At 43.7% G+C, this 72089-nt stretch overlaps 1 protein-coding gene across 2 annotated transcripts; it reads left to right on the plus strand.

Annotated features, from left to right (window-relative positions):
* The first annotated feature begins 31833 nt into the window (after window positions 1-31833).
* kpna6 (karyopherin alpha 6 (importin alpha 7)) lies at window positions 31834-52780 on the plus strand. Of its 2 annotated transcripts, none has more exons than XM_083787836.1 (14): window positions 31834-31956; window positions 34088-34221; window positions 34777-34869; window positions 36653-36752; window positions 36872-36966; window positions 37059-37190; window positions 37894-37982; window positions 38339-38438; window positions 38878-39041; window positions 39575-39653; window positions 42506-42631; window positions 44804-44988; window positions 46589-46773; window positions 48887-52780. In XM_083787836.1, exons 1-14 carry the CDS (start codon window positions 31953-31955, stop codon window positions 49072-49074), a joined length of 1674 nt encoding a protein of 557 aa, XP_083643962.1. In that variant the 5' UTR covers window positions 31834-31952; the 3' UTR covers window positions 49075-52780. The 2 variants fall into 2 exon arrangements, with proteins under 2 accessions (XP_083643962.1, XP_083643963.1); XM_083787837.1 differs by having other exon boundaries at window positions 44804-44931.
* Window positions 52781-72089: the final 19309 nt, after the last annotated feature.

Genomic DNA, 72089 nt, shown 5'->3' on the forward strand with positions numbered 1-72089 from the left:
CGGGCACACGGTCACACATGCGTGTGTGCTGTGAAACACCAATCGTCACGCGCCACGTGTGGCGCGTGACGCTACACATACTAAGCACTGCAGCTCTGCACACCCATGACCGCATCGCATGACGCATGACAAAAAAAACAAACACCAATCGTCACGCGCCACGCGTGCACGCATACTAAGCACTGCAGCTCTGCACACCCATGGCCGCATCGCGTGCGACTGACTGAAAAAATATTGACGCGATATTTGAGAAAAACGCATACACGCGTAAAGGCACGCGTTGCTTGATGCGTGCGTTGATTGATGCGTTACGCATGCCCGCGTTGCGCGTTGCGCGTTGCGCGTTGCGCGTTCCCATTGAAAATGAATGGGGAGATAATTAACACGTTCACACGGAGCAGTGCAGCGCAGCGCAAATCTAACGCGGTCAAGCGACGCGTCTTGTGTTAAGCCTGGCACTAACGGAGCGCCATACACACACACACACACACACACGAGCTGCGTTCGCTTCCCGCGTTTGCGCGTCTTACTTGTAAAGAAGAGATTGCTAAGGAGTCCTCAGTGTTCCAACATGCAAAAATGCTGTTTGTGGATCATCAGTTTATCTGTCCGCTTTATACCGCTGCACCTTGTCAGTGCAGAGAGCGCTCTCCGTGGTGCTGAAACCTTTTTTCCTGTTTCCACTATTCCAGGAATTTCCAGAATTGTAACGTGTGAGAGATGGGATCTGTCACGGGGCAGCCCCTGCCCCTAGACAATATCAAGGACCTTGCAAATAGACCACACAGTTAAGTCAACTTGATCAATTGACAAACAGCTGGACTGGAAGTTGTGTTAGTAATTAACACAATGGTTGAAAGAGTTTTAAATGTTCATTTGTATTTATTGACACTGAAGTTGCATTGGTATGTCTGTCACCTGTCTCCCCTCTGCATTGCTGGCACTCCTCTTTAGATTGGAGGGTGCCAAGTATTGTAGAGGAGGAGGGGTGTTTGTTCCTGTCTGTATTATGTTTGGTCTTGTTTAGGTTAGGTTCTCTAAATGAATTGGACCTGTGAAATAGTTGAGTGTTTGTATATCTTGTATTCCTTTAATGTATATAGTTAGCCGTGTGGCGAGTTAACTAATGACCACTTACTTAATTAGAGGATGGTTTGCCCTACCTTTAAGAGCAGGATTGCTGCAGGTGGAGGCAGTTCAGTCTCACTTGAGGCTAGGTTAGAGACAACAGGGGAGAACTGCCAGCCAGGGAAAAGCCTGTACCAGTTCCTGCTTGTCTCTTGATTGTAGATAGTTTTTCACGTGTTTGTTTTGTTTTATTGGAATGTTGTTTTGGCCAGTATTTTTTTTTTTTTGTACTTTGTCGCTGACTCGCACTGCACTTTCAAGGTAAATAAAAAGCCTTGCCAAGCCGTGTATAACCACGGACATCCCAAGCCGTGTATATCCACGGCTTCCGTGACAATTACCTAAACATGAGAGAGATGTGCCATATATGCGCACGCACGATGATTCCATTCACCTCTCTCTCTCTCTCTCTCCTCACATGACCATGAAATGGAAAGCAAAATACAGCACGATATAGTTTCACATGCGGCTATGCACACACCACGCATAGACTTGTTGGTGTAGGCTACTACGCAATGGCATTTGGCCTGGGTCCTTATTGGTAGGTTAATATCCACAGTTTCTCTGTAGCATCCACAATTAACCTATTGTTCAAGCTTCACACTCCAATACAAATTAAACTATTGGAATAAAGGTTGTAGGCTACACATCAGTGAAATGAACCTCTGGGAAAATCCCTAACTGAGAGTGTAGGGCTGTAGGCCTATAGCAAGCGCACCACAGATCATATAGGCTGCATGGCTAACAGGGCTTGGGCACCCTACCATCTCTCTATATCATTTGATCAAGGCATATTAAAAACATGACTTGTACACCCAATGAAAATATAAACTTCACGGAATATATACCACTTCGAATTATAACAATCGGTTGAAGATTATCTGAATATCGCACAAGTAAAATATCAACTTCTTTGCAACGCCATTGCTGAGCACTGGCAGTGTTTACCTATACTTGTGAGGACCTCTGCTTTTCATGGTGAGTGGGGCACCGACGATCTGCAAGCTCACAACGCACTGCATGTGGACGCGTCACGCAACACTTGGAGCTTGTATATCCACGGCTTGGTGTATATCCACGGATATCCCAAGCCGTGTATATCCACGGATATCCCAAGCCAGAGAGAGGGGGGGGGGGGGGGGGGGGGGGTAAAGTGTCTAGTTATAGTGAGAGTTGAGGGGGCCCAAGGGGGGTCATCAGCCTCTTTTATTTGAGTGTGCTGGGTCGTTTACTACAACAAGAACCACAACAACAGATCCACCTGTTGGTGGCGCTGTAACTGGCCAATGTGAAAAGGGTAGGATATATTCCTCAGCCTAGTATTAAAGTCTGTGAAAGATTCCACGTAAATTGCACACTGCCTTCATGATTTGAGTCATTTTCAAAAATCCACCTGTTGGTGGCGCTCCTGTTCTCCTGTTGAAGTAGACCTATGAAATAATGCAGCACCAATGTGAACTTCCTTTTGTTTTGTTTATTTAAAAAAAACATGTAAAAAAGGCAATTTAAATAAATGTAAGTCACTTTAGCATATGTAATATAACAGAAATGAAATTAATATACGTGTAAATGGCTCAATTGAATAACAACATTGCTGTAATTTGCATCAGTTGAGTCCCAGTTTCAATGTATTGATTTATAAACAGTATGCAGAAGGAGTACATTTAATTCAAACAAAAGTACAACTCAATACAAAAACTGTGGACACTATGATGAAGCATTACACTTGTTTACAATAAGGCCCACCATTTTCAATTCATAAGAACATTTAGAGACTTACAAGTATACACTTCTATATAAAAATCAGGAATGATTGAATGTAATATGTCAGGTATATCAAGTTAGTTTCAGCCTTCTAGTGGAATCTGATATTTCCTCTTGTACTGTGTCTTATGGGTTAAGAATTGCAATTGCACCCGGGAGCAGTATGGGTTAGCGCCCCAGCCTGTGTCTTCCGTGAGGAAGAAGCCCAACAAACCCACGGTGAGGCCTTTAGGAGGGCCATGCAAGCCTCAAGCGGAGTCCCCAAGGGCAAGGTGGAGCCTGCGGAACCGTTGCGGCTTGAGAATCCACCATTCCTGAATAAAGTGCCTGGTGCTGGGAGTCTGGTGCAACGCACAGGTCCTGACCTGGTGAGAGCAGGAGTGGACCTGGTGAGACGTAGGAGGGGCCCGGACAGGTGTCGACCCACAGAGCCTAGTCCTTCCATGTGCCAGAATGGTACCTCCCAGTCCCGGCAGAGTAGTTCAGGAGGAACGGATTGTGTGGCCCTGGTTTTTCCCTAATGGGACTTATCGAGGGTAGCTACTGGGACGTAAGTCGGGACTTGATCACTCCCGGCTGGGTCACCTGAGTGAGGGGTATGATGTTGCGAGACCCGAAACCCGATGACCTTGGGATACATCACTGAGGATATGTCCCAGGTGCATCCATTTATGTGTGTATTTTGTTATATGACATAAGATTCAGGAATACCCCAAAGATGTATAAGTTTGTAGTATAAGGATCCATAATGTAACCTTAACCGATAAACGTAATTCCATTAAACCCGTATCAGTCTTAATCGGCCATGTACAGTAAGTCAGTTTCACGATTTTGCCTACTCGCAGTAGGCAGTATGTGTAAATGTCTTGATTAGAACATACTGGTGATTATCGGTTGATAACATTCAAAGCAGTAAAACTGCAAAAGTACTTACAGTGCAAAAGTAAAAGTACTAAATGCTTTCAAAATGTGTCAAACCTTTACAAATATTTCAGACCTACAGTACTGTACAAGCTCCCATGCGAGCGTGTTGAGCTTGTATTTGCTTAAAGGCTATAAAATATGGTAAGTAACTGGAAACGTAAGTGTTCAAATGAATGCAGTGGAGTAAAACACTATTATATTGGCCTCTGAGATATAGTGGAAAAAAGTATTGAAAATTTCTACTGTACTCAAGTACAGTAAAAGTACTTAAGTACATAGTACTTGTTCCCGGCGGGGACAGTGAGCTCTCCATAACCTCCTGCATGGTCGCTCCCCTGCAGACATTTTCCGTCTCCATCCATGAGCAGAGTGGGATAATAGCAGTGGTGGTGCAGCGGGGAAATGGCTTGGGGTCATGTTCACCGTTGTCTCAGTGGTTTCTGACAGGCAGGGTTTTCTCCCAGCGGTCTGCTTTTGCCCCGCGGTTCAGACAGAGGCTTTGTCATTATGTGAGCGTGTGTGCATGTGTAGTCGTATACACATGTGCATGTGCTGTGTGATGTGTGTGTCTCTCACGTTTTGTTTTGTCTCAGGGCGGTTGAACGTGTACTATTTTCCATATCTGCCTGTGCCTGAATATATCCACTGAAGTGTAAAACAACCGGAGAAGTGTAAAGCTCTGAAACTCTATTATACTTACGATCTACAAGCTTATAGTGTGTGGCATTGCAAGCTTAAAGGTAGTGTATAAGTGATATTGATTTATTTAAAACAAAAAGGTTTTCAGTTAAAAGATTAAAGCTCTACATGATATAGTGTTTGTTCAGTAACAAGGGTTTCTCCAGCTCTTTAATAAACATGAAATACATTTTCAGCTGGGCTGCCAAATTAATCCAATCAGGACAGGAGTACCCATTAACCAGTTTAAAATGTATAGTGTTCCTGTTCCAATAATAATACTATTTATTATTATTATTTATATGTTTTGTATAAAGTGTCTAAATGTTATAATATTGTTACATCATAACAAAGTAGAGGTCTTCACGGACCCACATTAAAAACACATTTCTGTTACTGAACAAATACTACTATAGCAATCTCTCTAGGTCGTCCTCAGACGAGGAATCGTCGCTTCCAGGCATCCCGGTTCTCCATACATCTGGCCAGTTTGTTGGTGCTTTGCACTCCTTTCTTGAGTATACATCCACGTATGTTAATGTGGGACGTCCTCTTGATCGATGCCCATGTGTTGGTTCCCACAGCACCAATTTGCTGGCTGGCAGTTCCTGCATGTCTTTGGCAGTGTCCTGCTACAGCCTCATTCTCCTGGCTGCTATTTTCTGGCTCACCCTTGGAATTCCCTCATACAGGATCTTGTTGGTAAGTATGTGTGCACTCTCTGGGTCGGCTTCAGGGTCCAGCATTCTCTGCCATATAGAAGAACAGACTCTGAGTTTGATTTCATGGGGGGAGGTTGGAGTTCCATACACTGTTCATGCCTTTCAGGGCCCTCAATAAAGTGCCTTCCTCACTTTCAGATCTTGATCTTGGTGGAGTTGACTCATGAGCCCAGATACTTGAAGTCCATGACTTCCTTCAGAGCAGTGCCTTCTGTTGTTGTCAGCGATGTTCCGGTAAGATATTATAGGTGACAACTTCAGTTTTCTTGGCATTCAAGCCGGATTTATTGCTATATTTAAAAACGTTGCATTATAATGAAATGCCCCCAAAATAGGGACACCAGGTTGAAAGTGGCTAAAAATAAGTGTGTTCATGTGTCAGGGCGTGTGTTGGAAAGCTGCTCTGTGCCTGCGTGTGTGTACAGTACGCCGTAGGCGTGCATCTTTGGGAACAGCAGAGGAAAGGATTCAGAATTGTCCTCTGTCAACTAGCAGCTTTAGACTCAATCCTGCTGAGACCATGATGCAGAGGTGTAGTCTCTTTCCAGGCTGTTTTCTTATCCTGCATGGCGACTGCCACGCAGTCTAGCTGTGGTGTTCGCTGTTGGCGTTAGAACTTTTATAGATGAGAAGGAGGAAAGCATATACACTTGATTTAAATGCTTGCCCACTTAAGCCTTAGGCCTACAGTATATACTTCGTTGGACGGTGAAAGGCAACAAAGTATCAGAGCTGTTATTATTGTCTCCACCAGGCTGAAGGCATGGGGAGAGAGTATGTTTTGCACTTCGTCCGTGTGTGTGTGTGTGTCCGTCCGTCCGTCTGTTACAAGCTAATCTCCGGCACCGTTGGCCCAATCCATACAAAACTTTGCACACACACACTCCCTAGATGCTAACGATGAACCTCTGCCCCAAATGTTCCTGAACGGCCTGTTATAGCGCCACCAGGAGGCCGACTTTTGTAAAACACATTTGTTGCTATTATTCCTCCAGATTTTGTATCTCTATAGTCATGTGCTCAAGACAGATCTGTCCGATATTTCATATTCCATCCTAATTGGCTAACATTGGCTTTCAAAATTTGCAGGACTGGCCCGTTTTGAACAAAAAGCCTCAAATCATGAACACAGCGTGCAATTTAAGCAAAATCTTTCACGCACTTTCCTACTAGGCTGAGGAATATATCCCACCCTTTTCACATTGACCTGTTATAGCGCCACCAACAGGTGGATTTTTGCAAATCACGTTTTTGGAAAGAAATCCTCAAATCATCCAATTGCCATGAGAACAAATGGCACCCTTTTCACATTGTCCTATTATAGCGCCACCAGGAGGCCACAACCTGACCTGCCCTGGTGGAGACCTGTGCCCCGAGGGGCACTTTTTCTAGTTGTCACTGTTTTTTTTTAAATGCTACAAAAAGAAAAACAATTCCACATGGATCGAGGCATCCATATGAATGATGTGGCTCCGACGTGGACCTCGATCAATGACATATACTGTATGTGATGCGTGACTTCAATTCAAACATAAATCATAACTAGAACTGCACTCTGTCGAGTGCATACTTGCTTGTTGCACACTAGTAGGCCATAAATGGCCAACTAGTGCGCAAGCAGAGCGCGCAAGTACTTTCGACCAACAGGCAGAGAAACAAGAGTAGCAAATACAACTATTTACATGATGTCTTACGTTGCCATGTAGTGCCCTAAACAAACAATAAAGTCCATGGACTAGAAAGAAAGAAAGAAAGAAAGAAAGAACCTACATAGGGACATTCTTTGCCACCATGCCAATACAGCCACCCTGTCACAACGACTCACAACAAACCTCAGCTACCACGAAACAACGTACATAAACTACTGTCAATCAGTCTTCTATTGAAAATGAACCATTGGAATTGATGACTGTTATGTCAAAGCCCAAAAGCTCTATCTCCAACCAAATGGAAATAGCAAATTCACTCATGGGATTATTGAAGTGATCAAGAGCTACATACACATTTATACTGTAGCCCTGTTACAACAACTGAACTCACATACGGCAGATACAACACAACAGACACACTCTAGATTCACGTGATGACTAGCATTCAACTCCAGAGCCAGAAACAGTGTGATTGCCACCCGGTCAACGGGTCCCAAAATGACAGCAATAGTACTACACCACCCGGTCAACGGGTCCCACAATGACAGCACTAGCACACCAGCTTGAATCACACGCGCATTAAAAACACAAGCAGCAGCCAAGAAGCAAAAAACTAAGTTCATACCTGGAGCCGTCGACTCTTCCACTTGACTTCATAAGTTAGTTGTAGTGATGCCAGGGGAAAACTGTGGCTCTCTCTCCAGTTCATGATGAGACCTCCAGCAGCTTCTCCAGACTCCAGTCATCTCCATCCTCCATACATCTGGCTGGCTAGCTGGCCATGCAGTACTCTCCTCCCAGTATCAATGGCCCCCAACCAGCCTCATTATCCTGGCTGCCTGATCTTCTCACTCAGCCTTGGTCTGGATGTTTCGTACTGTACAAGCATTCTGCTGTAGTGTCGTGGTCAGGGATTTAGAGCATAGGCTCTAGTCTATAGGGTCCAGCATTCAGGGGTTTAGGGCATAGGCTCCATAGGGGCCAGCATTCACAGTATGTCTTGGTCAGGGATTTAGGGCATAGGCTCTATAGGGTCCAGCATTCACAGCATGTCGTGGTCAGGGGTTTAGGGCATAGGCTATAGGTCCAGCATTCACAGCATTTCAGGGCTCTATAGGGTCCAGCATTAACAGCATGTCAGGGCTGAGAAGAAGCTGATCTCGGGGATCTGGGGTCGTCACCCTGGCCCGTGTACCTGTGTCGCAGGTTGAGAGAGAGACCATATAAGCTTTGAGTATAAGTATTGGCTATTTCCCCATATATAAGCCCACAATGGGGGTTGGATTTTTGTGCTAATTCGCATATTTCCATCGATATAAGTAGTAAAGTGTGCCGCTTGGGATACTATTTACATTATGATTTTTTTTGAGCAATGGAAATAAGCAAATTAGCACAACACCCCAATTCCCTATTCAATTCAATTCATTGGGGGTTTATGGTAGGGGAAATAGCCAATAATGCGCTTTTGCAGAAAATAACACCTGGACCTCTTTGGTGGGGACGTAACAACTACAAAGAAAAGTAAGAAAGCCTTCTAGCATGGAATTCTCCTTTAAACCTAGCCGCAATTTGCAACTCTAGATTTTTTTACAATGGGTTGAATCTAGAGTTGCAACAAGCTCCATCCACTTCCTATTCATCATTTCTGGTTTGTGATCTGCTTGTCTTAAACGACATTAAACTCACCAACATTGCAGCTGTAGTCCAAGCTTGAATTATCCTCTTTCAATCTGCCGAGCTTGTTTTTCATAAAAATCCACCGTAGAGATGTTATGAGATACTTTCTGTCAAGACATCCTCTGCAAGTGATTATTTTTCTAAGTGCTGGAGTTTGGAAGCACTCGTCGTACGTCACTGAACGGCCCTGCATTCCACCTGTTTCGAAATTGCACATAATGCAGGAGGCAGCAGCGCGACCCGTTAACAAAAACGAGTGCTTCCAAACTGCAACACTTAGAAAAAGAATCACTTGCAGAGGATGTCTTGACAGAAAGTATCTCATAATATCTATACGGTGGATTTTTATGAAAAACAAGCTCGGCAGATTGAAAGAGGATAATTCAAGCTTGGACTACAGCTGCAATGTTGGTGAGTTTAACGTCGTTTAAGACAAGCAGATCACAAACCAAAAATGATGAATAGGAAGTGGATGGAGCTTGTTGCAACTCTAGATTCATCCTAGCCCTCCAAGCAGAACCCAATGGTACTGAAGTTTCTGACTTTTTGACGACACAGACCATTGGGTCCTGTTCCAGCAGTATCCTGCCACCTGGTACGCGGACATACATAAAACATAAACAACGTGGATAACGCCTGTCTGCGCTCTTTGACGACATTTTCTCGTGTGAGGGCTTCTGAATATGTGAAGTATAAGTACCCATACATGCCGCTGCGAATATATCCTGTGGCGCGGAAGCCGTTAAGTATTTTTAATCTTTGTTTAACCGATTTGGTCGCTTTGATTCTTCTCTTCCTTCCTTGTTTATTGACACCTCATTGTACCGCCTATCTGGCTAGCTAGTGGCGCTATAGCTATGACAGAGCAGATCAGAGGCAGGGAAGTAGCCGCACAAGCCAACCGCACACCGGGAGGCGGTACAATAAACGGTAAACAAACAAGAAGAAATAAAGCGACCAAATCGGTCAAACAAAGATTAAAAATACTTAACGGCTTCCGCGCCACAGGAGATATTCGCAGCGGTTTGTATAGGTACTTATAGTTCACGAATTCAGAATAACTTAAACTAAAAAAGGCCGTCAAACGCCGCAGATACGATCTTAGAGAGAATATTTATGTCCGCGTTCCAGAATTCCCATACGAAAATATAGTTATGAGCAGGGACCCTACATAAAACTCATCCAAATTTCAGAAAAGCTTTATGGAGGGTCCCGAAAGGGGCTAGATTCATCCCATTATAAAAAAAACTAGAGTTGCAAATTGCGGCTACTTTAAACCATCATTGGTAAACAGTTAAGAAGAATGATTTGGTGCTGTGACACCCCAAACAAAACATTGTGTCTGTATATATTTATTCTATTTATGTATATGCACACATACAGCACTTAATGCACCCGTTTTGTTTTGTTTTCTTCATTTCAACCTCCAGTCCCCCTCTCTCGCACAGCGCACACACACACTTAATGCTTAGCATAGGTAGCTAACTCAGGTTTGTGTGCAATTCAGGTAACACTTTGTGCACACATCACTTCAAGCACCTTTGTTTGTTTATTTCACCCCCCCCCCCCCTTATCTATCTATCTCTCTCTTTCTCTTTCTCTTTCTCTTTCTCTTTCTCTTTCTCTCACACACACACACACACACACACACACACACACACACACACACACACACGAACGCACGCATCCATGCACGTTAATGCTCACTTAGCATAGGTAGCTAACTCACCTGCAGAATGAAAACAAATCCACCAGTTTGTTGTTATGAAGGAAGACAACTTCTCTTTCAAGCTGTCACACACTTGTGACTGAGCAGTTTTCACTTCCTAACACGCCAGACTACTCCACTTCATGGAGTGCAAAGTTACATTATAAGTTGTTTATATTTTTCACTCTGTTTACTATAATAACAAACATAAGTTTGCAGCCCGTGTGTGTGTGAAGTTCAGCCATGTCAAACATACGGCCCGCAAGATGATTTAATCCGGCCCCCCACTTGTAGAGCATCAATGTACGAGTCTGTCCAAAAAAAAGTTATTCTCCAGCACATTCCTGTCTAAAGTTATGATTATTTTTAAAGAAATATAAACCAAATGCTCAATCCCAGTTATGAGCTTCCCTCCCTAACTAATCTGATTGCTGTCAGCTGTGCTCCTCTCTCTGCTGCTGCGCGTCGAAGAGTAGCCTGCTATACTTTTCCAGTACAAGGGTCTATAACCGAGGGACCATTCAGATAACAGAGCTCTGACAAAGAAATGATAAAATAATAATAATAATAATAATAATAATAATAATAATAAACTTTATTTGTATAGCACCTTTCATACATAAATGCAGCTCAAAGTGCTTCACAGGGCAGGACACAAAAATAAAATACAATAAAACACAAGTAGTTAAAATGATAGAACAATGGCAGAGAACAAAATTGAATATAAGAACATAAAAGAAACTAGAACTGCACTCTGTCGAGTGCATACTTGCTTGTTGCACACTAGTAGGCTATAAATGGCCAACTAGTGCGCAAGCAGAGCGAGCAAGTCCTTTCGACCGCTGTAAACTGTCAAATCTCAGTATCTCTGTGAAGGAACGTTTGAAATTATTAATGTTTAGATGTAACTATTTGCTACCTACTTTATACATATAAACATCTAGTATTATTAAGTATTGATTCAAGTTTCTATCTATATAAGAAATACTGTTTTATCGTTGTAGATATATTCTGGATCCCTTTTTAGTTTTTCAGAGACAAATAAATCATTTATATGTGTTGAAAATAAAAGGTATATAAACTGAATTAAAATATGTTATAGGCTACAGTATAATGTTTCTGTAAACGGTGGAATCTCAATATCTCTGTGAAGGAACATTTGAAATGTCTAATTATTAGGTGTAACTATTTACTACCTATCTACTTTATGCATGTAAACACCTAGAGAAAAAAAGTATATACTGAATTAAAATATATTATACAGTATAATTATTGTATTAACAAAGTAGTATTTATTGTAAATTGTCAATTATTTTAAATCTATTTCATGTTAGACTATAGTGATATTAATACTAAATCATGATCAGAGTAATATGTGTCTCTAACTTCAATTTCTTTAATAATACTTTCACATTTGTTAAAATATACATGATCTAAAATACTTCCGTAATCTGTAGTTGGATTTGTATTTAATTGTTTAAAGCCTAATTTTGACATGTAGGTCTTTATACTTCTGCCATTTGATGTTTATGCAAGAAAACAGCAAATCTGTGCCTGGTTTGCTGGGACCAAATGACCACAAATGACCATATTTCTTACGTCATACGCAATGTTCCCTCTAAAAATTTTTCGGTCTGAGCAAACACTCAAACCTCCTGAGCAGACATCAGCAACTACTGAGCAAACATACGTCACCTTGACACCAACTATCCAAACGTTAGATAATGCGAAGTGAGCGCCCCTCACTTCACACAGGTGTGATTTTTTTTCTTTTTTCAAAATGGATTTTGGTATACGAGTGAATCAATTAATAGTTACATAAGGTTGCGCAAGTTACAACATTTTTATTTTATATCAAGGTGGTATGCTAGCAATTTTATAAATATTCAGTTATCAGTGGTTCTCAACCTTTTCAGGCTGTGACCCCCCCAAAGTAATCATATTTGAACTGGGGATCCCCCACCCAGACAAGCAACAGAATGGTTCCACAGATAAATATTGTAAAAATAGCCAATCTACAAGCTCGTTGTGAACTTGTAGATCGGCTATTTTCACCAGTTTGACCAGTTTTTATAGCATGCATGGTTTGCTGATTACTTTTGATGCAGTAATGGTATTTCTTCTTTTAGAGCCTTTGAGGCATTATAAAAGTCTTAAAAGTCCTTAAATTGTCACTTCACTGTCATCTGGGGTCCCACAGGTTGAGAACGATTACATGGGGGGCATGAGAAACCGTAAAAACTTTATTGGGACACACACACACACACACACACACACACACACACACACACACACACACTAAGACCGAGTTTGTTGGTGTCAACTCCTATAGTTTCTCAGATTGTCGAACGTCAGCAGCCCCTACTACGCCAGATAATATATTATTATATGTAGCTCTACATAGCAGAAGGATTGATTGATTGATTGAAGAAAGCTGTATTAACAGATTGGATAATTACAGAGAGAGGTTCCATATGGGACTAGACCGCTAGAGAGATTAATGTTAACTTCCACATGTTGTTTCATTCACAAGTACACTGGACTGGAGGCTTGTTGTGCTGTAGGGATAACAACGTTAGCTAACCAGCTAATGCGAAGCTAACGTTATTCCCCCTCTCCTTGTTGCGCACAGCCGCACTTCCATCCGTTCGCCTTTTAAATCTGAATGTCCCATCAACGCACGGGTCCAAGGCGCAACGCGATCTTATCTGGTTCTTGGGGTTTCACACACTGACTGACTGCACTGCAGTGCTGCCTGCTCCTTACGTCTCCACCTAAGGTCTTCACTCGCCGCTCAGACGGCGCACTGGGCGCAGTATACACAGGAGGAGAGGAGAGGAGAGCAAAGAGTCAAAAAAGGAGGGGAGGAGACCTGTCTGTCGCCTCGCCTGTGTGTGTGTGTGTGTGTGTGTGTAATCTAAATAAACTGTGAAGTAAATAGAAATGAAGTGTGGGCAAATGTCGACTCGGGATAGGTATTATTACTGTAATGTAGATGATACTCGGGGGGAACACCTTTTTCTTTTAAAGAAAACTTTTTTTTACACCAGCGTCGGTGTCTGTGCGCGACAGATTTCAGTTGTGCGCGAGAGCATTTGGCCATGTGCGCGCGCGCGCACGGGCGCACGTTAGGGGGAACATTGGTCATACGTATACTATATACATAATCAGTAAAAATAAAATAGCAAATTGTGCCTGATCTGCTGGGACCAGAGTACGTGGTGTGTATATGTATGACTAGCTCTAAATGATGACGTAAGTAATATATATAGTATATATAGTATATAGGCATATACATAGGAGGCCTTAAGTATGTTTCACCAGTTTCAATTGAAACGGGCCTCCACCCTCAGGGGGGCCTCAACAAAATACGGTTAAGGATGTACCTGTGATGCCATGACATACTTTTTATTTGTGTTTTTTTCTTTTCTATTCACTTAGTCACTAAGGTCCACAGAATGAGAGGTCTGCTCTGGTCATTAAGGTCCACAGAATGAGAGGTCTGCTCTGGTCATTAAGGTCCACAGAATGAGAGGTCTGCTCTGGTCATTAAGGTCCACAGAATGAGAGGTCTGCTCTGGTCATTAAGGTCCACAGATTGAGAGGTCTGCTCTGGTCATTAAGGTCCACAGAATGAGAGGTCTGCTCTGGTCATTAAGGCCCACAGAATGAGAGGCCTGCTCTGGTCATTAAGGTCCACAGAATGAGAGGCCTGCTCTAGTCATTAAGGTCCACAGAATGAGAGGTCTGCTCTGGTCATTAAGGTCCACAGAATGAGAGGTCTGCTCTGGTCATTAAGGTCCACAGAATGAGAGGTCTGCTCTGGTCATTAAGGTCCACAGAATGAGAGGTCTGCTCTGGTCATTAAGGTCCACAGAATGAGAGGTCTGCTCTGGTCATTAAGGTCCACAGAATGAGAGGTCTGCTCTGGTCATTAAGGTCCACAGAATGAGAGGTCTGCTCTGGTCATTAAGGTCCACAGAATGAGAGGTCTGCTCTGGTCATTAAGGTCCACAGAAAGAGAGGTCTGCTCTGGTCATTAAGGTCCACAGAATGAGAGGTCTGCTCTGGTCATTAAGGTCCACAGAATGAGAGGTCTGCTCTGGTCATTAAGGTCCACAGAATGAGAGGTCTGCTCTGGTCATTAAGGTACACAGAATGAGAGGTCTGCTCTGGTCATTAAGGTCCACAGAATGAGAGGTCTGCTCTGGTCATTAAGGTCCACAGGATGAGAGGTCTGCTCTGGTCATTAAGGTCCACAGAATGAGAGGTCTGCTCTGGTCATTAAGGTCCACAGAATGAGAGGTCTGCTCTGGTCATTAAGGTACACAGAATGAGAGGTCTGCTCTGGTCATTAAGGTCCACAGAATGAGAGGTCTGCTCTGGTCATTAAGGTCCACAGAATGAGAGGTCTGCTCTGGTCATTAAGGTACACAGAATGAGAGGTCTGCTCTGGTCATTAAGGTCCACAGAATGAGAGGTCTGCTCTGGTCATTAAGGTCCACAGAATGAGAGGTCTGCTCTAGCACTCCGTGGAAAGACTTGTCCTTGATGTTAATGTTCTTATTTTGATCAACACACCCAGTTACTGAATGAAAAGTCTCCATGGTTTTCCTCAGAATATCGTATGACACTGATTTATATGACACATTAAGAGTCCACTGACTAGTACAGTGGTTATCAAACTTTTTTTTTTTTTCAAGGATCCACATACCTTTTGATTGTTATTGCACAAATGGATCCTTAATGTCTGTAACTTACTCTGAGTGTACAAATGGAACCAAATGGACCCATAGTGTCAGAGTTACAGACCTGCATGTGTCCATTTGTACACTCAGGCTGTAAGGGTCCATTTGGTTCCATCTCTCAGAGTTACAGACCTGTAAGGTCCATTTGGTTCCACTCTCACAGACCTGTAGGCTTAAGGCCTAAGAAGGGTCCATTTGGGGTCCAATGGGGTCCATTGGTTCCATCTGTACACTCAGTTACAGACATGCAGGCTAATCCTCTCTCACTCTAATGCCAGACTGGCATTAGAGTGAGACACTGGCATTGCCAGTGTGTGCCAGTGGTCACCCTTGGCACCCGTGGTTAAAGCTGCTCTACACCAAACTTATTTGCCAAAATAGCCGGTCTACAAGCTCACAATGTTGTGAGCTTGTAGATCTGCTATTTTCTGCAAATGTTCCCTCCAGAATAGGGATGCTATTGTCCCAGTGGTTAATGTAAAAAAGAAATCTCACAATGATATGGCAGCCCCGTCCCGGATGAGTTTGTTTTGAGGCTGATGTCTGAAACAGGACATATGTGAAAACACCCCATATGTAAACAAATTAATATCATATTTCTAGTAAATGTTTTTGTTGTTTTTGTTATTTAAGGGGAAAAGAGTGATGATCCTCTACATCCTGACTACGTGCCAAGGTTATTTGGTACAGCAGAGGTACAGACTGTTGTTGAAGTCCCAGGCATTGGGGTCCAGACAGAGGAAACACAAAATGACATTGCCTCATTACATGAACAGATTAAATCTTTAAATGCTGAATGTCAATCTCTTAGGGATAAAGTCAACAATTTCTTCGAAAAATAGATCCTCCTCTACCAATTAACCAACATCACCACAGCAGCGGAGACACTTCAACTCACTTGCTGAGAATCACTATATTAATACAAGAAATCACTCACAAAACAACAAAACAAACAAACTTCTGTACTGTTCTGGGTGTCACAATGTCTTCCATCTATCAATAAATTCCACAAATCACAGTGAGTGCATCTCATCTGTTCTTCGCATTATCTCAACAACCGTCACCCTGAGGGAGAGCTGTTTTGAGTTGAGTTTGAATGACACCTGTCACATATCCATCAAGTAGGGCTAGGTCAGGAATTTAGGACACAACTGAACAGAGGCACAGAGATGACATCAAAACAACAATTTTCTTAACAGTTTATTAACCCATTCTGACCTGAGATCAGATTCTAAAAATGTCTTATACATCCTGACAGTTTTCTGAAAAAGCTATGTTTCTATGTCAGTCGTTCTTCGATTAAAAAATAATAATAGCAGACCTACAAGCTCGTAGCGCGCCACTCTGTGGCGCGCTATGAGCTTGTAGATCTGCTATTTTTCAATAGCTAAAGCATAGCATAATGTTAACACCAAAAGGGGTTAAAAACACGAGGAACACAATTAACAACAGGGACAATGCTGCATGGGAGCACCAGGTAATTAAATGACTAGGAAACTAAACTACGAAACCAACCCTAAGCATCCTATAAGATCACACAGCCAGCCTATAGCTGTTAATCCAGCCTGATAGTGTGTCGCGGGTTCGACTCCCAATCGCGACGACCTTTGCTGCGACACGCAGCAAAGGTCGTCGGCAAAGAAAATGGGGGAGAGAGACTCAGCTTACGGTGTACACATAGGAGGCCTTAAGTATGTTTCACCAGTTTCAATTGAAACGGGCCTCCACCCTCAGGGGGGCCTCAACAAAATAATGATGTCATAGGTATGTGGGGGCCTCATATTTGGTCTTGAAACGGGCCTCCAGATTCCTAAGGCCGCCCGTGGGCATATACTATATACGTATACATATATACTCTATACTCTATACTGTATAAAGTGTGTAGTTGTAAATTGATTAGCGGTATACTGTGGTTACTTTGCGCCAAAAACGTGACAGCTGTTCCGCCATTTGATGCTTACGCAGAAAAACATCAAATCTGTGCCTGTGTTGCTGGACCAAATGACCACAAATGACCATATTTATTACGTCATTGCGAACGCAGTGAGCCACTTACTATGACAGCAAGGGCTGAATGTCTGTGTGTGTGTCACGCTGTTACACCACCCGCCCGCCACCAGAGGGCGCAGCTGTAGCACACACACACACACACACACAGGGCGCAGCTGTAGCACACACACACACACACACACACACACACACACAACCACACACACACGAGCTGCGTTCGCTTCACGCGTTTGCGTGTCTTACTTGTCATTAAGAGCTAGTCATACACATACACACCACGTACTCTGGTCCCAGCAGATCAGGCACAATTCGCTATTTTATTTTTTACTGATTATGTATATAGTATACGTATGACTAGCTCTAAATGATGACGTAAGAGATATGGTCATTTGTGGTCATTTGGTCCAGCAACACAGGCACAGATTTGATGTTTTTCTGCGTAAGCATCGAATGGCGGAACAGCTGTCACGACGAAGGAGACCGGGCGAAAACATTACTTGCGCGCTCTGCTTGCGCAAGTAATATGCAAAAATAAAAGATGTGTGTGCTTCCGTTTGCACAAGACAGACACACTGACTTATACAGACTGACTCATAGACAGCTCGACTCTCCAGTAAAGACAGGCTGTAAAGCAATACGAAATAAAAAAAGTTGAAATGTCAGGAACTTTTCGGCTACACAGCATGCCCCAGATAGGGAAAGTAAGTGCACGGCAACAACATTTTACGAAGAGTAATTTAACCCTTTTATTGTTGTTGTAAATGTCTTTGTGTGCCCTATATGAAATGGAACACGTTGCCCTTCCCCGCCGTCTGGTCTTGGCGAGATCAAATCCTGCCTGATCAAATCCTGCCAAATCCTGCGGGGGCCGCATCGGCATCAAGTTCAAGCCCTCTGTGAACAAGAAAACATGAACATGGCCACGCATACAGATGTGCATAGACACGTGCGGAGCAAACAGCAATATATCGACACGGAATACTGAAAGGATGTGATCAATTACAGTAACCTACTGTACTCACTTGCACTTATTGATAGTGCAACTCTTTTACCCTGTGCACATTCCGCTCAAATGGAACCCGATAGACTTCTTTCATCCTGATATGGTTGCGCTTTAGCACACGGTCAATTGTTGATAAGCTGATACTAGGTATATTGGGGAATATCAAGTTATCTTCGATGACATTGTTTTGGATTTCCCGCAGTCTCAAATAATTATTGCCAAGAACCGTATTTACAATCGGGGTTGGATTTTGCCTGAGGGGCGATTGCGGCCGGGAATCCAAGCTTTTGATAACCGCTCTGGTTAATCATTTTTTATCAGCCAAGGGGATATGTTTTATCTCTACTTCTGGTCATAGCCTACTGAAATTGAATACATGCATTTCCTTCTGGAAAATCACAATTTAATAAAGAGAAATGTTAAAGGCACTCTAAGAGTGATGCATTCTTTTTGTTTTGTTAACAAGTTAAGCTCTATATTCTGATGGTAATCATTGCTAGGGAGTGTTTGTTCAGTGACACAGGTCTCCCTGTCTCTCCAGCTCTTTAGTGAACAGAAACCCATTAATCTGCTTCAATTTTATAGTGTTCCCGTTCCAATTTTGTCTGCTAAGCTTTTGCTTCAACACTTTCAATTTCCATTATTCATCTTGTACCATGTAGTTTACTTATTTATTCATTTAGATATTATTTTGTTTAGGTATTCAGACTTATAAGGTATTTAGGTTTTTAGTTAAGTGTAACCCTGTAACACTATTTGGGGGAAATGTGTGATTTCATTTTGCCCACATTTGTCCACAAATAGCAGATCGCCAAGCACATGTTGCATCGCCATCATTTCCGGTTCTTTAAAGGATTGGCTTCTATAGCTCCCTTTGGTGGTGGACTTTCAATGTTGTGAAAGGAGGAACTATTTAGGTTACCGTTACTGTAAGTAAAACAAAAAACAATGATACACTGTGCTGTGCTTTTCTCTACAGCCAACACTTGCGACGACAACATTAACATTAAGTTAAATTACTGCAATTACTGTAGAAGCCTGCACCCATACACCCAAAAAATACCTCTTTGAACAGATACATTTAAACAGAGGAGAATTGTTGCAGGACACCACAGAGATGGGATAGATCGGGGGGTACGCTCCTTGATCACAAGGACACTACCACCCCCTCCTTCCGTACCTCACTGGCACTGCACAGAGCATTTTTCAAAATTGTGCAGTGCAGTAGGAGACAGGCTCAAACAGTGTGTGTAATTGCCCTTTAAAACCGGATCTCTCGCTCTCTCAACTCTTTTCTTATGGATTACGAAGGGTGTATTCAAAGGGTGTATTTTGTTACATACTGCCAATTTAGCTTTCATTAGGGCCATGGACAGCCATTTAAAATGTTATAATTGTAAATGGGAAATAGATTCATAGTGGTGATATTGTTACCGTGCTCTGAAACATTTTTGTATTGTAATAATTTCAAAGTAGAGGTCTTCACGGGTCCACAGTTTATGACGATATACAATATGGTGTGTGTGTGTGTGTGTGTGTGTGTGTGTGTGTGTGTGTGTGTGTGTGTGTGTGTGTGTGTGTGTGTGTGTGTGTGTGTGTGTGTGTGTGTGTGTGTGTGTGTGTGTGTGTGTGTGTGTGTGTGCGTGCGTGCGCGTGATTTGCTTTTTTTAATCAGCATAAAAGCACAGAGTTTGGACCAATTCAATTATGAAATCAACACCACAAAACATTCTCAAAACATGGATTTGCATTATATTAGCATATAAAACGTTTAATTTGTGACAAGCTGATTGCCCGCAAGACCTGAATGGACAAGACTACAAAATAGTTAACAAACAAGTGTGCTTATTATGGCTTTGTGCGGCGAGAATGAATTATGTGAAGAAGGTGCACTCAATAAAGAGCAAATCCCCACCAAGTGTCCTCATAATAATTATAGTGCAGTGAAATTACAGGCTGGGTGCTGAACAGTGTTGAGTTTGTCGACTAAAACTAAGACGAAAGATGTTCGTCGACCAACCTTTTTTCACTGACGAAAACTAAATGCGAACTAAATAAGAACTCAGCTATGATGACTAAAACTATGAGACTAAATATACTGACAATTTCGTCAACAAATATAAACTAGACTAAAATGTTAGGAAGGGACTACTGGAGATCCAGTATAAGTCATTCTTATCTAAAACTAAAATCACCAGTGTCAGCTGGTGCTGACACTGGTACTGAACAGCTGACGCACCCATATGCGCCGCAGCGTTATCATGCACTGTATATTGCGTATACATGTATACAGTTTGTGTTCACTGTGTACAGTACACTGTCTATGTCTTATTTCACACTCTGTTTACACCTATAATCGTGCTGAGCTGTGGTGCGTGCAACGGTGCGTGCATGTGCTGGTCATGTGCGTGCATGCATGCGCGTGAGTGTGTTGCAACTACGCCAAGCAGGCCATATGGTATGTGTGATATGGTATAATTGTTTTAATTAACTATGTTAACTATGTTATTGTGCGTACGTGTGTGTGTGCGTGCGTGCGTGCGTGCGTGTGTGCTTTATTTTGCACTACTACATTTTTGGACTACTGGACTACGCGAGCGATGCAAGTTGGGAACGATGCCAGTTGGAAATGCATGGCCCACACAGTTACCAATACCCATTGTACGCATTGTCAGTACCTGTTGTACCCGTCTGTCGGTCTGTATCCCTTTATGCCAATATATATGGCAATTATTGTATCCGTCTGTCTAATTGTCTATGTCCCTTTTATGTCCATATATGGAGTTTCATGCCAGGCATGGCCAAATATGGAGTCCAGGCTAGCCTATGATATCAGTATCATCAGCATTACATTCAGCAAGAACCCTGACACACCGTACTCCCTGTAGTCCTTGTCGGTGTGTGTGCACACGCTGAATTTGATGTGGGTCTGTCCCATAGATGGGCATATAGCAGTCTCTCCTTCTGCATGTCAATCTCTCCCTCTATCCGCTTCTGTTGATTTGTCTGTCTCCTTGTATTTCACTCCTGTCGTTCTCCTTTTCTTTTTCTGCCTCACCACTGTCACCAGGGACAGCAGATAGAAATTTCAGGTAAGAGACAGAGACAGAGAGAGAGAGAGAGAGAGAGAGAGAGAGAGATTTCTAATACACTACATATAGCTACACTGTACCTCTCTCTCTCTCTCTCTCTCTCTCTCTCTCTCTCTCTCTCTCTCTCTCTCTCTCTCTCTCTCTCTCCTCACACAAAATCCCATCCAGTCAGCAATTTTGTAAATGCGGTTGGGCAGAAACCAATAGCGCTTTTCTCAGAAATAAGTACACTTCAGCATTCTGGAGTAAACACAGACCTTGAGTGTTCAAAGGCAACCATCGTAAAGAAATCAAAGAACAAACTGTCCTCTTATACTGTCATTGTTAACTGCATTTCCTCAGTGGACGCACAGTGGTGTGATGTGCAGCGATGGCTAGTAAGAAATCAAAATGCTGTTATAGTTTCCTCCTGGAAGAAACACCTTGGTACGATGATGTGTCTGGCCAGTGGCCAGCGATTCATGCATAGGAAATAATATGTAACAGAATCGGTTCCGGAACTTCAGGGGGAATGACTGCTTTTTATAGTCAGGACAGCATTCATATGGAATGAGTTATACCTGGCTGAATAGCAGATGGTTCTTCTAATCATAACTGTTGAGCATAGCAAGGAGTATTGATTGATTGATTGAAATACATTTATTAACAGTTTGCAGAATTACAGTACATTTCAAGCACAACTCAATACAAAGACTGTTAACTGTGAGTGGACGACTCAATAAAGCATTACACTTGGAGGGTCCGGGTCCACCTTGTTCAATTCATCAAAACATTTAGAGACGTACAAATAGACACTTCTTTGACAGTGGTTTTGAAGGAGTCAAGGGATTCGCTTGTCTTAATGACTGTTGGTAGTAGGTTTTAAACACCCATGCATTGTGAATAGAACACAAGTGGAACTTTACAGCTTGATTGGTGCTGTGGGTTACGCCAGAAGAATATGTATGATTTGGTGGTATATTGTAATATGTTCAAATGGTTGGATACTTGTATACTTAACTACACACATGCCCACACACACGCGCACAAGCGTGCACTCGCTCACGCACGCACGCACGCACACACACACACACACACACACACACACACACACACACACACACACACACGCAATTATGCAGACATAACATGCTACTGTATATTTTAGAAAGATTAAGATATATTGTCATTTTGCTCATTCACTCAGTAAATTCCATGTGACGTTTTTAAAGGTATACATTTTGTGTGCCCCCACCAGTGGTCCATGTCTCACCACCAGGCCATATGGCTGTACATGACCACAATTCCTATGTTTGACTTTCAGATCTCTCCAGGGTAAAGCCACACTGCATGTGAGGAAAGTCTACATTAAAAAGTCTCCAGCTGAAACTAATTGCTCCCCAGCTCCTCTCATTTCTCTATGATGGAGCTCCTGCCATGCTTTGTGTGTGCGCACATGTGTGTCCGTGTGTTTGCGTGTGTGTGTGTGTACGTCTGAGAGAATAAGAAAAGGAAAAGGGGAGAGAAATAAGAGGGGGAGGCTGGAAGCCGTGAAGAACACAGGCCCTGCGGTGTGGTGGATATTACATCCCTTAATAAAAGGACCATGCAACTGGCGGGGGGTGCGGAAGGAGGGGTTGGAACTGGAAGGAGAGGAGGATGAGAGAGGCAGTGTAAACCACATCTCATTTAGACAGACTTTGCCCGCAACAGACCTGAGGCATTGTAAAATTAACGCTTACATGAGGCTTGCATCAACACGTGACACAACAAACACATGTTTATGTGGTGGTAAAAAGGTGTAATTAACTGATTCGCAAACAAATCCGTATGTCATCGCTGTGTTGCCCAGTCGTACCTCTCAGCAGGAGCCGTCTTGAAATATGATTTTCATCTTTGGAGACACACCAGCTATATTGACCAGCTAAGATGAATAAACGCATTCAATATCTCCTATCTTGTAAATGAAAAACTTATGAAAGCATTTGGGGCTGAGAAGCTATGTCTAGTTTGGTATTGACATGAACCTGGTTTAAAACCAAAGGACAACGCTCTCAAGTAAAACGTTTTATAGTATTTTTATACGAGGGAAATCAATAAGTGTTGTTGTAACAGCCATAAAGTTTTTGTTTACTGACATAAAAGTGCATTTCATATTTTTTCCAGGGACATATTTTCTTTGCATGGTAGGATTAAAAGTAAAAAAATAATGTTCAATGAAATCTGTAAGATTTAATTTTAGTTAACAAGCATCAGTTCAGTATCTTGGTTCCTTGGAATGAGTTGTAAAAATAAATAAAAGAAATGCACTCTTGTAAATGAAGTAATGCAAATGTATAACAATAATTTAACTCTTGAGAGCGTAAAATCAAACCAAATGGACTCCTAAGGGTCCATTTGGTTTCATTTTACGCTCTCAAGAGTTAAAGATCAATGAAACTCTCCATCATTTAAGTTTAAATGGGGACCACCTGGAAACCTCAAGGACCACTGGTGGTCCCCGCGGACCACCACTGTCCTAGTCGACAGCTGGTGGTCCCTGGACCACCACTGTCCTAGTCGATAGCTGAGTACTTTCATGTCACTGCCAGTCAGGCCAGTGGGTCTTGTCTATACTAAATTCCCAGATATTATACTTTCTTCACCCAGTTTAAGTTAAGTTCCTTGTTATTCATAACTTTACATCAGAGATGCACGGCAGAACAAAGTTACGTTGCAATTAAAAAATAATGAACTCTAACTATAAGTAACAATAAAAACGAGTACTAAAACAGAAAGATAATTATGCCAGACATTTGCACTGCATCGTGTCCGTATAGCAGCATCTCTCACCCGATATATATCTCCCCCGTTGCCATCATCTGTCTCAGCTCTGCGCTCGTCTTTCTCTCTCTCTCTCTCTCAGTGACAAGTGGGCACATCCCGCTGTAATCATCCTCGTCTCTCGCTCCGTCTATAGCCTCTCCTTCGGCTCCACCCTCGGGGCTTCATTTCCGTACGTACACTAGCTGGAACTTTTCTGGTCGAGATTGAATACACTTTCATGTCCAGGGATGGGGCTTGTGGATGTTATTAACCCTGACAAGCCTATATATATACATTGTTGTTATACCTTTACAACCGGGAAGGCACCTGTGTCGTTTTAGATGTTGCTATAGCAACAGGGTTTTGTGAGTGTGTGTGTGTGTGTGTGTGTGTGTGTGTGTGTGTTTGATTTGTATTCTGTAAACTCTAAAAGATTTAGAAGGTGTTTTTCAGATCTACAGTAAATAGTATAAAGGCATGAGTTCCCTGAATTTCTTCCATTCACCCGTACCCTTCACAGGGTGTAGGGCAGGCTATTGCTGTACTATACTATACTAACTTTACTATAAGTCTAAAACATAATCTTAAAGACATGATTCATTTCTAATCATATTCACAAATATGTTCAATAATGTATCCAATTAATTGCCCTGATCAAAAGCAGTTGTTAAGAGCGTAATGAGGCACACCCACACACGCACACGCCCATACCCTCACACACACACACACACACACACACACCCACACACACACACACACACGTCTCACACACACACACACACACACACACACACACACACACACACACACACACACACACACACACACACACACACACACACACACACACACACACACACACACAGATAACAGTGTAAAGAGACTACAAAGTGTTTACCAGTAATTACCTGGTAATGTAGTGGCCTTTGTTCTCTTTGATTAATTATAAACAGCTTCCCAATTATTTGGAAACAGCCAATTTACTTTATCTTGCTTCTCATTCAATTATACTCGTGCATTGGAAAGGTCAGCCGTGGCTCGAGTAAAGGTAAAGAATTGGTATTTTCCGACCCTGTGTAAAAAGGTCATATAGAGTCAATTTGCTTATCCACTTATCACTGAATGCTGTGGTTCTTTCCGAATTCCAGCTCGAACTGCAAGTGGAGCAGATAATGGACTGGGCAGAATAACAGCTAGGAGACAACCCTAAAGCCAGGGAATACATCGGATCCAGTCCTAGAAAACACAAACCTATTTCTTTCCTCTGACGTCAGTCCCAATGCAGGGGGATACATGTTAAGTTAGTAACCAAGTAAAGTTTTTCAGACCAAGGACCCCTTAACTGAGAGACAGATGAAGCAAGGACCCCCACTACATATCGTATAAAATTGGATTGCACATTAAAATCTTTCATAGACATAAGAAATTAAAGCCTAAACCGTTCCACTCTCAACCACTCTCTCTCTCTCTCTCTCACTGCGACTGTGAAGGCTAACGTCTGTTTCTGTCCCAGAGTTAATTAGATAGATTTACTGGAGGAAGGTGATTGCAAGTGGACCAAAATGATCAGACTGCTGCCAGGGTCAGCAGCACTGGTGTTATTTACAGAGGTGCGTGCGTGTACGTGCGTGCGTGCATGCGTGCCTGTGTGTGCTCATTGCGCCCCAGGTCCTTCATTAGCTCCTCTCTCCAATCACAGAGAGGATTTATGGCCATTGTGGTCTGCCAGCGAGGGCCCTTAGTGAGGTAGTTAGTTGGACCAGAGAATCTGGAGCTACATATCATCATGGCCAGTGTTGTCCTATACACAGTACCATTCATAACCCATTTAGACCCGAGGCACATTCTATAAACACATTCTAATCCTAACCTATACGTTTCTGGATTTCTTTTGATACCTTGGTATTATATGGGTGGGAAGCCGTCAGGTGTGAGCCTTTTTTATAATTATTTAAAAAATATATATATATATTACTATACTATGGCATGTCAAGTATGTTGCTCGGGGACACCAAAAGACTAAGCCACGGGTCTAACTTAACCAGCAACCTTCCAACCTTCATTTACGGCTGGATCTGTGAAGGTTTATTCTATCCATCACTACAACAGATACATTAGTATTTAATTTGCTGTGTTTTGGGACTGTAATGCGTTTATTTAATGCTGGTAGATGTTTGTATACAAATAGAATAAAACATCCTATATTGAAATTGCGTTGACATTGGATGCCACAAATGTAACATCTGGACTTGGCACAAACGCTGCTCAGGGACCTCATTAATTAAAAAACTAAGTGTTGCTGCAGTGTTTAACACTTCAAATGGCCATTGCTCTGATTAGCGCAATATTCAAAAGCCGCTTTGAAATCTTAAAAGCTCCAAATAACATATGTCCCATCTAAAAGAATTAAACTACAAATGGGGTAAATGAATGGCTCCCTACCACACAAGTTATCCATTTGTAACTCTGCGGGAGTTGGATTTAGCTGTTTAGATTTAGCCTATAATGAAACATACACAAAGTTAGCAACAGCAAGTTTGAATTGAGGAAACTATACTTTGCTGGTCAGCAGTTTCTGCAGCGGTATCCCACAAGGACAGACCCATGCAAAATTGCAAATAAACAAACTAGGAAACTTTTTATTTCTGTGTTTTCTTACCCCTTTGATATATTTTAATTTTGTATCATCAACACTATATCCGTGATAGGATTGTCAGGATATGGCTCAGTAAGTCTGATCTACTAGCGGCTTAATTATACAGTATTGCTACTGAAAATAGAAAGGAAATGTGATGCTGTGGTATCATATGATATCCAGGAACTATTAGACACGCTGAAGCTCTGCATAACTTATAAACTCTGTGAGTAAATTATTGGAGAAATCTTCGATAGAAAAGGCCGGCCTTCATCACGGCTAAATAAAAGCACTTGGACTTAATAAGCATTATTGAGTTCATTCGATTGGGCTGGAATTGGCTTGTAAGTCTTCAGAGAGCAGGGAACCGAGCAGGACGTATCCCAGGCTATGTGTTCATCAATTACTGTCTGTGTACAATAATTGTGCTATATTGATCCCTTTGCTTCATCTACTCCACTATGGTCCCTAAGTGTTTTCTGATGTGAGTCCTCTCTCTCTCTCTCTCTCTCTCTCTCTCTCTCTCTGGCAACAGCTGACTGTCACTGTTGCATCCTCTGCCCAGCATATTTGCACTTTGCAGTATAAACCAGGTTAGTGGTCCATCCCTCCTATGACCAAAAAAATAAAGCTACATAGGCCTAATGAACATTGGGGAGTAACAAAGTTTTTAGTGTTCTGTTTAAAACAGAGTGGTTATCAGCCAGCTAGTACTAGTTTGCCCTAGTTGGGAGAATGAGATCAAACAAAATTGTACTCTTCTTGAATATTGAATGGTTTCTATGTTTGTTTACCGAAATCCGTATTTGATCGCTTGATGGACGAGAACTACTTTACTTTGGTTTGTTTTTTGTTAGTTTATTTTTCTTTCTTTTCTTTTTTGCCCCTATTTTGAGAGATGGAAAACTATGGAAAGGTTTCAAACGGTTCCTTCGATTCTCCCATACGCAAGGAATGATGGGATGATACACAGGAATGATACTGCAGAATCATCTACTCAGCATTCTTCTTATCTACCTCACCACCTGGAAAAAGGTGAGGAGAGGGTGAACAACAGAGATTGAAATAGGGAGACCGATAGAGAGAGTGAGTGTGAGAGAGACAGTCAGCACCAGTAAAAGCAAGAAGGAAGGGACAGTGTTAAATGGGAGTTCCACACTATACTTTACAATAAAGACATATCTCTCCTCTTCCATTCTCAGCCCACATATGGTGACACATTCCTCTATGCACACTGTGTGGTGTTATCTCCCTCAACTCTCTATCCGTCCACCAAAGAAACACTCCGAATAGAGCCTTGCAGATGTTGTTTGTCCCACAAGCAGTCCAGGCGGACTCACATTTCAGCGAACGAACGGGCCTTATTATCATTTGCAATGTAACTGAATTAGGGATTCAACTGTCTGTCAAATTGTCTGTCTGCTGTCCCCCATGGATTGGAGTTGGGGTTGATAACACGTACTGGAAGCTGGTTGTGTACAAGTAGCTGTGACCTGTATTGCCTAGCACGTAGAAAGCTTCCATTAACCTCTGCTCCTGCAGGTTGAACTGCTCCAACACCTTCCTTTTATACAGTACATAGATCGTATGCCAGGCCTCGCTTCTATGATTCCATTTTACTGGCAGTCTTTGCACTGTGGCATTGACTATAATGGATATCTGCCGTCTGTCTCCATTGTCTGCCGTTTGAGCTGCAGGCTTTGGAATGAGAAAGTAAAAAAATAAAATTATAATAATAAATCATATAATATTTTGATTTTTAACCACATTAACGTTGGTGTCCTTATTTTGCACATGTCATCTTATAGGCGAACATATTCCTTCCACCCCCCCAAACATAATGATAATAATAGTTCAGAATGTGTCGTGAAACCTTGTAGCTTTTTACTATTTGTCGTACAAAAAGAAACAAAGGTGTTGAGATCAGATCAGTGAGCACCAACTACAACCTGGCGGGAAATTATCTTGGTACTGTACATGGAAGTACGACCTCGGTGGTGCAGAATAGTCTGCTGTGTTGCTGTGTTTGTGTGTTATTTGATCCTAGTGGAGAACACTGTCTTTTGTTTCAGCCCCTGTGTCAGCAGCTTACCTGCTAAATGCTGTTGGCTCCAACAGCCTTGCATGGCTCAGCTGAAAACTAACGCCTATATAGGCTGCCCTTCGACAGTCAGGACTTATGAATGATATTTTGCTCTTCGTCTGACACAAATCTGTAATCATGGGAAAGCATCTCGGTAACGCTACAGTTGGTTTGACCTCTAAGAGCCCCCAATAGGGAAAAGAGCCCTTATTGCATTACGAGGTGCTAAAGCCATGCATGCCCAACAATATGGAATGTATCCTATCCTGTGTAGTGTGTACATTTTAATTGTACAACACTGCCCCCTAAAGTTTTTTCTTTTTCTTTTCTGATGTATATCTCTCCTCCTCTCTCTCCTTCGGGGGCCCATGTCAGAGGACGATGGTGCATCACAATACAGTGCAGTAATTTACCTCCACCTGCTCCTGGCAAATTGACCGCAGATGCACCTCTCCTGTATTACTCTGTCACATTCAATTTAAGAAAAAGCACTGGGGTTGTGAGCATGCAGAGCACACGGCTTTTCCAGGCCATGAGGAGAAAGGGTGTAGGGCTGGGAGCAAAGTAAAGGTATGGAAGGAGAGGGAGGAATGCAAAACTTAAGGGTAGAAAGAAACACAGCAGGGGACAGTCAGTCAGTCAGTCAGTCAGTCATACAGTCAGTCAGTCAGTCAGTCAGTCATACAGTCAATCATACAGTCAGTCAGTCAGTCAGTCAGTCAGTCAGTCAGTCATACAGTCAGTCAGTCAGTCAGTCAATCATACAGTCAGTCAGTCAGTCAGTCAGTCAGTCAGTCAGTCAGTCAGTCAGTCAGTCATACAGTCAGTCAGTCATACAGTCAATCATACAGTCAGTCAGTCATACAGTCAGTCAGTCATACAGTCAGTCAGTCATACAGTCAATCATACAGTCAATCATACAGTCAGTCATACAGTCAGTCAGTCAGTCAGTCAGTCATGCAGTCATACAGTCAGTCAGTCATGCAGTCATACAGTCAGTCAGTCAGTCAGTCAGTCAGTCAGTCAGTCAGTCAGTCAGTCAGTGGGTCCGTCAATGTATGTATCTATCCCCCTTTTTTCCCATACTGCATGTACATGTTTTTTTGTGTGTGTGTGTGTGTGTGTGTGTGTGTGTGTGTGTGTGTGTGTGTGTGTGTGTGTGTGTGTGTGTGTGTGTGCGTGCGTGCGTGCGTGCGTGCGTGTGTGTGTGTGTGTGTGTGTGTGTGTGTGTAAGTGTAGAGTGAAGTAGAAGTGTTAAAGTGTAGAGTACAAGAGGTTGCTGCAGACAGCTCTTTTGTGTCTGTCACTAGTCGCTTTTCTCTTTACATTATGTATACGTGTAACATGATAGCCTACTGATCATGACACTGATCACTGGCTATGATATATTTGTACATATGTCAATACAGGTAATAAATATGACAGTGTAAGACTTTCTCAACAATATGGGCCTTAAGGAAGTCTACCTTTGTCACTAGTTAATAAATATTACAGTGTATGATTTTCTCAACAATATGGGCCATATAGAAAGTCTACATTTGTCAACAGAGGTAATACATATGACAGTGTAAGACTTTTCTCAGCAACATGGGCCATTATTACATTATTAACTTTTATTACATTATGAGCTGCTATGTGTTCGTTCATAATGTAATACATTATTACATTATAGAAAAATCTGTTATTACGTTATGCGCTGATTATTACATTATGAGTTTTTATTACATTTAAATCATTACATTATGAGCCCTTATTATACATTATGAGCAGGTATAGCCTCATAAGGGACACCACACCAAGTCAACAGGGGGAAAAGGTGTCATTAGCACCAAATAGGCCAATAGCCTTAAACAATTAAACAAGGAGGACAACATGACGAGACACTTTGAAATGTAAATGTAATTAGGCTATAGAAGAAGAGGCTTTATGCCTGAGTGAGCTCCTGCAAAAATAGAGGAAACTAACTAAAAATAACCAAAACATATCGTTTTAAAAAATAGACCAAATAAGTCACTTTAAACTCTAACACTAAACCTAACCTCACAGGAAGCCACGGGAGGGCTATATAGTCATAAACCTGCCACTGGCTGCTTTCACCAGAGCCTAACCCTAATCTCAACAAATCTAAATCAGACTAAAAACCTAAAAGTTATGGTAAACTCTAAACCTTGTTTTAAAACAAATTATAAGCCAATTATACATCTAAAAATCGAAATCAAAACACATTTTTAGAACCAAATGAGATTTATATGCATAAACTTAAAACTAATTCCTAAGGAGGAACACAAACAAAAATGTAATTTAACAATCAGACACAATTGTAAGGATAAACTGGAGAAAATCTAAACATAATTAAATCAGACTTCTTTCAAATAGATGGCGAATGCACTTATTCCTTGCACTGTATTACACACACTACTAAAGTTTATGTTAGCCTCTCGGTCCACCTAGCTAGACAACTGGTAAACCTTTTCTATTTGTCGGTCTATATGTTGTGTGACGGTGCTGGGGGTGTGCCCCCCCCCTCCAATCTCCTGAATTCTGACACTCCAATGTTGACAGCCCTGACACACACGCACGCACACACACACACACACACACACACACACACACACACACACACACACACACACACACACACACACACACACACACACACACACACACACACACACACACACTTGTGCACACTGTGACTGCGCACACACCCCCAGAGAGACTTCTGCGTGCATATTGCAATCCCCCAATTCCAGGTTCATGATTCATGAATGGTGAATGAACACAGAGTTGTAATATGAAAGGCATGAACACGATTTCAGCTATGCGTTAGCCTGATTTTATACTTCGTGCGACGACGGTGTCGTGCGACGCAAATAGCCGAGTTTGGTAGATCGGCTATTTTCGTCATCATCCATCCGTCACTCACTCACTCCACCCAGTGGAACATGTGATCCGGATATTTTTACTAATGGAAATACGTTGTCAGCTATAATCACCTTTAACATCTATGTTTATTTATGTATTTATTTGTGGCATCAGATGCAGCAAGTGTGCAGTCACATTGGACAAACAAAGAACAATGGGTTGTGTTAGAGTTGTTAGATAAAAGGTTTGTTGTTGACTTTTTAAACGAGGGGATTTATGATTTATACGTGGAGCTTGGGCCCCCTCTGGCGGCGTGCGACTGCCGTTATGTTTGACATCTCTCGCACCCCGTAATTCCTCCGTCGCGACATATTGCTGCTTTCAGGAGCGATTTGAGCAGCGCTACAAAAAAAGGATAAAATACAAAAAGGACGATTCCTTTGACGTCGTCGTAAGCAACAAAACTCAGTACTTGAAACACAATGGGTAAGTAATGGACATACACCAGGAATATAGACGTGTAAATACGTGTCTCGGTTAAAACCCACCGTCGGTTGTCAAATGTGTTGTTTTGCTAGGCTAACGTGCTAGCTTGGTAACGGGTAAACGGCTAGCTTAGCTCTTAGTTGTGACATAAGAACACACCGTATAGACGAACTGTGTTCCGTAACAGCGCGTCATTAATGGATATACTGCTATCATCAGGCTGATATATCGAATATCAAAATCCAACGTTCAACAAAACCAATATTAAAATTCAACTTAAACCTGACGTTGGTGGCGAACGTGGATTGACGTTAGCCTGCTAGCTCAGCTGATCATCATCATAGCCTCGAGCTCAAACGAGACGTCCCCACTACTGTACCCCTTTTTCCTTTACTTGTTTTTGAATTATTACAGTAGTTTCGGACTCCTGAGACGAGGTGGTGAAATTGAAGTCGGCTAAATGAGCATTGAACAATATTATTATTAGACTGTCTGACAGCGTGTGACACACACAAGACAGATACAGCGTGGGCGTTTGTTGACATGTGACACGGATGATGGTGGAGCCTGATGGAGAAAAAATAACATAAGCTGAAGTCCAACGTTTTTCATTTTCAGTAGAGTAAGTGATGTGACCACAGTTCAGCATTGTTAATGTTAACAGTTGAATGTGTCTGTCGGCACCACTGTCCTAAAGCCTAAACATGTTGTTGACTTGTTGTTAGTGTGGAAAAAACGCAGAAGCACCCAGGAGGAAGTGGACTGTGAAAGGGGATGAGCCATACAAACTAGAGAGGCTCAATGAACCCATTAGGATTCATATATATCAGGCTCACTTGAAGAAGCAATAAATGACTGGATGCTACCTGACAAAACCCTGAGTTATTTTAACTCAGTCTATACATGTAACCAAATAAAATGTTAAGGGGCCACTTGGGTACATTATTTATAATGCTGTTGTGCCACGATTTGGTGACCATTTGCCACAAAACCTGTCTTAATTATTTTATGTTTCTTCCACTGCTGCTGCTCTCCCTCATCCTGAAGGTTACAACTTGCAAGGTTCAGGGTCTCATCTCTCTGAAATGACAGTGTTCCGCCAAGCTATTTGTGAGCTACACAGTCTCACAGAGCCAATAGGGCCAGTTTGTAGTGTACACATGCAGCTACAGACAGCTCAGCGACAAGGAGGGAACAAAAGCAGGGGCGTCCAGAGCCACAACCTATGTCCATGCCCCCCCGCACGCCTGTGGCTTGACCATCTGGACGAATTAGACACGCATGCGCTGATTTTTTTTTTCCTAGGAAGGTTGAAGTGTGAATGCCCCCCAAATCATCATCATGACCTCAATTTGCGCCGCTTGTTGTTGATATTTAACCTCAGAACGCCCTGCTGTTAGGACGGTCCTTTGGCATTGTTAGCTGGCACCATTTAGAGCCAGTGGCAGATTTCAGTGACTCAGGGCTCTGCCCCATGCCCCGTTCTGGTGGCATGACTGCACAAATGCTGAGAATGGCCGGTTTGTCCTGTGTGGGCTCCCGATTTATGCTAACTCTGCGATTTAACGCCACTGAATAAATACGTTTGTTCTGCCCGCCAGCTGACCAGCTGAAGAATAGCCTGGCATTTTACTGTTTGTGTGCATGTGTGTGTGGTATTTTTAGGTTATTGTTTAGCAGTTCAGTCCCTCCTTATGAGTTATGAGCTTGTTTATTCAATGCTTATAGTATATATTGCCCAGCCCTAACAAATATTTATAGACCTTATGCACCCACCCAGTTTCATCAGCATGACCTATTATTAGTTTGAGACCCAAAGGGAGATTTCTACATCCAGTCACTCACAACCCCCAAAACATATTGGTGTCAACTATGGGTTACATTACACTGAAATTGCCTTAGCATTTGGTGCAGTGACATGTTCAACCTAATGTAAAACAGGTAACACTTAATGCAGGACTGCTGAAAAATTACATTGGCAAAAAAAATAATGTGATTGATTGCTCACTTCTCTGTGTACTCGGCAAGCACTGTTTTGGAACAAAATACTCCTCCTCCCTCCTTGTCTCCTATCTGCATCAGCATCAGTACCCTGATGTCTGTCTGTCTGTCTGTCTGTCTGATGCTTTAGAGCCGTCAACCAGTCCGGCCAAAGACAACTACAGGATGAACCGCTACAAGAACAAAGCCCTGAACCCAGAGGAGATGAGGCGCAGGAGAGAAGAAGAGGGCATCCAGCTCAGGAAACAAAAACGAGAACAACAGGTATATGGTCCAGAAAATATGAAATACTGAATCTGAACAATTATTTTCTTTTCAAATCCCTACATATATATGTATGTCAAGTCAGTGAAAGGAATATTATCAAGAATCAAGTGGATAAAAGTTGTTTTTGCTAAGCTCTATTATTTTATGATGGATTGATGTTGCTATAATAATGATGATTTCCTCAGACTTAATAATCTAATAAAAAATGGAATGACCTACCAAAAGACATAAAGGTTCTCAAAACTAACCTAAAATGATTCCTGCCCTCAAAATACAAGTTAACGTAGTTTTAACTCCTTGGACATCTTGATAGTAGAATCCTTCCCCCCCACCCCTCCTTTCTCTGTAAATATACCTTGTGATTCTACCCCAAATGTTTTATGTATTGTATACATATTTTACTGATTAATTGAGTACAATGGAAACAAGCCCCTAAGGCGTTTTGTGCTATCCTTTAGCATTACCTTTGACTGTACTTTCTTCCTGTGCTGTTAATACTCGTGTTTTAATTTAATCTGACTGGGTGGGCTCTGACACGCTTTTTAATCACAGCTCTTCAAGAGGAGAAACGTGGATGTTCTGAATGAAGAGGCAGCCATGTTTGAGAGTCCACTGGTGGATTCCTACCCCACCTCCCCATTAACAGTGAGTCTTATTACATCACGGCACACGACATAGACTTTTCACTTGACTCGGTTCCCACGCATTCCTGGAAATCCTGGAAGCTTTCCAGTCAGGGAACATGACAAAGTGGGCCAAATGTTCTGTACAATTTTGTATATCAAAAGTGACGACTGCAGAATGTGCTGTTTAGATTCTCATAAAGTAATCCTGGGCAGGGATCAGTGTTTTCAGATGCACCATACTGTATCAGATGGAAGCCGCTTTGTTAATCAGCATCATCTAGCCTGCAGCAGCATGTTTTAACCCATTTGACTGAGGCCGATTCTAAAAATGTATATACTATTACTGGCATCAAATATTTTAAATTTTTTAATACTGTACAATACATACTGTACAGAACCCCAAGAGGGTTTCCCGTCCAGAAGGGTTATAACACCAAAAAGGGTTCCCTTGGTCTTGACTGCACCCACCCTGTCGCATAAAATTCCCTGGAAAATATTTTCGAGACCTAGCTAAAATTCAGTGTAGTATAGACCTGCTAGTATCTATTACTTTCTTAGCAAATTATCATTTAGACTAATAAAAAAAAAAATACATCTCATGGATGCACGTGGGACGTATCCTCAGTGATGTTTCCTGAGCGTCTACCAACATCATCATACCTCACTCAAGCGACCCAGCCGGGGTTGATCAAATCGTCCCAGTAGCTACCCTCGATCAGTCCATCAGGGAATGAGCAAGGCCACACAATCCGTTGCTCCGGAACTACTCTGCCGGGACTGGGAGAACAAATTCTGGCGCGTGGAAGGACTAGGCCCTGTGGGTTGACTCCTGTTCAGGCCCCTCCTACGTCTCACCAGGTCCACTCCTGCTCTCACCAGGCCCAGGACCTGTGCGTTGCACCAGACTCCCAGCACCAGGCACTCCATTCAGGAGTGGTGTATTATAATGGCCCTCCTAAAGGCCTTGGGCCTCACCGAGGTTTGTTGGTCTTCCTCCTCACGGAGGACACAGGCTGGGGCGCTAACCCATACTGCTCACCCGGGTGCCGTCTACATTCCGGCTGTCACCCGTCTCTCCGGTAGTCACCAGACTACGGGTATAGTCAGAGCCCACCCAGTCAGATTAAATTAAATTAGTGGTGTATACTTACTTTAGTGAATTGATGTGAAAATGATCACACCCGTGTGAAGTGAGGGGCACTCTTATCATCATACATCATCATGGATCATCTCATACTGGCCAATGAGAATGCCTCTGATTGGTTAGCTGATTTGCTCGTCTACATATGACGTACATTTTTCCTTCATTGTCAATGGCGTTTAATGTTTTGATGTTTAATTTATGTCATATTTGGTGGAAATTTGACCTAATTTCTCCTTTCATTGTCAATGGCAAATATTGAGACGTGTGACAAAAGCTGTATATAGGGGGGGCTAGCTCCCCTTAAAAATCACACCTGTGTGAAGTGAGGGGTGCTCTTATCATCATACATCATCCCATTCTGACCAATCACAATTTGCGTCCTCACTTTTGTCTTCAATGTTTGTGGTTACACACTTTTGTCTTCAATGTTTGCGTTTTGCACAAACCCTCAAAGATGGACATAGGACAGGCTAGCACCCCTCAAAAATAGACGCATATAGAGAGCTTGTAGATCTGCTATTTGCTGCTTTAAAAGAAGGGGGGGGAATAATCAAATCCGCCGGTGGATTGGAACGCTGAGTTGATGGTGGTGGTGTTGATGGAGTGTGATGGTTGATTGTAGTGTTGTGATCGCCTGTGCTTTTGTGCTGTCTTTCAGGAAGGAGTTATTACCAGAGACATGGTTGAGATGCTTTTCTCAGAGGACCCAGAGCTCCAACTCACCACAACACAAAAGTTCAGAAAACTACTTTCCAAAGGTACGTTTAGGCTAAATTTTTACTTTTTCGTTCTATTAGTAATAACTGAGGCCAAACGAACATGTGTACTGTAGTGTAGATGGATGCAGTCTTACATTTTGTATTGTCTGTGTGTGCAGAACCCAACCCACCAATCGATGAGGTGATAAACACACCAGGAGTAGTGGAGAGGTTTGTAGAATTCCTCAAGAAGAGCATCAACTGCACATTACAGGTCAGCGCTCGGTTAATGGTTATTTATTTTTATTGTTTGTATAAATGTCAACAATCTTTTTCTGAAAGGTCTTTCTCACCATTTCTTTGCAGTTCGAGGCAGCTTGGGCGCTGACTAACATAGCCTCAGGCACATCCATGCAGACAAAGACAGTGATTGAGGCTGGGGCAGTGCCCATCTTCATAGAACTCCTTAACTCAGACTTTGAAGATGTCCAGGAACAGGTCAGTCAGAGGGAACGTTGGTTTGGCCACTACTGTTCACTTTAGTTATGAAACGAAAAACACAGCTCGTACGATCAAATGTGTCCAGGTGGCACAGGGGCAAAATTCCTGCCCACCACAACGGGGACTAACACATGGGCATCAAACAAAATTTGCCGTGTTTGACTGTGCCTGATCTGTCGCTGCACTAGCAACTCTAAAGCCCTATTCATACTCCAGTTTTAGGTGATGAGGTGACCACCACGGTGGTTGGGAAAACTACAACATGATGTCACGCCGTGGTGATAAGTGACTCACCCGAAAACATCTCTGTTTTACTAACCACCGTTTCAGTGGTCACCTTATCACTGGAGTATGAATAGACTTTTACAGGTTGTTCAGGGAGTGTAACTAGGAGGGATAGCGTGTTCCTCCACACGTGACGCCCTCCCTTTGAAACTCCTCACTGTCGGGTGAAAAGAAACAGCTGGCGACTTCATGTGTAGAGACAGTGTTTGTCTACACCTTCCCACATGACCAACTGTAGGGATTGGCAGTGACAGACTAAACATCTGTGAGGAAAATTGGGGAATTGGCATTACGACCAAAAAAGGGGAAAGATTTATTTTTATATATATACACACATATACTGTACATACATACAGTTACGTACATACTGTACATTCAGTATATCATATGTTGTTTCTTTCTGTCTTTTCTTAAGGCTGTGTGGGCCTTGGGTAATATTGCAGGAGACAGCGCTGTGTGCAGAGACTACGTGCTAAACTGCAATATCCTTCCACCACTATTAATGTAAGTCTCCTATCTGCCAGTTTTGACATGCCACTCATGCAGCCCTCTAACTGGTGAGTTTTATTTAAAGGTATATTCAGTGATTTCACTCAAAAAACCTTAGGTTTCGTTTTTGGCTGTGGGACCCAGCCTTTCGTCCAATCAGGATAGAGAGTCAAAAACGAAACCTAAGGTTTTTTGACCCCCAGGGGTTAACTGGGGACAGGGAGGAACTCCTTATATGGCCAGCACACTCTATAGTAGGGAGGATTATCACAACAAAACAAAAAAATAAGTGATATTTGAATTAAGTGAAATCACTAAATATACCTTTAATGTGTGTGTGACCTCGACATGAATTGTCTTTTATTCCCCAGGCTTCTGACCAAATCCACTAGACTGACCATGACAAGGAATGCAGTGTGGGCTCTATCTAACCTCTGCAGAGGGAAGAACCCCCCGCCCGTCTTTGAGAAGGTGTGGTCCAACATGACATTGAAACCAGATGATGGAAGCCCATCTAAAAACATTTATTTTAATAACCACATTTTAAAATCCAGAATAATGGTGTTGTCAAGCTATACACGTGCCTTGAGTAGTTCATTATCTAATAAGTCGGCCTGTAATAATGTCCTATTTGAAGGTATACTAAGTAGCATTCTGTCGCTTGTAAACACGACTCATAAATGTCATGTTTTGGATCAGTGCATTTTTTTCTTGCTTCTTCTCTGCTGTTAATGTCCCATAAGGATTAGTTGTGTTGTAATCAATGTGTTTCAACCTTGTCGATTGATTATTTTTTTTAAATCTTTTGACAATTTAGGAAATGTTTGTATTTTCTTGGAAGTAATGACAGGTTGTCATGTTTGTCTTCATAATATATTAACATGCGTTTGTTTATCTGCGTTTCCTCTAGGTGTCTCCCTGTCTGCCAGTGCTTTCCAGGCTCTTGTTCAGCAGTGATCCCGACCTTCTGGCGGACGCCTGCTGGGCTCTGTCCTACCTCTCAGACGGACCCAACGACAAGATCCAGGCCGTCATTGACTCGGGCGTGTGCAGGCGCCTCGTAGAATTACTCATGTGAGTCAGTCGACAAAGTGTGACATTCTCTCAGCCTGAGAGGCAGTACATTGTTGACACATGAGTCGACAATGTGGTGACTCCCGGCTAGGCTTGTGTGAGACAACAAGTCATGATTCATGCTCATTGTACTGTGTATACAATGAGCCAAATTCATAAGGGATTAGTGTATGTATTAGGGATGTCCCGATTTTTCGCTTTACGATAACACAATTTCTGTGTTAGCCGATACCAGTGTCGGGATCTCATGCTGTGTTTCTAGATATATATCTCGTGTTGTGTTTATAGCAGACTCCTCAATCAAATGTGCACTTGCCGTTTGGGCAACACCAAAGCAAACTCCACATGTCCCAACATTTTATTTACCTGCCATAGTGTCGAACCCCTTACCCCTGTGTCGGATCGGTGGCTAGACTGGCATATTCACCGATACCGATATGACCCGATATTACAAATAAGGGTCGATCCGATACCGATACAGTATCGGGACTCTAGTATGTATTTATCCTTTTAATTAACCCACCTTTCTGCAGGCACACGGACTATAAGGTGGCATCCCCTGCTTTGAGAGCTGTAGGGAACATCGTCACTGGAGATGACATCCAAACACAGGTGAGTGGTTTGTCTTTTCTTTTTCTTTTTTAACCACATGAACCCTAAAATCCCTGTTATTATGGATATATCATAATATGCAAATGTTCTGCAAAGAATAGCAGCTCATAATGTGTTGCACTGCGGTGCTTTTATATGTGCTATAGAGGGGACTAACTATAGACCCCTGGGGGACACTGGTCAACAGTATATAGGGTTTTAAGTGGTTTGAACGGAATACTACATTTCAAGCTTATCTCAATGTACACTACTCTGGAGATGTAGAAATGCCCCTAGGCTATGATTATGTCTATGCATGATTTAACACATTAATTTGTACTACAACTGTGTCATCCTAGGACACATGCTGCTTTTACAACCACATGTGGCATAGCAGTGAACCACCCCATTTGACCCACAGCCGCAATATTAACATTTATCCTCTGTATGATTATATGGATCAAATATCCAATGTAGCTGGCCTCCACTAAAACCATAACATTAACATCAAAACACACATGGCATGACACATGGCTTTGTATTCTATAGTATAAACCCTTAGTTAATTGTCTTATTTGTTTTTAATGACTTGGCTTTCAAATATATGAAAGGCTTTGCTCTGAGAGCGTGTATAGCTGATAGAGATGGCTAGGAAACCCCAAGGCAAGTGGAAAACGTTTCCAGAAACAGATGGCTGTTTAACTTGATTTGGATGCGGTTCACCTTGTAGGCGCCATTTGTAATGAGGCAGTTGGCCTCGTTTGCTGTATTCAAGTAGCCTACTGACAGCTGTGCTGCATACATACTGTGTGGAACAATTGCTGATCTCCATATTTGGTCATAAATGGACACATACAAACAAGACACAGGTTCCTGGATTCATAGCTACTAGATTATCCCATTTTGGGCTGGAACCCCTTTTGGTGTTAGCATTATGTTATGCTTTAGCTATTGAAAAATAGCAGATCTACAAGCTCATAGCGCGCTACGAGCTTGTAGGTTTGCTATTTTTGAAAAATCGTGAAAATGCTGCACAAATCTTTGAATATGTATTCTTTCCGGAGACTTTATTTAAAATTTCGATGTCTGGCCTAAATGGGTTATGACACTCCCAAGAGGACACATGTACAAATCAAAAGGTAAAATTGCTGTACCTAATGTGAAGAGATCACTTTAGCCTACAGCAGGGGTCGGCAACCCAAGATGTTGAATGAGCCATTTTCGACCAAAAAAAATAATTCAAAATCTATCTGGAGCCGCAAAACAATTTAAGCCTTAAAATGCTTATATAATGAAGACAAAAGGGCTGCAAGTGGATATTAGCCTATCTATCAAAATAAAAAGTGCGCTATGGTTTAACTTTCATTACGGGCACGTTCGGAAATAGCGCACTGAGCGCACTGTGCAATGCAAACTAATATAGGCGAGTGCGCTTCCGTAATTGTCTGGAAGAGCATTCCATGTTTTCCACACAAGTGTGTCGTGTTTTGGGAGGTTTACAATATCGGTATTTGCCTGTATGCTTATTAATCTGCAGTGACAAACTATCAAACAATAAAAAAGTAACGTTGAAAGACATTTCCAGGGAAAGCATGCTAAGTTTGCATGAATGAGAGAAAGAGGGCTGTTGCAGTCGCAGAACTGCTGAAGAAAGCAGAAGGGAGCAAAGTCAGCAAACTAACTTTTAAGAAGTGGATCCAGCTTTAAACTCCACCACTCATGCTGGCTGCTGCTATAGTTTCGTTGCAACACGGGAGATAATACGTCTATATGACTCCTTCAACGTCTATATGACTCCTTCATATACTGTAGTCACCGTCTGAACGGCTTGCCACGTTTTATTTATTGTTTGATAAGTTTGTCACTGCAGATTTAGCCATGGTGCGTCATGGCAACTGCAGCCTGTTTTACGCAATCGCTACATTTACATTGTAAACGTGTACATAAACATTCAGATTCCAAATATAAAGTACTCGCCACGTGTGCCACTGGTGTTAAAATGTTGCTGGTACAGCGATTAGCATTGCTGCATCCCGCGTTGTTTAATAAAAAGCATTTTTATCCGAGCTGTTATTTTGCCATTGGCTTTCAACTACGCGCCCCCAACCGGTGTGCAACTGTGGATTTCCCAACCCCGTTTGAGAAAAGTAGCCGGGGCGCTCGGATAAAAATGCTTTTTATTAAACAACGCGGGATGCAGCAATGCTAATCACGGTACCAGCAAATTTCTAACCCCCGTGGCACATGTGGCGAGGACCTTATATTTGAAATCGGAATGTTTATATACACGTTTGGACTGCGATTGCGAAAACAGGCTGCTGTTGCGTCATGGGCTACTGCAGATCAAGCATACAGGAAATCCATCTGCATTGGCTGTGAAGGCATAAGCGTCTGTCCACGAATTGTTAAATCCTCTGTTTTCGTCTGCTATCTTTCTTTTTCTCCCTGTAGAAGCCATAGCGTAGCAGCTGGCACCAGCCTCACACACCCACCGGTTTGTTTATAATAGTGTCTGGCGCGCAGCATGCGTCGCATGCTATGACGCGAATTTTAGTTGACATTATTGAAACTTAATATTTATTCTACACATTTTTACAAATTTGGGAAACTTAAGAATGTTTCTGTCACGTTTTGCCTCCTACAGAAACCATAAATGAAAAATAAAAATGTGAAAAAATAAACTTTATACATTTTCATCGATTTTTTTGTAATGCTACAGAGCCACCAGGGGAGTGCTCAAGAGCCGCATGCGGCTCTAGAGCCGCCGGTTGCCGACCCCTGGCCTACAGTATATACAAATATAATAAATCGATCAGTGAAACCCGTCAGTGTGGCCTCTGTTCAAAAGCCGGTGTCTCTCGCCCTGCGTACAGGTGGTTTTGAACTGCTCCGCCCTGCCCTGCCTGCTGCACCTGCTCAGCAGCGCCAAAGAGTCCATCCGTAAGGAGGCGTGCTGGACCATCTCCAACATCACGGCGGGGAACAGGGCGCAGATACAGGTGACGAGACAAATTATAGCCCAAATGTAGTCGACATTGAACTTCACAGTTCTGTCTTGGAGAAAAGTACCCAGATGTGAATTTTTTTATCTTAAGACCACTTTTAGATGGAAACGGGCTCCAGAGAAAACGTCAAAGGCCCGCTGCGTCATTTTGTTTATTCAGCTTTTACACGGAGACGCCGTAATGACTGTAAGTGCTGTAAGTTCATGCCAGGTGGCTGTGATGGACCTCCAGATAGACGAGGCACCATGCCAGGCACACATGTACAAGAACCACTTCCGTTCTACTTCCTTTCACGAGGCTGTTTGTTTACATCATCGTTTACATTCAACATCGCTAGTCGCTATATTTGTATTTGCATTCGTCTAAAAGGACCCCGGCAAACAATACTTTATTTTGCCGTTTTCTATGGATACTGTTCTCGTGCAACGGGGGCCTAATTGTGTATCTTTTTACGGTTTTGTCTTTTGTAATTGATTGGTTAATTTGAATACTTACTCCGCTTTTTGTTTGCATTGTTTGTCTCTTTATGTTAAAAATGTCTAAGTTATGTGTTATTAACCATGGGTTTCTTGCCTCACCTGTGAAGTTGTTTGGTAGAGTGGCAGCTACAAAAAAATGCTGTTGATACATATTTTCGGGAGAAAACATTGCCATTCTTTTTGTTTTTCTCAATAAATCAATGCTATTGAACACCCTTTTATGTCTGTTGGTTAAAAAATATTGAACCAATGAAAATTGTAAAAAGCACTGCTAAAGCAGTTAACCCATTGATGCCTGAGGCCGAATCTGGGAACGCCTTCTAGGGCCTGACCTAAGGTTTCTGAAAACCTTCAAATTCTGATGATTAAAAAAAATATAGTTATGTTGCTACATGGATAGCAATAGCTGATGAGACACAGAGAGCGCGCCGGCATCAAGGGTAGAACAACGTATACGTTGCACCAGGCGTCAATGGGTTAACTTCACCACCTCTCATGTAAGTAATTGACAATTTATAAAGTCGCAATACCAACTTTGAGGCAGTATTGCTTTGTTTGAAAAACATAAGGCAGTGATGTAATTAGGTTTCCAATGTAATGAGTCCCAGGATGCAGGGATGGTCTTGTAGATGAGTCCCAGGGACATTTGATGAGTCCCACTTCAGCGACGTTTTGTCAGTCACATTTTGTCATTTTTACAAATTGCAGCATTAAACTATCATTTCATTTTTGATTGTTATAATGTGGTTATATTCATGTAGAAATGTATGAAAGAAGTGAATACAATTCCAAATCTGAAAACTTTAATATTTGCAAAGATGTTTGCAACAACAGTGCAAAGTATGCAAACAGAACAACACAACAGTGCAACATATGCAGAACAGTAAATAATATAATGGCACCAAAATAATGTAAAATATATAAATAATAATAATAATGTGGTGCAATCAGTGAGCTTAAGTATGGTGCATTTAATGCACTGCAGCACAGCTCATTTAAAGTGACTCATTGTCTGTTTGTGAATCGGGTCTGCTTGTCACGCTAAAACATGTTCCCCTAAATATTTCTGTCGGAGGCAGCGCGGTTTAGTTGAGAGAGTTGCGACATCTCCGTTCACTGCTTATTCGTGGGGCTGCAACGGGCTGCAAGCGTCACTGATCACTCAATTGTCGTCACTCTCTCTCTAAACGGCTCTAGTCTACTCTAGAGGCTGCGCTCGGAGCGCTCCGCTCCCCGGTCAGAGCTCGCCTGAGCAACATGGCGGCGCGCTGTGTTGACAATGTAGTTACAACAAATTAGTGGTTCTACAACGATTTCTACAGGGATTTTATTTTTTATAACATAGGATGAGGTCGGATGTGGGCATACAAAATGATCGTTTCCGTAGATTATTGTTTTACCGCATTTTCCCCCCCGCGATTTCTTTTCAGTGGGAGTACAGTAGTGCATCCCATGGACGCACAGGTTGATGGTCTATTGCGTCCCAAAACTATAAAGTGCGTTTTTGGACGCAAAACGCACCCTAGTTACATCACTGATAAGGTTTTCTTAAATTCCAGAAAAATGGAGTTAGGTGGTTTCTTCCTGACAGCAGAGATATGCCAAGCTTATATGTATGTTGTACACACACAGGTTGCTGATGCTGTTTCTTTTTTTATCATTATTATTATTTTGGCCGTCCTCCCAGACGGTGATCGACGCCAACATCTTCCCGGTTCTGATAGACATCCTGCAGAAGGCTGAGTTCAGAACCAGAAAAGAGGCGGCGTGGGCCATCACCAACGCCACGTCTGGAGGAACGCCAGAACAGATCAGGTCAGACGTCCCTCCCAGCTCTGATCCCAGAACGGATCTGATCCCAGAACAGATCAGGTCAGACGTCCCTCCCAGCTCTGCGCAGAACACCGCCATGTACTAACCCATTCTGACCTGAGATCAGATTCTAAAAATGTCTTCCACATCCTGACAGTTTTCTGAAAAAGCTATGTTTCTATGTCAGTCGTTCTTTGATTTTTTAAAAATGGCAGACCTAGAAGCTCATAGCGCGCCACTCAGTGGCGCGCTATGAGCTTGTAGATCTGCTATTTTTAAATAGCTAAAGCATAACGTAATGCTAACACCAAAATGGGTTCCCGCCCAGAATGGGCTAACGACGAGATCGAATTTGACAAATGAGCCTTTCCTCTTTTCAACCTTCACTCAACATTTCGTTATTAATTATGTGAGATGACAGCTCTGTTGAGAACTGCCTGCCTTATTCTGTCTTCCACTCTATTCCATGTCTTTCTGAAGGTGTGTCTGTCTGTCTGTACCGTACCGTACCGTACCTCTGGAGCGACCAGTGCCACATTTCTTATGCTCACCTAGCCGCAATTTGAAACACTAGATTTTTTTATAATGGGATGAATCTAGAGTTGCAATACCATCCATTGACTGCCCATTCATCCAAATTGTATCTGCTTGTATTAAACAACGTTAAACTCACCAACATTGCAGCTGTAGGGAAAGCTTGAATTATCCTCTTTCAAACGGCAAATCGTTTCATAATGTGTTTCATAATAAAAATCCACCGTGGACATGTTATGATGCTATTTTCTGTCAAGAAATGCTGTGCCGTGTTGAAGTTGTAGCACTGTAGCGCTACAATAAACAGTGGCAGGCGCCCCTGTAGTGTCACAGATGACTGTTGTCAAAAACCTGCTGTCAGAGAGCCATATGGAAGCCACGCTGCTATTAACACTGCTTTCTGGAAGGGTGATTTTTGATGAGAGACAAAAAAAACAAATGTTTATTTATTTCTTATTGGCCTGATCAGGGAGCGGGTAGTTCAGATCTTAGGAATATTCTTCTTTTTTTCATGATGCTGGAATCGCTAACTTTGTGAATCACTTGAAATCACATAAGAATTCCTGTCCAGAGACATTAGATTGCTTCTGAACTTTGTGTGTGTAATATGTGCGTACTTTTGATTGATTGATTAACAGTTTTCAGAATGACAGTACATTTCAAGTACAACTCGATACAAAAAAACTGTTAACTGTGAGTGGACGACACCATAAAGCATTACACTTGTTTAGAGAAACATATACAGTGAGGGGGAAAAGGGGTGGGTGGGGGATTCAGATTTTACGGGGGCCAGTTTCGAATTGCAGACGTCCGTAGGTGCCCCTTTAGAGCAGTTTTGAAGGAGTCAAGGGATTCACATGTCTTAATGACTGTTGCACATTTTGGTGGCATAGGAACGAAATGTATTTAGTCCCTTGTGCCGAATCTGGGTTGCACATGGTTTGTTGCACTCTCTCATGCTCATGCGTGTACGTGTTGTCATTGCAAAACGCCTGAGCAGATTGAATTACGGCGGAATGTCACAGGACACATCTGAGCAATGTGTCCTCTCGCCAAATTGTCTCCGTATGATCGGATTCTGTCTCCACGTGTGAAATACTGATCGTGTGTGCGTGTCTGCACGCAGGTACCTGGTGAACTTGGGTTGCATCAAGCCCCTGTGTGACCTGCTGACCGTGATGGACTCCAAGATCGTGCAGGTGGCTCTGAACGGGCTGGAGAACATACTGAGACTTGGAGAGCAGGAGGCCAAGCAGGAGAACAACGGCACTGGAGTCAACCCTTACTGCAGCCTCATAGAGGAGGCATATGGTAATTAACCCTAGTAACACACACACACAGACACACACACACACACACACACACATACACACACACACACACTAAGGCTGTCCCCAAACATTCAAGGTTCGAATGTTCGCTCGTTAGGGTTGGCACTCGAATCTTAATTAATGGGTTTGAACCATTCGTTTTTTTTAACCCCCTGAATGCCAAGACTACGTCAAGCCCATAGACTGCCATGTTAATTGACGTAGTAAATCAACAAATCCCTCCAAGCCAATGACGTTATCTGCGTAGTAGACGTACTGCCCTGTCAGTATGTCTTTTTATAACAAAATATTGCAATTGTTTGACATTCTTTTAATTATTTTTATGTAATCTACCAAAAACCGGCCGAAACCCGCGCGATCGTGCACTATCGTGCACGCGCGCCGTCTCTATGTGATCCACGGCAAAAAATGTGATATTTTGGGATGTTCCTGGCCGTTTTTAAGCTTAATCTGACTAAGTTATGACAAAGCTAATGTTAGTTTAGCAATCCGGACGGCCAAGCTATAAGCTAGTGGTCAAATTAGCTTCCTTTGTTTACCTCGTTTGACAGGAAGTGATTTAGCCAGATTTAACACTTTTGTCAAAATCAGAATAATGGAACGTTACTGCCATCAAGTGGAACTTCTGGGTATTACTTTGAAATCGAAAGTAAAACGTGATGTATTGTATTTAGATCGCTGATCCCTCTTATTGCATTAAAATGACGAATTAAGAAATGGGGCATTGGCCAGCATTGGCCAGATTTGGCGACTTTTTGAATGGCAATCGAAAAATGTGAGATATGACCACAATGTCATGAAATGTCTCATTTTATAGCTCCAAGTCACTACTTTACAATGAAAAAATAATTATGATTATAGCTTGTTCCATCGTTTACTTATAAGCTTTTTAGTAGACCTTGGTTTCAGTGATAAGTCAAACCAAGGTGTACTAAAGTGCTTATAAGTAAACGAAGGAACATGCTAGGAACATATTTTTTCCGGTGTAAACTAGAGATGTGCAGCTTTAAAATGAGATATTTCGTGACATTGTGGTCATATCGCACATTATTCTATAGTCATTCAAAAAGTCAGCCAAAGTTGGCCTAAGGCACAATAAGATGATATTAAGGGTGGCCATAAGAGGGTTAAAATAAAAATAAATATTTTTTATTTTTTATTAACTCGAAAATATATCTCGGCGAGAATGTGATATGACTATGAGCATGTCAAAAAAAGTAAGTTTCTAGTGCATTCCTGTCAGAAGTTATGTCTATCTCCTTGTTGTGCTGTCCCTCTCCAAAATCCCCTGTGCACATTCATTTGGTGATGGCCTGCACTCCCGGCAGCCAATCAGCAACAAACAAACACACACACACACACACACACACACAAGTCGTTTTTTTTGTGAGGGAAAGCGGCTGTGCAGTGCACTCAACTACATACATGTGTCCAGCTTGTTTATGTTTGGTTTCCAACTTTCCATCCATTGTGTGTACTGTGTATAATTCGACTGCGTTGTGCGGCGGCGCGGCCGATCTACAAGCTCACAACGTGTCGTGCTGTGCAGCGTTGTGAGCTTGTAGATCTGCTCTAATTCTGCAGCGCATGCCTGCACGACACTGCGCTGCTCAGAGGGGGAAAACAGGGGGCCCCACGACAGGACGGCCGGGCGTCGCTTAACGGGAGGATGAAAAAGTGACGCCGGTTGGGAGGAGGAAGCGACGCGCGGCCGCAACAGCGATGGAACGGGCTGCAATATTAGACATTTTTCAGGGAGAACTCTCGGGGCCTCTCCCACGATCGCACAATTTGAGAAAAAGGTTAGTTCTCTCTCTCTCTCTCGCTGCGCTGTGTTGAGCTGCCCTCGACAGAACCGAAAGTGCTATATACTTCTCCAGTACAGCAGTGCGGAACCGAGAGAGTAACACAGAGACTGTTATTTTTTTAATTCATTAGAAACAAATGGTCCGAATGTTCACTCGGAAATTCCTGCCGAAGTTCGAGTCCTAAAATAAGGGCTAGGGTACAGCCTTAACACACACACACACTGGGATAAACTAAGTTCCAGATTGCATATATTTAATGGTTTGCACGCACATCCTCCTGCTCAGGTTTGGACAAGATTGAGTTCCTCCAGAGCCACGACAACCAGGAGATCTACCAGAAGGCCTTCGACCTCATCGAGCACTACTTTGGCGTGGAGGAAGAAGACCCCAGCCTGGCGCCTCAAGTAGACCAGGCTAACCAGCAGTTCCTTTTCCCGCAGCAAGAGGCCCCCATGGATGGCTTCCAGCTATAACTCACCCTTTCTCCCCCTCCTCCACCCACCCAAAACCCAACCACCAATCCCCCCCTCCCCATACTCTTGAGAAGTATGGGGGCCCCCCTAGAGAAGTGTGGGGCCCCCAGATGCCCGAGTCATATCTCCATGCGTTCTTTCTCGTCTAGGCGTCTACCACTCTCTACCCCCCCAAACTCCCCAAATCTCACCCTGCTCTCCAGCCTACGGAATCTGTCCCGCGCTTGCTGCTAGAGCAGCACAGACCTGTCAACGTCTCGTTAGAACGCAAACCCTGTAGGCAAAAGCAGAGAGGGAGGGAAACAAACTCAAAAACAACAATATGGTTATTGGAGGAATCAATCACCTCAAAGCCCAAAGTGAGTGTCCTGGCTTAAAACTAAACGCACATAGAGACATCTTCCAACCATTTCATACCCGTGAGATTCTTTCTTCAGCGGGAATGATGGTTTTTGGTCAATATCTTTATATTTTCCCTCAGTTTTATTTTTTGTTTTCCCCAGTGGGACATTGGATTACCCATGCAGACCCATGAAACAAACAAACAAACACAAAAAATGCTTTCAGGGGTTCATGAGGTAAAATATGCCCAGCTATTGATGTCAGTCTGACTTAGTGCAATTAAAAGAGATAATAATCTTGTAACATTTTATGCTCTTTCGTTTTATAGTTTTTTCCCTCATCTTTATTTATCAGCTTTATTTTTTAGTTCGAGCCCCCCCACTCCCCTGTATTGATGTGCAACTGTTTTTCGGCTCAGAATCTAATCCAGAGAGCCCGGACACTGAGGCTCCGGTTAAGACTAGAAAGTAGGAGACCAGGCAGACAGCACACACACTTTACTTTTACAGCAGGTATTGTTTTTGCCATCTTGCAATGTTTAACCTCTTTCCCTCTTTATTTTAATTTTTTGTTTGAGGACTGAGTCAAATGGCGGGGTGTGGGGATCAAAGATAAGAAGCATGTGGCTTCAAAACGTAAAAAGAAAACTAACAAAAAAAATGAAATGGTGTGGGCATAGGAAGGGATCTGAACGAGATTTCAGAAAGGGAATGAATTGGGCGTCGTGGGAGGGGGACATATTGGAATTGATATAAAAATGAAAATATCCAGGTTTTTTTCGAGGTTGATATAGTATAGAGATCTAATGTTCGTCGTGTGCTGTGTTATTAACAACGATACAATTGAAATATGAAGTGTTCATCTAACTCTTATACAATGCATAGCTGGGGGGTAAAGGATCCAACCGCAGCACATTACGTCTAAAACTTCTCCAGGCAAATTCTGGTTTACATTGGCTTTGGCTTTCAAGGGATCATGATAATTTAGAGTGGGGTCAAGGTGTCCACTGAGGTCCGTGCATTCACGTCGGAACTCAACTTGAGGCTTATATTTTTTATTTAAAATTGAATCTCGGTGTAAATAAAGTTGCTGCTGGTTAGCTAGGCCCTGTGCTGCTACCCACCTGCCCCGACCCCCCCCCTGTTTCCCCCCAGCATATGTGGTAGGGTTTTTGCATGGCGTTTTATTACCCTACTTAACAGTCACAGAGTATCCCTGGCCAAACGCAGATAGTTGGCTCAGAAAGATGAGATAATAGGCAGAAAACATCGATATTTGTGGTTGCAGCATGCAAAGTGGAAAGGTATAGGCTTTGGGCCATATGTAGTTGGTTTTTACTGGCATTTAACAGTGTTAGTGTAGTGGTGGTGCTGTCTTGTTTAGCAATTAGAGTTGATATCTAAACTTCTGCATTCTACATCACTGTATTGTGAGGAATGGAAGTGACAGCTGATAGTGATGTTGCATGGGTCCATTGTAATATGTTTAGGTATTGATATATAGCCTATCCTTCTCTGCCTGCCTGACTGGTAGGAAAGTGTGAGACACACACTTGTTTTGTTTTTTTTCTTTCCCCGTGGGTCTCGAAACAGCCAGGATTTGGCTGGGGATATTTCTCTAAGACAAGTGACAAGCCTAACCGCAACAGAAACTTCTAGTACAGAATATATATATTTGCACACACACTTCATGCACACTTGCATACAACACCAGCAGACACTGTACACACACCTCACACAGATGAGTGGCTAGTAGAATGTGGAAATGGCTTCCATAATCACAAAGATTATTTATTTTTGACATTTCAACGGTTAGTCGGTTACCTCGGAAATTTGAAAAGAGTTAGCTTTTTTTTTTATCATTGCACTTTCGTTAAGGAAACTGCACTTTTTCTCTCATAAAGCAACGGCAATTTCTTCTTTTTTTTATCCCGTTGTCTTTGAAGAAGAGTTTAATAAAGAAACTTTGTTTTCCGGCTATCCAAAAATCTCCTGGTGTTTTATGGAAGCCTTTTCCAGCCCCTAGCCACATGACTTAATGTTGGTTTGAATTTGCCCTGTAAACTGTGATCCTGCATCAGGTTTGCTTCAACTGACCCTAAACCACTGGGGAAGGCGCAGGCAGAGCTGTTCCAGGATCAGCGTGAAGGGGTTGTGGACGGAGCTCATGGCTCAGAATTGTCTGGTAGTGTGATGTTTGACTGACAAGCACTGTGTGAGGAAGAGATCGACTAATGCTATTACTGTGTCCCCTATCCAAGTCTGACTGGGAGCTCATGTTCTGTAGATTGACTGTTTAAAACAGACTGGCTTAAGCCCATAAATCATTGACTATATACACAGAGGATTGGGCTGTGTACATTTAAATAGAGCTATACTCTAAAACCAATTGGTCAGCTGAATACCCTTTCATGAAATGGTCATGCAATTGTCATAAGCAGGTTAGTGTTTCTTTATAGATAACATTTAACTTCCCTTAATTTTATAGGACTTGTGAACATTTGTATACTGAGGGTGACAAATTAAATTGCAATGTTTTGTTATTTAAAGCTACAAACTGTACATCTTGTCAGTTGACTCCCTTTCCTGACAGAGAGGCAATTGCAACGATGTCTGAACTAAATCACTGATGGTGCATCTATTGCCCAATCCAGTGTGTCGTCTGCTTAAAAAAAACAATCTTCAGAAGTCTTCAGTCAGTACATGTCCCACCCAACACCAGGGTATATGTTTCTCAATAGAGAGACCAACAAAGACACTGGCTTTTCCTTTAATTTGTCACCTGTATCTACTGTCTTATCTGTTCTGGTATTCTAGTTTTACTTTAGCTGTCATCTTCTCAACACAGTACAGTACAGAGCATGCTAGTGTCAGATGTTGCAAAGTGTGAAGCATTTGGTGATCGGGCAGGCATATGACATGCCAGTGCTGCAACAGATGTCATCCACAGAACATGTACGGTATGCTCCTAGCAGACTTAAATGGTAAAAGGCATTTGTGAAATTATGAAAAATTGAGCAACAAGAACTAAACTCTGCATCACTTATATGTGGAGTATTTATAGTCTTCAGTTGCATGTCCACTTTGCTCTACAAAGAACAGCAGATCGGTGGCATTGCAATTTTAAAAAGAACCCATGTATCAAAAAGATTTATATTTATGAGAAAGAAAACAAAATGCACTCCTATTCACTAAAGTGCCAATCCGACCAACAAAGACTGGAGGTTCATGTGTATCCCTTTGATTTATAGATTTGTTTTTTTCCTTTACTTTTTTCTTTTCATTTGTACTTGAATGTGCACACATTTTGTGCAAAAACATTGCTGCTCTATTTTTCTTATCTTAAAAAGTTACATTGCTTGCCATTGTTTCTTCCAAGAAGTGGCATTCTTTATGTGGGCACCTAAATAAGGAATTGAATCAAAACCAATTAATCAGAATTAATTGTCTGAAAAGAAGAAAAAAAGGTAGACTTTATTATTGCATACTGGTCTCTAAAGCAGTTTGCTGTCTATTGGTGTTAAACTGGCGCAATGCTCTTAGCTGTCTAATCTTTTGTGGGAGGACTGCAAATTACAGGCTGTCCAATTAGGTTTCAATTTGTTGGACAAAGTATCAGGTATAGAATGCAGCGTAGCTAGTGCTGCTCATGGGCTGTAGCCCCTCTACTTTTGGTGTGCAAAGAAAGTATGCGCTGATAGAACTATGGTTATGTAAAATGGCACAAAACTCCTCACCTGGCTCGGAAGACAAAATAATAATTTGGACATTTACTTTTTTGTCAAAAGTTATTTCACCAAAGCTGGTTGGCTGAGTGAAATACTAATCTTAAGGTTTTTCTCCTTTAGTCATTGGACTGTAATTGGCAATCTTCACGCAGCCAACAATAGATTAGTCTCTCACACTCGGTTGAAGGTCTGATAGGTCAGTTACTTTTTTTTAGTTTTATCGGCAAGGAGCTAAAGCAAAGAGACTGCACGAAACGTACCGGTAACTGCAATAATATTTTAAAAATATCTAAAATCAGGCACCCCCTCCAGAGGCGAAGACTGATAACCTGCATCCAGACAGTTGCGTCACGAAGATGCAAGATGCAGCTTGGCGCAGGAGTCACTTCCTGGTTTTTAAACAGCTGGTCGATGGAAAATGCAGCTCGTTTGCCGCTGCAACTTGCAGCATAGGCGGTGCGATTGGAAAGAACCGCCGACGCTGCAAGTTGAAGCACGAGCATCCTTTTCCATCCACCAGCTGTTTAAAAACCAAGAAGTGACTCCTGCTCTTAGCTGCATCTTCGTGTCTCGACTGTGGGAGTACCTATATTGAAGCTACCTTTTACTTGTTGTACTCCTTCCACTGGGTGGAGTTAAAAGAGGCAACTAGACTTTTTCTTCTTCCGAAATTGTGAAGTAATTTACATTAAAACGTGATCAAAACATTTAAATGGAGGTATATGTATGTTCTGATACATTACATTGACACAGGGACAAATCCCCCTTGTCACACCTCAATTCTGATGCGCTTCGAATCACTTCTGAGAAGTGGCGAAATGCCGAGTGCCGTCACCAAGGGACAAAAAGGTGATTTTCTGGTCTTCTTGTTCTTACTGCCTGATGTGGTTATTGGATACTTGGGGCTATATTTTTGAGTAATTGTGTTTAAACCACAAGATTGTCAGGCGTCAGGTCAGGAAATAATCAGGAACCTACTATCTGTTGATTAGAAAAATCACTAAAATAGCTCAAATCTGACTTTCTTGTCTTCCGTCCTAGAAACTGTTGATGTCTATATCAAAACTATGAAGCCATGCTTGGCTTAGTCAAGTAATGTCTATGCTACAAATGTTTACAATGCTACATGTTTGTAAAAAATATTTTTTCATATGCTATCACCGACCAGTCTTGATATATATTCTCTATTCTGGTCCTCTCATTTCTTTCTTTAAAAAAATATTTATTTCAATATCTTACTTGATGTTCATTTGCTTACAATTACCCATCTTAAACTGTGACTTGACTTGACTTTACCGACGGTATGAATGAGTGACGAGAAACTGATACACCTAAACTGAACATGACACACAAACATGAACATAAGAATTACAAACATACAAAAAGCATTAACAATATTAGAAATGTAAAGAAAAAATATATAATGAATTTAAAGTTGTCCAGTTGAAATACTGTACAAAACAAATAAAGATTATGTTGCAACCCTTTAATGCATCTTTTCATTTATATCTATATCATTGTTACGGAAGTTACTTTTAAGGCAAAGGTACATAATATAATGATTTTGTGTACTCTACAGAGATATTGCTGTTAGTTTGGAGACTCACCTGTGACCAAACCGTTGTAACTTAAACCTGTCCTGGTCAACCGGAACCAGGGTCGCTGAATCACTAAGCCTCTCCACCACGGCAAGGTCACAGCAAATTTAAAGGATAGGAAGCTCTCTTCGCAGATGAGTAAGCCTGGGACTGAGGCTAGAGAAGAAGTGGCCCTTAAAATGGCTCGGGGAAGGGGGGGTAGTATACAGGGTGTGGTACAGGCCAGGTATTGAGCTCTCACAGTGACTTTCCGTGGAAATAGGCCACAGGTTCGAATCACGCCTGTGGTGTGATTCCCTTGTCCGTATAGGTCCAAAGTTCACGTGTAGAAATGTTCGTGTATTTCGATCAAAGATCCTGGGAGGAGATATTGATTTTCATATAATTCAAAATGGCAGGTGATCTAGAGGTCAGAGGTCAACAGTAAGAGCACGATACTTGTTTGGCATGAGGAGAGGCGACGCGTATGTGTATCAAAGTTGCTGACGGTCAAAAGTTAGCATTTTCAATTGAGTGCTATAGCGCCACCCTTTGGCCAAAGGTCGTGGGCTTCTTCGCATCCTCACCGTTTGGTATGGCCCGGCCTCTACCATATTACAGAGTTTCACAAAAAACTACTGCACGGTCCAGCCAGAACTTCTATTTTTGGCAGAAGGAGAAGAAAAGAACAGACAAAAACAATAAGGGCTGGCTGGCTGGCTGGCAGCCAAGAGTATCTGAGTATATATTGGAGTATTGCGTCAAACAGACAGTAGAGGGCGCACATGTGTTGTTATGGTACTGAACGAAAGAAGGGAAATTACCGGAAGTTGGTTTCGTTAGTGTTTGGGGGCTCCGTCTTTTGAGCTAATTTAGAACTTCCTGTCTGAGAGCTAGCTAATTTAAGACATCCGGTTGCCTTCAGAATAAAATAAGGTTATTTAATTAATAATTATTACATTACATTATTAGTATTATTATTACATTACAGTTATTGTAAAGACACACATTATGTTTATGTGTAAAAATAAGTAATTAAATAACATCAAAAAGTTATCTAAATGGATAAATGCTATTCACTGGAGTGAATATTCTATTATATTCTAAAAACGACTTATAAATCCTAAAGCCTTGTTTATACTTCACTGTGCAACGGTCCTATGCTGGACAATAGCAGATATGCAAACTCACAGCACATCTCATTCAAGACACTGAACTTGCAGATCTGCCATTTTTGAACACACTATAAAGTTAACCATTTATCATGCTGCTCTACGTGGCACTGCATTCTGTGACATTAAACCAAATGGCATTTTCCACTCTATGACACTACTGTTCTACATTTTTGTCTAATAAAATAGGCTATTAATTTAATCAATCAAACTGCATTAACTAACAGAGATACTACTAACCAAGCTATCCATGTCAACATGCTCTATAGGAGTCTCAATAACAGGTATAAGTAACGTTTAATGTTTAGTAATGTTTAATGTAGCAGAAGAGGCCATTCATTGAACAGAGTTTTGCACAATTTTAACATCCCAGATCGATTGAAATATGAATCTACTGTGCTGTGCTACACCATGATATATTAAGAGTACAATAACATTCCATTGTGAATAAAAACCTATTAACCACAGTGTAATGCTAAAGGTTTCATCACAGGGCTGTCTGCTTCATGTAATATCATTAAAAGTGTTGTTGGTGACAGTTATATGAGTTGGAAGCATTAAGACCCATTTTAACCCTCAATGGCTTCCTTTCTGACAAATAACGTTATTGTAAAAAAAAAAAAAAAGATTCACGCGTTCATATGTAGCTATTTTGCATTAGAAGCGGATGGGACCAAGGGACCCGGATGTAACGTAAGAGGACTACAATAGATTCGCGGTTAAATCTCGCGGGCGTGGCCTCACACCGGAAGGAAGTGCCGCCGCCCTCAAATACGGAAGAGACGCTTGGAGGTAGGTTTGGTCAGTGTTTGTTTGGAACGTGCCACGTCACCATCGCGGGTCCGTCTTCGGAGCAAGTAAGTGATTAAATGTTATTTAATACTTAACGCTGTTGTTGTTTGTGTGTTCAAACGTCTATCACTTGAAGTTACTTGTTATGATGTTTATATATGATGTTTGTACGAAACTGTAAAACAGTGTTTCAGTAGCGAATGGTTAGTGTCGAAGGTTTATAAACAACTATGCCCGGCCTCAATGTTTACTAACCGTCGACAGTACCCACTCGACTACCGAAACACGGCTTTAAAGAGTAGTATTTACATATCTAAACACAACAAGTAACTTCAAAAGTGATAACATGTTTGAGCCACGGACCACCATTTCACATTAATAGACTCTCACAATGGTGGTCAGTGGCTCAAATGGGTCTGAGAGACTAGATGGCCTCAAATGGTGGTCCGTGGCTCAAACGCTGAATAAATAATCGACTAGAGGTGAAAATAGTATTGTTTGGTAGGTAAAAGGACAAACGTTCTGTGAAAATTGGCACGAAGCAACAAACATTCTTTGAAATTGGTGGGAAACGATCCCGGGCACTCATGTTAACAAAGCTCAGTCACTAACCACTATGCTACAATCAGCATTATATAATCAAAGGATCAAAAGTAGCAATCTTCTACATTCTCTAATTGTGTAGTTTTTTTGGAAATTAAGCAGATGCTTAACAACAATTGAACTATTGAGAGTGTAAAGATCTACTATTGGGGTCAATTTGGTTACCTAAATTAAATTGCTCTGTATTGTGACAGTAATCATTGCTATAGTGTGTGTTCAGTAACAGTGTTAAATAGCTCTATAGTGTGACAGTAATCATTGCTATAGTGTGTGTTCAGTAACAGTGTTAAATAGCTCTATATTGTGACAGTAATCATTGCTATAGTGTGTGTGTTCAGTAACAGTGTTAAATAGCTCTATATTGTGACAGTAATCATTGCTATAGTGTGTGTGTTCAGTAACAGTGTTAAATAGCTCTATATTGTGACAGTAATCATTGCTATAGTGTGTGTTCAGTAACAGTGTTAAATAGCTCTATAGTGTGACAGTAATCATTGCTATAGTGTGTGTTCAGTAACTTGCAACACAGCAGCCAAGTATATGCAGAACACATATACACGCATTTGACATAACACAAACAACAAGACAATTTACATACATAAAGACATGAAGAAAAGAGCAATATCCACCGCTTAGATTATCCTGTGGCTACTACAACTCCTGATTAAACCCTTTTCTATTTATTAAAGAGCTGGAGAGACAGGAATATTCCTGTTACTGAACACACACTATAGCAATTATTACTGTCACAATAACTTTGTACTTTTGCTACTGATGTTTGTGTGCAACATTTGAGCTGGTGTCAAGTCACCTTAATTCAAGTGATAGATTATATACAGGGGCATGCCATATGGTCTACCTGCACAGCCTTTGTGATTACTGGTAGATCACGATGTACCTTTTGGGCACCCCTGCAATACAGGATTCCTGTCCAGAATTGTTTTTTATTAAATATAGAGGGTTTAAGTGTAGGGTTTGTCATGTTGGTGTTCTCTATAACTTTTCGTCCTGGGCATGACGTTAAACTGTCCAGTGTAACTCCAAGTTACATGGGGTGGGTATGGTTTGAGAGTTTGTGATGCTCAGTTCTTTTTTTGCGTCTCGGTTCCTCAGGTGGAAGCTGCATAGTTGGGTTTTTGATGGGTTGGGTTTCAAGTGGCTGGTCGTTTGTTTAGATATTGAAAAGGAGGGGGGCGAGCGCGCTACCTTGTGGGAGGCCGTTCTTTTCGGCTTTCCATTTACTCCTCTGGTCATTTAACTGAACATAGAAGCGCCTGTTGTTGAGGAGGCTTTTCCTGACCATTGTGCGGTGTTGGACAGTGTCGTAGGCAGCAGAGAGATCTCTGAATGCTGCTCCAGTTATTTGTTTCCCCTCAAACCCATCCTCAATGTGTTGGGTGAGGTTGAGCTCTGTCCAGCACAGGAGCGGCTGGGACGGAAACCAGCTTGGTCTTTAGTCAGCTTGGTATCTATGAGTGGCAACAAGGCGTTGGAGTAGCAGCTTCTCATATAGCCTTGTAGGTGATGCAGAGGGAAATGGGTCGGTAGCTCTTTGTGGATAATGGGTCTATGCCAGGTTTAGGGATTGCAACCACGTTGGCCTTTTCCCAGACAGAAGGGATGGTTTTCTGTGCTATGCATGTGTTCAGCATCCCCACAAGCCAGGTCTTTGCGTTGGGTCCCAGGTGCTGTAACATTTCTGCCAGGAGGTCATCAATCCCTGCTGCTTTTCCGGGTTTCAACTTTCCCATTGCAGTTTCAAGTTCTTCTAGGTCGAAGGGTTTGGTTTGAGGGCTGGCTGATTGTGGTTGGTCTGATACCACTGTGCGATGGTATTCTCCTGTGGGTCGGTGGCGGTCTTGGTCACAACTGGTGGCCAACAGTTGTAACCAACACCGCCACCGACCCACATAGAATACCATCGCACAGTGGTATCAGACCAACCACAATCAGCCAGCCCTCAAACCAAACCCTTCGACTTAGAAGAACGTGAAACTGCAATGGGAAAGTTGAAACCCGGAAAAGCAGCAGGGATTGATGGCATACTGGCAGAAATGATACAGCACCTGGGACCTATCGCAAGGACCTGGCTTGTGGGGATGCTGAACACATGCATAGCACAGAAAACCATCCCTTCTGTTTGGAAAAAGGCTGGAGTAGTTGCAATCCCTAAACCTGGCAAAGACCCATTATCCCCGAAGAGCTACCGACCCATTTCCCTCCTCTGCATCACCTACAAGCTCTATGAGAGGCACTACAATTTCTGAACAGACTATATTTAGATCAATATGTCTGGGTCCCCACCTACTCACTCAGGGTTGACGTGTCACACCTGCAGTGATGGGAGGGGCACCAAAATGTGGTATTTTGATTGTTTAATGGGGGCACTCCCTTAGTATAAAAGTGTATGTTTTGTGTACACATGACCTGATGAAGATCAAATGGATCGAAACGCTGTCAGTATTTCAACAAAGAACGTCTTTCTTATACCTGTGGTGTGCGGGCTCCATCCAATACCTACACCAGTTGTGATGCAACAGAGTTTGCTGTGACCGTTGTGAATTATGGGTGGTGTGGTTTTTGCCAAGACGGTGGATTGTGGCCCATGCCTTCCTGCTGTTATTTGACATGTTGGTGTTCTCTATATCTTTTCGTCCTGGGCATGACGTTAAACTGTTCCGTTCGAGAGGACCAGCGACCCTCGAATGTAAACGGCCACGAAAGGAAATTATGTGTGTGTGAGGTGTTCTCTATAGGTTGGGTTTCAGGTGGTTGTATTGTAGTAGCTTGACATTTCTTGGAGGGCACTTTCAAGGACAGACTCAATCTTCTGGAAGTCTGCTTGTTGGGTCGTAATGCAGAGGTTGTCGGCGTAGATGAAACGCTGGCATTAGGCATTGGGTAGTGGCTGGTCGTTTGTGTAGATATTGAAAAGGAGGGGGGCGAGCACGCTACCTTGTTGGAGGCCGTTCTTTTGGGCTTTCCATTTACTCCTCTGGTCATTTAACTGGACATAGAAGCGCCTGTTGTTGAGGAGGCTTTTCCTGACCATTGTGCGGTGTTGGACAGTGTCGTAGGCAGCAGAGAGATCTCTGAATGCTGCTCCAGTTATTTGTTTCCCCTCAAACCCATCCTCAATGTGTTGGGTGAGGTTGAGCTCTGTCCAGCACAGGAGCGGCTGGGACGGAAACCAGCTTGGTCTTTAGTCAGCTTGGTATCTATGAGTGGCAACAAGGCGTTGGAGTAGCAGCTTCTCATATAGCCTTGTAGGTGATGCAGAGGGAAATGGGTCGGTAGCTCTTTGTGGATAATGGGTCTTTGCCAGGTTTAGGGATTGCAACCACTTTGGCCTTTTCCCAGACAGAAGGGATGGTTTTCTGTGCTATGCATGTGTTCAGCATCCCCACAAGCCAGGTCTTTGCGTTGGGTCCCAGGTGCTGTAACATTTCTGCCAGTAGGTCATCAATCCCTGCTGCTTTTCCGGGTTTCAACTTTCCCATTGCAGTTTCAAGTTCTTCTAGGTCGAAGGGTTTGGTTTGAGGGCTGGCTGATTGTGGTTGGTCTGATACCACTGTGCGATGGTATTCTCCTGTGGGTCGGTGGCGGTCTTGGTCACAACTGGTGGCCAACAGTTGTAACCAACACCGCCACCGACCCACATAGAATACCATCGCACAGTGGTATCAGACCAACCACAATCAGCCAGCCCTCAAACCAAACCCTTCGACTTAGAAGAACGTGAAACTGCAATGGGAAAGTTGAAACCCGGAAAAGCAGCAGGGATTGATGGCATACTTGCAGAAATGATACAGCACCTGGGACCTATCGCAAGGACCTGGCTTGTGGGGATGCTGAACACATGCATAGCACAGAAAACCATCCCTTCTGTTTGGAAAAAGGCTGGAGTAGTTGCAATCCCTAAACCTGGCAAAGACCCATTATCCCCGAAGAGCTACCGACCCATTTCCCTCCTCTGCATCACGTCTTTCTTATACCTGTGGTGTGCGGGCTCCATCCAATACCTACACCAGTTGTGATGCAACAGAGTTTGCTGTGACCGTTGTGAATTATGGGTGGTGTGGTCTTTGCCAAGACGGTGGATTGTGGCCCATGCCTTCCTGCTGTTATTTGTCATTATGGTGTTCTCTATATCTTTTCGTCCTGGGCATGACGTTAAACTGTTCCGTTCGAGAGGACCGGCGACCCTCGAATGTAAACGGCCACGAAAGGAAACTGTGTGTGTGAGGTGTTCTCTATCATTTCATTCCAGACTTCACTGTCTATCTCCTGTGTTTTCCATTCATCTTGAGCGTTACACAGTCGTCTGATGTGCGGGGGGAGGTGCCGGCTAGCGCATAAAGGCACGGACGGGACAGGTGTTGTCTTGACCCATCCCGTGATGATGCGACAGGTGTCATTTAGGGCTGTGTCGACCAATTTGGTGTGACGTGATCGGCTCCAGCTTGAGCAGGCATACTCTGCTGTAGAGAAAGACAGGGCCATGGCAGTTGCACGGATTGTTTGTGGGTCTGCGCCCCACTTGGGAGTTCACTAGTTTTCACAGGATGTTATTGTGGGTGTTGACCGTGGCTTTTGTGTTCTCCAGGTGTTTTTTTTAAGAAGAGTGTCCTGTCCAGTGTAACTCCAAGATACATGGGGTGGGTATGGTTGGAGAGTTTGTGACCATCCCAAGTGACGCTCAGTTCTTTTCTCGCGTCTCGGTTCCTCAGGTGGAAGCTGCATAGTTGGGTTTGTGTGTCTTTCTTTTTCTGTCTTTCTTTCTTAGGACGGAGATCAAGGTAGACGCCATAGGAAGGCTCAACACTAGCCGATGCCCCTAGAGATCCATCCCAAAGCTTCCCTCAGGGAGCACAGCAAGCCAGCTAGCCAGCAAGCCTGCCCAGTCAGCCAACGCAGCCAGTCAGCTCCGCCAGTCAGCCAGTGTAGAAAGTCAGGCTGCCAAGCCAGAGCATATCAGCCCTTGCAGTCAGCCATTGCAGCCATACCAGCCTTGCTCAGTCAGCTCAGCCAGGCCTCTCTTGAGGCCTGGCTCTCTGTCTGCCTGGCCCGGTCTGCCCTGCCCTGCCTTGCAGCAACAGAACCAGCCTTTCTGGAAAGCCAGCCAGCTCAGAATGCGAGCTGAGCAAGCCAGTGCAGCAGCAAGCCCAGACTAGGTTACCGCAGCCTTACTGTGCAGCCACAGCCACTCAGTCTAGACCAGCAGGAGCTGGCCAGGCTCCAACCCTTGCAGCGCAGCCTTAGGCCGGACAGTCCCCCTGCCTGCACTTTGTTGCCTTCCTGGCCTGTCTGCCTGCCTAGGCGCCTCGGTCTTCCTGTCTGTCTGCCTTGGCCTGCCAGTCTGAAACTGGTTTAGACTAACTGCGTGCTTGCCAGCTGCGCTGGCTTGCTGAGCTCGTATTCTGAGCTGGCTGGCTTGCCAGCAAGGCTGGTTCTGTTGCTGCAAGGCAGGGCGGGGCAGACCGGGCCAGGCAGACAGAGAGCCAGGCCTCGAGAGAGGCCTGGCTGAGCTGACTGAGCAAGGCTGGTATGGCTACAATGGTTGACTGCAAGGGCTGATGTGCGCTGGCTTGGCAGCCTGACTTTCTACACTGGCTGACTGGCGGAGCTGGCTGGCTGCGTTGGCTGACTGGGCGGGCTTGCTGGCTAGCTGGCTTGCTGGACTCCCTGAGGGAAGCTTTGGGATGGATCTCTAGGGGCATCGGCTTGTGTTGAGCCTTCCAACGGCGTCTACCTTGATCTTCGTCCTAAGAAAGAAAGACAGAAAAAGAAACACACACACAAACTCAACTATGCAGCTTCCACATGAGGAAGGCACGCAGGCAGGCACAAGCTGCCTGCGTGCTTGCTTCGCCCTCCAGTTGCTGCTCCAGTTATTTGTTTTCCCTCAAACCCATACTCAATGTGTTGGGTGAGGTTGAGCTCTGTCCAGCACAGGACGGGACGGAAACCAGCTTGGTCTTTAGTCAGCTTGGTGTCTATGAGTGGTATGAGGCGTTGGAGTAGCAGCCTCTCTTGTAGGTGATGCAGAGGAGGGAAATGGGTCGGTAGCTCTTTGAGGATGATGGGTCTTTGCCAGGTTTGGGGATTGCAACCACTTTGGCTTTTCTCCAGACAGAAGGGATGGTTTTCTGTGCCATGCATGTGTTCAGCATCCCCACGAGCCAGGTCTTTGCGTTAGGTTCCAGGTGCTGTATAATTTCTGCCAGTATGTCATCAATCCCTGCTGCTTTTCCGGGTTTCAACTTTCCCATTGCAGTTTTGAGTTCTTCTAGGTCGAAGGGTTTGGTTTGAGGGCTGGCTGATTGTGGTTGGTCTGATACCACTGTGCGATGGTATTCTCCTGTGGGTCGTGGTGGTGTTGGTTACGACTGTTGGCCACCAGTTGTGATGCAACAGAGTTCGCTGTGACCGTTGTGAATTATGGGTGGCTCCCTGAGGTCCTTGATCGCCATTGGGTCCAACAGTGGTCATTGAAGCGTGCACACACATGCACACATGCACCTACACACACAGGGGCACATGCGTATGCACACCTGGACCTTTAAATGAACAACAACACAAAAACTAAGGCACTGGTGTCGGACTTCTGGTTTACCGGAACGGGGTTCAACTCCCTGCAGTGCCCTGCTCAATGTGTTGTATTTCATTCATTGGTCCATGGTCTCAGGTCATTGAGCGGCGCGCTATAGTGTGCGATTCTTCATCATTGTTGAGGATTTTTTAAAGGTGAAAATCAAGGAAAAGCAAAAGGCTATAGTCCATGGTCACGGACCGCATACTGGTCAAGGTCATTTATACTGGTGAAGATAATTTACTAGTCTTCTAAAGGTCATTTATACTGGTGAAGATCATTTACTAGTCTTCTAAAGGTCATTTATACTGGTCAAGGTCAATTACTAGTCTCATGAAGGTAATTTATACTGGTCACAGTCATATACTGGTCACGGTCATTTCTACTGGTGAAGGTCATTTATACTGGTCAAGGTCATTTGTACTTGTCAAGGTCATTTATACTGGTCAAGGTCATTTACTAGTCTTATTGAAGGTAATTTATACTGCTCAAGGTCATTGATATTGGTCAAGGTCATTAAGTGGCACGCTATAGTGCGCGATTCTTCATCATTGTTGAGGATTTGAAAAAAGGTTAAATTGCAGAAAAGCGAAAGGCTAAAGTCCATGGTCACGGAGGGCATACTATAGTATGTTGTTTTTCTTTTTTTTGGTGGTGTGCGGGCTCCATCCAATAACTACACCAGTTGTGATGCAATAGAGTTTGCTGTGACCGTTGTGAATTATGGGTGGTGTGGTCTTTGCCAAGACGGTGGATTGTGGCCCATGCCTTCCTGCTGTTATTTGTCATGTTGGTGTTCTCTATATCTTTTCGTCCTGGGCATGACGTTAAACTGTTCCGTTCGAGAGGACCGGCGACCCTCGAATGTAAACAGGTGTTGGGACAGGGTCAGGTGTTGTCTTGATGCATCCTATGATGATGCCACAGGTGTCATTTAGGGCTGTGTCGACCAATTTGGTGTGACGGGATAGGCTTGTAGGTGATGCAGAGGAGGGAAATGGGTCGGTAGCTCTTTGGGGATAATGGGTCTTTGCCAGGTTTAGGGATTGCAACCACTTTGGCCTTTTTCCAGACAGAAGGGATGGTTTTCTGTGCTATGCATGTGTTCAGCATCCCCACAAGCCAGGTCTTTCCGTTAGGTCCCAGGTGCTGTATCATTTCTGCTAGTAGGTCATCAATCCCTGCTGCTTTTCAGGGTTTCAACTTTCCCATTGCAGTTTCACGTTCTTCTAGGTCGAAGGGTTTGGTTTGAAGGCTGGCTGATTGTGGTTGGTCTGATACCACTGTGCGATGGTATTCTCCTGTGGGTTGGTGGCGGTCTTGGTCACAACTGGTGGCCAACAGTTGTAACCAACACCGCCACCGACTCACATAGAATACCATCGCACAGTGGTATCAGACCAACCATAATCAGCCATCACTCAAACCAAACCCTTCGACCTAGAAGAACTTGAAACTGCAATGGGAAAGTTGAAACCCGGAAAAGCAGCAGGGATTGATGACCTACTGGCAGAAATGATACAGCACCTGGGACCTAACTCAAGGCCCTGGCTTGTGGGGATGCTGAACACATGCACAGCACAGAAAACCACCCCTTCTGTCTGGAAAAAGGCCAAAGTGGTTGCAATCCCTAAACCTGGCAAAGACCCATTATCCCCGAAGAGCTACCGACCCATTTCCCTCCTCTGCATCACGTCTTTCTTATACCTGTGGTGTGCGGGCTCCATCCAATACCTACACTAGTTGTGATGCAACAGAATTTGCTGTGACCGTTGTGAATTATGGGTGGTGTGGTCTTTGCCAAGACGGTGGATTGTGGCCCATGCCTTCCTGCTGTTATTTGTCATTTGTCATTATGGTGTTCTCTATATCTTTTCGTCCTGGGCATGACGTTAAACTGTTCCGTTTGAGAGGACCGGCGACCCTCGAATGTAAACAGCCACGAAAGGAAACTGTGTGTGTGAGGTGTTCTCTATCATTTCATTCCAGACTTCACTGTCTATCTCCTGTGTTTTCCATTCATCTTGAGCGTTACACAGTCGTCTGATGTGCGGGGGGAGGTGCCGGCTAGCGCATAAAGGCACGGACGGGACAGGTGTTTTCTTGACCCATCCCGTGATGATGCGACAGGTGTCATTTAGGGCTGTGTCGACCAATTTGGTGTGACGTGATCGGCTCCAGCTTGAGCAGGAATACTCTGCTGTAGAGAAAGACAGGGCCATGGCAGTTGCACGGATTGTTTGTGGGTCTGCGCCCCACTTGGGAGTTCACTAGTTTTCACAGGATGTTATTGTGGGTGTTGACCGTGGCTTTTGTGTTCTCCAGGTGTTTTTTTGAAGAAGAGTGTCCTGTCCAGTGTAACTCCAAGATACATGGGGTGGGTATGGTTGGAGAGTTTGTGACCATCCCAAGTGACGCTCAGTTCTTTTCTCGCGTCTCGGTTCCTCAGGTGGAAGCTGCATAGTTGGGTTTGTGTGTCTTTCTTTTTCTGTCTTTCTTTCTTAGGACGGAGATCAAGGTAGACGCCATAGGAAGGCTCAACACTAGCCGATGCCCCTAGAGATCCATCCCAAAGCTTCCCTCAGGGAGCACAGCAAGCCAGCTAGCCAGCAAGCCTGCCCAGTCAGCCAACGCAGCCAGTCAGCTCCGCCAGTCAGCCAGTGTAGAAAGTCAGGCTGCCAAGCCAGAGCATATCAGCCCTTGCAGTCAGCCATTGCAGCCATACCAGCCTTGCTCAGTCAGCTCAGCCAGGCCTCTCTTGAGGCCTGGCTCTCTGTCTGCCTGGCCCGGTCTGCCCTGCCCTGCCTTGCAGCAACAGAACCAGCCTTTCTGGAAAGCCAGCCAGCTCAGAATGCGAGCTGAGCAAGCCAGTGCAGCAGCAAGCCCAGACTAGGTTACCGCAGCCTTACTGTGCAGCCACAGCCACTCAGTCTAGACCAGCAGGAGCTGGCCAGGCTCCAACCCTTGCAGCGCAGCCTTAGGCCGGACAGTCCCCCTGCCTGCACTTTGTTGCCTTCCTGGCCTGTCTGCCTGCCTAGGCGCCTCGGTCTTCCTGTCTGTCTGCCTTGGCCTGCCAGTCTGAAACTGGTTTAGACTAACTGCGTGCTTGCCAGCTGCGCTGGCTTGCTGAGCTCGTATTCTGAGCTGGCTGGCTTGCCAGCAAGGCTGGTTCTGTTGCTGCAAGGCAGGGCGGGGCAGACCGGGCCAGGCAGACAGAGAGCCAGGCCTCGAGAGAGGCCTGGCTGAGCTGACTGAGCAAGGCTGGTATGGCTACAATGGTTGACTGCAAGGGCTGATGTGCGCTGGCTTGGCAGCCTGACTTTCTACACTGGCTGACTGGCGGAGCTGGCTGGCTGCGTTGGCTGACTGGGCGGGCTTGCTGGCTAGCTGGCTTGCTGGACTCCCTGAGGGAAGCTTTGGGATGGATCTCTAGGGGCATCGGCTTGTGTTGAGCCTTCCAACGGCGTCTACCTTGATCTTCGTCCTAAGAAAGAAAGACAGAAAAAGAAACACACACACAAACTCAACTATGCAGCTTCCACATGAGGAAGGCACGCAGGCAGGCACAAGCTGCCTGCGTGCTTGCTTCGCCCTCCAGTTGCTGCTCCAGTTATTTGTTTTCCCTCAAACCCATACTCAATGTGTTGGGTGAGGTTGAGCTCTGTCCAGCACAGGACGGGACGGAAACCAGCTTGGTCTTTAGTCAGCTTGGTGTCTATGAGTGGTATGAGGCGTTGGAGTAGCAGCCTCTCTTGTAGGTGATGCAGAGGAGGGAAATGGGTCGGTAGCTCTTTGAGGATGATGGGTCTTTGCCAGGTTTGGGGATTGCAACCACTTTGGCTTTTCTCCAGACAGAAGGGATGGTTTTCTGTGCCATGCATGTGTTCAGCATCCCCACGAGCCAGGTCTTTGCGTTAGGTTCCAGGTGCTGTATAATTTCTGCCAGTATGTCATCAATCCCTGCTGCTTTTCCGGGTTTCAACTTTCCCATTGCAGTTTTGAGTTCTTCTAGGTCGAAGGGTTTGGTTTGAGGGCTGGCTGATTGTGGTTGGTCTGATACCACTGTGCGATGGTATTCTCCTGTGGGTCGTGGTGGTGTTGGTTACGACTGTTGGCCACCAGTTGTGATGCAACAGAGTTCGCTGTGACCGTTGTGAATTATGGGTGGCTCCCTGAGGTCCTTGATCGCCATTGGGTCCAACAGTGGTCATTGAAGCGTGCACACACATGCACACATGCACCTACACACACAGGGGCACATGCGTATGCACACCTGGACCTTTAAATGAACAACAACACAAAAACTAAGGCACTGGTGTCGGACTTCTGGTTTACCGGAACGGGGTTCAACTCCCTGCAGTGCCCTGCTCAATGTGTTGTATTTCATTCATTGGTCCATGGTCTCAGGTCATTGAGCGGCGCGCTATAGTGTGCGATTCTTCATCATTGTTGAGGATTTTTTAAAGGTGAAAATCAAGGAAAAGCAAAAGGCTATAGTCCATGGTCACGGACCGCATACTGGTCAAGGTCATTTATACTGGTGAAGATAATTTACTAGTCTTCTAAAGGTCATTTATACTGGTGAAGATCATTTACTAGTCTTCTAAAGGTCATTTATACTGGTCAAGGTCAATTACTAGTCTCATGAAGGTAATTTATACTGGTCACAGTCATATACTGGTCACGGTCATTTCTACTGGTGAAGGTCATTTATACTGGTCAAGGTCATTTGTACTTGTCAAGGTCATTTATACTGGTCAAGGTCATTTACTAGTCTTATTGAAGGTAATTTATACTGCTCAAGGTCATTGATATTGGTCAAGGTCATTAAGTGGCACGCTATAGTGCGCGATTCTTCATCATTGTTGAGGATTTGAAAAAAGGTTAAATTGCAGAAAAGCGAAAGGCTAAAGTCCATGGTCACGGAGGGCATACTATAGTATGTTGTTTTTCTTTTTTTTGGTGGTGTGCGGGCTCCATCCAATAACTACACCAGTTGTGATGCAATAGAGTTTGCTGTGACCGTTGTGAATTATGGGTGGTGTGGTCTTTGCCAAGACGGTGGATTGTGGCCCATGCCTTCCTGCTGTTATTTGTCATGTTGGTGTTCTCTATATCTTTTCGTCCTGGGCATGACGTTAAACTGTTCCGTTCGAGAGGACCGGCGACCCTCGAATGTAAACAGGTGTTGGGACAGGGTCAGGTGTTGTCTTGATGCATCCTATGATGATGCCACAGGTGTCATTTAGGGCTGTGTCGACCAATTTGGTGTGACGGGATAGGCTTGTAGGTGATGCAGAGGAGGGAAATGGGTCGGTAGCTCTTTGGGGATAATGGGTCTTTGCCAGGTTTAGGGATTGCAACCACTTTGGCCTTTTTCCAGACAGAAGGGATGGTTTTCTGTGCTATGCATGTGTTCAGCATCCCCACAAGCCAGGTCTTTCCGTTAGGTCCCAGGTGCTGTATCATTTCTGCTAGTAGGTCATCAATCCCTGCTGCTTTTCAGGGTTTCAACTTTCCCATTGCAGTTTCACGTTCTTCTAGGTCGAAGGGTTTGGTTTGAAGGCTGGCTGATTGTGGTTGGTCTGATACCACTGTGCGATGGTATTCTCCTGTGGGTTGGTGGCGGTCTTGGTCACAACTGGTGGCCAACAGTTGTAACCAACACCGCCACCGACTCACATAGAATACCATCGCACAGTGGTATCAGACCAACCATAATCAGCCATCACTCAAACCAAACCCTTCGACCTAGAAGAACTTGAAACTGCAATGGGAAAGTTGAAACCCGGAAAAGCAGCAGGGATTGATGACCTACTGGCAGAAATGATACAGCACCTGGGACCTAACTCAAGGCCCTGGCTTGTGGGGATGCTGAACACATGCACAGCACAGAAAACCACCCCTTCTGTCTGGAAAAAGGCCAAAGTGGTTGCAATCCCTAAACCTGGCAAAGACCCATTATCCCCGAAGAGCTACCGACCCATTTCCCTCCTCTGCATCACGTCTTTCTTATACCTGTGGTGTGCGGGCTCCATCCAATACCTACACTAGTTGTGATGCAACAGAATTTGCTGTGACCGTTGTGAATTATGGGTGGTGTGGTCTTTGCCAAGACGGTGGATTGTGGCCCATGCCTTCCTGCTGTTATTTGTCATTTGTCATTATGGTGTTCTCTATATCTTTTCGTCCTGGGCATGACGTTAAACTGTTCCGTTTGAGAGGACCGGCGACCCTCGAATGTAAACAGCCACGAAAGGAAACTGTGTGTGTGAGGTGTTCTCTATCATTTCATTCCAGACTTCACTGTCTATCTCCTGTGTTTTCCATTCATCTTGAGCGTTACACAGTCGTCTGATGTGCGGGGGGAGGTGCCGGCTAGCGCATAAAGGCACGGACGGGACAGGTGTTTTCTTGACCCATCCCGTGATGATGCGACAGGTGTCATTTAGGGCTGTGTCGACCAATTTGGTGTGACGTGATCGGCTCCAGCTTGAGCAGGAATACTCTGCTGTAGAGAAAGACAGGGCCATGGCAGTTGCACGGATTGTTTGTGGGTCTGCGCCCCACTTGGGAGTTCACTAGTTTTCACAGGATGTTATTGTGGGTGTTGACCGTGGCTTTTGTGTTCTCCAGGTGTTTTTTTGAAGAAGAGTGTCCTGTCCAGTGTAACTCCAAGATACATGGGGTGGGTATGGTTGGAGAGTTTGTGACCATCCCAAGTGACGCTCAGTTCTTTTCTCGCGTCTCGGTTCCTCAGGTGGAAGCTGCATAGTTGGGTTTGTGTGTCTTTCTTTTTCTGTCTTTCTTTCTTAGGACGGAGATCAAGGTAGACGCCATAGGAAGGCTCAACACTAGCCGATGCCCCTAGAGATCCATCCCAAAGCTTCCCTCAGGGAGCACAGCAAGCCAGCTAGCCAGCAAGCCTGCCCAGTCAGCCAACGCAGCCAGTCAGCTCCGCCAGTCAGCCAGTGTAGAAAGTCAGGCTGCCAAGCCAGAGCATATCAGCCCTTGCAGTCAGCCATTGCAGCCATACCAGCCTTGCTCAGTCAGCTCAGCCAGGCCTCTCTTGAGGCCTGGCTCTCTGTCTGCCTGGCCCGGTCTGCCCTGCCCTGCCTTGCAGCAACAGAACCAGCCTTTCTGGAAAGCCAGCCAGCTCAGAATGCGAGCTGAGCAAGCCAGTGCAGCAGCAAGCCCAGACTAGGTTACCGCAGCCTTACTGTGCAGCCACAGCCACTCAGTCTAGACCAGCAGGAGCTGGCCAGGCTCCAACCCTTGCAGCGCAGCCTTAGGCCGGACAGTCCCCCTGCCTGCACTTTGTTGCCTTCCTGGCCTGTCTGCCTGCCTAGGCGCCTCGGTCTTCCTGTCTGTCTGCCTTGGCCTGCCAGTCTGAAACTGGTTTAGACTAACTGCGTGCTTGCCAGCTGCGCTGGCTTGCTGAGCTCGTATTCTGAGCTGGCTGGCTTGCCAGCAAGGCTGGTTCTGTTGCTGCAAGGCAGGGCGGGGCAGACCGGGCCAGGCAGACAGAGAGCCAGGCCTCGAGAGAGGCCTGGCTGAGCTGACTGAGCAAGGCTGGTATGGCTACAATGGTTGACTGCAAGGGCTGATGTGCGCTGGCTTGGCAGCCTGACTTTCTACACTGGCTGACTGGCGGAGCTGGCTGGCTGCGTTGGCTGACTGGGCGGGCTTGCTGGCTAGCTGGCTTGCTGGACTCCCTGAGGGAAGCTTTGGGATGGATCTCTAGGGGCATCGGCTTGTGTTGAGCCTTCCAACGGCGTCTACCTTGATCTTCGTCCTAAGAAAGAAAGACAGAAAAAGAAACACACACACAAACTCAACTATGCAGCTTCCACATGAGGAAGGCAGGCAGGCACGCAGGCAGGCACAAGCTGCCTGCGTGCTTGCTTCGCCCTCCAGTTGCTGCTCCAGTTATTTGTTTTCCCTCAAACCCATCCTCAATGTGTTGGGTGAGGTTGAGCTCTGTCCAGCACAGGACGGGACGGAAACCAGCTTGGTCTTTAGTCAGCTTGGTGTCTATGAGTGGTATGAGGCGTTGGAGTAGCAGCCTCTCTTGTAGGTGATGCAGAGGAGGGAAATGGGTCGGTAGCTCTTTGAGGATGATGGGTCTTTGCCAGGTTTGGGGATTGCAACCACTTTGGCTTTTCTCCAGACAGAAGGGATGGTTTTCTGTGCCATGCATGTGTTAAGCA

The sequence above is a fragment of the Protomyctophum parallelum genome, assembly GCF_964188405.1.
Source record: "Protomyctophum parallelum genome assembly, chromosome: 1".
Taxonomy (NCBI): Eukaryota; Metazoa; Chordata; class Actinopteri; order Myctophiformes; family Myctophidae; genus Protomyctophum; species Protomyctophum parallelum.

Excerpts from the sequence above, each read along its gene's own strand:
- kpna6 (XM_083787836.1), top strand. Across the intron at positions 34,222-34,776 it reads AACAAAAACGAGAACAACAG|CTCTTCAAGAGGAGAAACGT; the intron begins GTATATGGTCCA and ends TTTTAATCACAG. Across the intron at positions 36,753-36,871 it reads CAGAAAACTACTTTCCAAAG|AACCCAACCCACCAATCGAT; the intron begins GTACGTTTAGGC and ends CTGTGTGTGCAG.